General features: G+C 42.5%; 1 protein-coding gene across 1 annotated transcript; it reads left to right on the plus strand.

Annotated features, from left to right (window-relative positions):
* Window positions 1–23,256: 23,256 nt before the first annotated feature.
* ARSJ (arylsulfatase family member J) lies at window positions 23,257–56,875 on the plus strand (the record flags this gene model as incomplete). Its single annotated transcript, XM_083861608.1, has 2 exons — window positions 23,257–23,624; window positions 54,426–56,875. 2 exons carry the CDS (start codon window positions 23,257–23,259, stop codon window positions 55,825–55,827), a joined length of 1,770 nt encoding a protein of 589 aa, XP_083717734.1. The 3' UTR covers window positions 55,828–56,875.
* Window positions 56,876–72,089: the final 15,214 nt, after the last annotated feature.

A 72,089-nucleotide genomic window follows, 5' to 3' on the forward strand; every position in this document is an offset into this window, starting at 1 on the left:
TTTGGTTTTTTTTCGCAAAAGTCACTATTTTGCTTTCAGACATGACCAGACCTAAGAAATGCAGAGGTGCAGAAAAATCAAAAGGAGAGGAGAAAAAAAGCCAAGACAGGTTTTGAATCTGAGAGAAATTTGCTGGCTGCCTTTTGAGATAGTTCAGATTGGTTTATATTGCACCTTGTCCCACTCTGAGTGGGTTTTCTATTTGTAATAAAGTCTGGCATTCTCCCACGGCTCACTCATGTTGTCATTTCCAAGTGGTTTATTCCTCCACACTTGGCTCCAAACAAGCAGAAAAGTGATAATATGAAATAGATCTCTAGCCTGGTAGTAAAAAGTAAAGAAAGACCTTCACAATCATAGTTTAAATGCACTTCCTTGAAAAAAATGCAGAGTGGGAATGTGCAGAATGTCATACAGTTGCTGGGCATTCACGTTTTGCAGAGAAATGAGGGAGTTTCTTCACCAAGAGGGTCAGAAAAGCATCTTTTATGATGGAAGAAGAGGAGTTCTGGTCTTTGAAGCAAAGCTGTGCCCAGGTAGTATTTTGGAAAATTTTGGTTTATCTGCATGACTGACACACTTGGAGAATGTGCTCTGCTCTGACGGTGTCACATAATCTCACCAAGGTAACACAGCCATGGTTGGTACTGCTCCCACTTGAGAGAATTAACTCTGAGATAACTCACTCCGTGCCTGTGGTAACTTTCAGTTGTTATTATTGTTGAAAGAGTGAAAAAATTTGTGGACACTCTTGTATGTACAATTCCAGAGCCTGAATCACTACAGCATTTGTCTGGGTTTATTTTGGCACCAGTTGAAATGTTCTGGTCTACAGCATTTGTTTATTTACTTAACTCTTGTCCTAAACTTCCAAAAGAAACCACCAATTTCCATTCAGTCACTCAGTTGCTTTTCTGAAAACCAGCACCACTGGGGATTCAGGGGATATACAGGAACAGGGAAAATCTCCATGCTTGCATGGATTTCTTTAAATTCCCGTTGTGATCCACCGTGACAAGCAAACTCACAGACTGAGACCAAGTATCCAAAGTCAGCCAGGATGCTGCAGTGGAACAACCTAGGCTCTGCTGCAGTGAACTCCCTAAAAGGAGACAAAGATGGTTTTGCAGTCCAAACCCCAAAAGCTTTATTAGAAATAAAAATAGAAGTGATTTTAAATAGATCTTGAGAGAAACAAGACCTTTATACACAATCCTCTCCCTTGCACAGAGCAAAAAATGGAAGCCCAGGACTGTACCCAGCTTTCCTACAATCCTGCAGACATGAAGCTGCTGAAGTGTTGCAGTGCTCCTGTTTCTGCAAGCAGTTGCAAGGAAGCCAAGAGATGTTTGCTGAAATCCTGAGAGGAACAATTTTGTCAGGGAACTGCCAGGGAATTGCTTTCTGCTTGATATCATTTCACTGTCTTGCCCAAGAGCTGCTGGAAAGAGGGCATTTCCTCTTTCTCTGGCATTGCCAGCACCTGTTACTACTTTTCTTCAGGGCAGCTTTACTGCTTTCTAGTTCAATTTCCTTCCCAGTGCATGTCCGAGGAAAATCTGCCTCAGGGAAAAGCAAAATTCTTCCCTGCTATTTCTCATGATGGTGGCAAACAGCTGCTTTATGTGCTTTAGAATCTGATCTTATTTGCCACTCAGAAGTGCTTTCTTCAAGGTGCATCTAAAGAGCTTCTGATCATTTTTATCTTTTCTTTACCTCGATTTTGCATAAAGCCATTTGTAATTTCTCCAGCAAGAGAGGAAAATCTGATGCTGTGGTTCTCATCCCTGAAGTCAGGCTTGTGTCAGCCTTTCCATTATATAAACCCTTATTTTGAAGAGTTTCAAATTCAGCTATAAAAATTCAGTCTAGGCTGGAAACTGGCAAATTAAGTCTTTGAATGGAATGTTTCTTTTAATTAAAATATAAAAGAACTCCATTCAGTTGCCTTTATAATTTTTAAGTCCTTGAGAGACCTGTCTTTCAAGGACTTAAGAAACATAAAGCTTTTTACACTTAGAATGCTCTATGCTTGCAAGATCAATTTTCAGAGATACTGAGTGCTTTTATCTCTCAGTTTGATGCAATTGCTCAACCTTAGATTTTCTGTATTTTTACAGCATTTTGTTCATTGGGTTGTTATTTTCACTCTGTTGATCCACTTACAACAGTTTAAAAGTTTTAACAGTTTTCTTTCCTCTTTGCAGTATATTTACACTAGGAATGTACATCACTTTCTTATTCATTTCTATTCCTATGCTATTTTCTAATAAAAAAAATTAAAAATTCTCTCTGTTGTGCTGTTCTAGCTCTGACCATTGATTCCTACAGGGAAGTGGGACAGGGATAATTTAACTGACTCATTATTTTCATGATGAAGAGTTCTTATTGCAGCCTTGTTTACTGCCAGGTTATACCTAGTAATTCCTTCCACAGTAAAATGTGAAGGACAGGACAGATAATGCTGATCTTGTTGTTCTGGGAGATCAAAAATGACTGTAGGTCATATATTGAGGGAGGTTTTACTCTGTTCTCAGAAAAAATCACTGGGGATTAAGGTGGAAGAAATGGAAGAAAGGGGAACTTTGCAGTGAAATATGATCATTGATTACTCTATATATATATATATATATTCTTCTGTATTGCACTTCTGTCTTGGTTAGGTGATGCCAAGTTTGAAAAAAGTCCATAAAACATGAGCTTTATTTTACTGTTTTTTTCTATAACTGAATTGGTGTCTCCATTTGAAGTGGAGATGTATTTTGCACAGAAAAACATGGAGTCACTGGTAGACCAAGGAAGAAGCTGTGAAATTACCCCTGCTAATGGGCCAGGTGCCAAAGGATTGTAGGTTGCAATTCAGTGAGCATTTAAGCATATGCTGAAGTTTATCCCTTTCCACTTATATGGGCTTAACTTTAAGTATGTGCTCACATCCCTTTGAAATCACATGGTTCAGTGCCTTGGTGAATGGAAATTACTCAAAGCCAGAGTGGGACAACTGATGGGGATTTTATTTTGCAAGATCAGTAAATCATATTAATACAGATTACAGGAATGCCAGCTATATTAATACAGGTGTGTACTTGCAGTCCCCAGAGAGCTCCTCTTTGCTATACATTCACCTTCATACTGTAACTGTTATAATGCCAATGTTATTGTAATTGTCAGAGATAAAACTTCACTTCTTAATTGAAAACCATTGTTTTTCCCTCACTACAATTCTATTTTTGGCCCTGAAGTTTTATATTTCTCTTCATTTGCTAATCCATATCTCCCTGGCAATATCCCTGTGTTCTACTGTACTTCAAACAATTTGGCAACTGAATGAGTGTTTGAAGCTGATTTAATTACATTAGCCTGAGATGCCAATTAGATATTTGTAGAAGGATCTTGCTAAATGCTATTTCTTGAATAGCTGAGCAAGGCACACTGGCCCTCAGTTATTCAGTTCCTGCCAGACTGACAATAATGTAAACTGAATCCCTTTCTGCAGGCAGCCACTCCACACAAAGGATAAACAGTGGATGCATTTTAACTCCAACGGCCTCTTGTTGTAATCATTAAAAAAGATAAACTTCCAAGAAATGTCCTCATTTAGTTGTGCTTTGCCTTCATTTTTATATGAAGCCTTGGCAGACTGACAAATTTTTGAGATGAAAATTGGATAACTTACAGCAAAGGATGGGAAGCCAGTTTGCTTAAATTCTCTTCCAACTATTCACTCAGAAACGATGTATCAAAAACTTGTTTATTCAAGTTAGACATAATAAGCAAGGACAGCTCTCATGAAGGCCAAGCTGATTGATTTCCTAGTTTATTTCTAGGTTTGATGCAAAGAGTTTCCAGAATGGGATTGAAGTCAGGTGTAACATCCATTCAGGCTGTCAAATCATAATGCTCTGATCTCAGTAGCAGCTTTTCTCCTAGTAATTCCCACTAAATCCCACTCTAAAACCCTAAGGGCTAACGACTCTTCAGCAGTTCTACAGCATTCAACTTTTAGGAGGCTAGCTATGAATTTCGAAGCCTATCTGTGGGTGTAGATTTACAAAATCTTTTACCTCAAGCAATCATGATTCTGTTATTGAAGTAAGTCTGGGCAGCCTCTCTGCAGCTTCAGTACATTGCTGTAGTTCAAGTTTAAATATTGATATGGCTCTAAAGGTGCTTGGAGTCATAGCAGAATTAATAAATTAGCATTTTGGCAACTTGTGTGAAACCTATGGAAGGAGAAGACCTTTATGTACTACAGGGGTTACTGCTGCTGCTGTTATTCTCCGGTCCTGGAAAGTCTGTCTTTGGAATGGTGCACTGACTGAAGCAGGAGCTTTACACAAAGGCACAAACCAGAGCCAGACGTGGTTGTATAAACAGCAGTGGCTGCTGTGGCTTCTTTGCTCTATTGCAGCTCTGGCGGCACAAGCGAGAGTTTCTCATCTCTGATCTTTCGGCAATATCCTGCGAAGAGCCACCCCATTGTATCGCACGGGCTGTTGCCCTGGAAACAGTAATATTTTTAGTAGTGCCTTTCAGCTGAAAATCTCCGGTTTCTAATGAACGCCGCCGGAGCCCCGCAGCACCTGTGAGGAAGGTCAGGACTCCACGAGGGGCAGGGATGAGACAGCGAGGGCTGAGCGGCTCTTCTAAACCCGCCGGCAACGCTCCAGCCTCGCCGAGCCACCCTCCTGAGCCCCTTCTCCCTGCGAACGGGAGCTCTGTGCAATTCAGGGGCGCGTCTCCTAACTAGAGAGAGAAGCTGCATCTAAGGAATAATGCCTGATACTGCTTATTGCTTGATTTTTTAAAATTAAGAGTAATAATAATAATAATTAAGGGGTTTTTTGTCTGTCTGTTTAAAGAAAGGTGAAAATAGAGGAAGTGTTCTTACAAGAGAAAAGAATCCTTTAGAGTATGATATTTGTGGATTGGTACTATCCTCGCAGCCTTTTCTTCCTCAAGAATAACTTTTTGTTGATGTATCTCCTTATGCTCACCAGCTCTAGTCCTAATCCAATGCATGTAATTAGTGCTTGCACAAAGCCCTGCATCCCACTGTTCTTCATTCCCTGTATGCAATTCCTGGTATTTTTGGTCCAGACAGGATGCATCACAAAATGTGTGCCAGTACAATCATTGCTAATGTGCAACTCCATCACCAGGTGCTGTAGGCCACACAGACCAACCAGTCTTACAGGCTGTGGAACCTGTGTTGATGTTATTTTTGGTTATCGTCACAGAGCACGTTCAACTTTTAAACCAAATTCCTACTACCACCCTAACTTGTCTTTCCAGGAAGAACAGCTTGAATTTTCTCAAAACTAGGAATAACTGGGCTTATATCTGGCTTAGAGGTCACTTAATGCTCTCAATAAAAATGATTCCTGAAAACACCCCCAAAACTCCCAACTAAGTTGGCAGCTCAGGGGCTGAAATGACTCCAAAACGCAGCAAGAACCAGTTACAAAGCAGCATTTTGGCTGGAACCCAAGGAATCTGTCAGCTATTGTGCAGGGAATGTGGCTGTCCTCCCAGCACTGCCTTAAAACAGAAAATTCAGGAGATACTATGGACTGGTAAAGTGATAATTTTATCTGGAATGTCATGGCCAAATTCTGAGGACAGCATGTAAGTGTCTGTAGAGGGAGGAAAAGAGACCTTACTTCAGAATGACCTCACCCAGAAGAAATCCCAGTGCCATATGTTCCTTTGGCCTGCATTTGATATCAGAAAGACCCTAAGACACATGCAAGGAAGAGAGGGGGTGGCTTCTCTTTTTTAGAGGAAGAAACCTGTAATGAAGGGGCTGTAAATCTGCGTCTTGGTTTGTTTGCAGTATTTATAATCAGCTCCAGAGGTTTCCTGAGATGTAAAATGTAACCTAAATGTAAAATGATTCCTAAAATGTAACAATTTTTGCTAGAAAAAGGGATATATCCTATAGCAACAGCTTACTGTTTTCCAGTACTGCTCTCCAACCACAGACCATCTTACACATAGCAAGCAAAGACCAAGGCATATTTGTCTCTTGATAAGCCTGGAAAACAGTGGCAAAACAGATTAATGATCCCACAATACTGTGAGATTTGGTTAAAGTTTTTCCACTGATTTTGCAATCACCCTTAATGAGTTATAGGAATATAATTTGTGACGTAGTTTGGGGGTTTTTTTTCTCTTTGAGTTTAAATCCAACTACTACGAAAACAATGATAAGTGGAATTCAACTTTGGTTCCAAAATATTTCTGTAATATAGGAAAGGCCTCTGTTCCCATTCCCTTTCTAAAATGAAATGCTTATTCAGAAGCAGTGTTGCTGAGGGGCTTCCACCCAGAACACATCAACACTTAATTAAATCACGGTGCTATCTGAGGAAAGAGGTGCAGCAATTTTGGCAGCTGACAGCTGGATTTGCACACACGGATTTCTCCGAGGTGAGCCCCCGGTTTCACAATACCCGGAGTCTGGCAGCGCTTGGATTTCATGGCACGGCGCCCTGGGCGCTGCAGCTCAGCGCTCCCAGCCTGTGCCAACACAGCCTCATTTGTCTGCAGGCTCTTCTCCTGTCATCCAGTTGGGCTGATGCTTAAAAATCTGTGATCTCTCCCGTCGAAGACTTCCCAGAGACACATCCCAGTGCAGCCTTCCGAAGTGTCCCGGGAAAGCTGCCCTGGAGCCCCATAGAGCCCTCATGGCCCCATAGAGCCCTCATGGAGCCCCATAGAGCCCTCATGGCCCCATAGAGCCCTCATGGAGCCCCATAGAGTCCTCATGGCCCCCCGCCTAGAGCCCTCATGGTCCCCCCATAGAACCCTAATGGAGCCCCATAGAGCCCTCATGGCCCCATAGAGCCCTCATGGAGCCCCATAGAGCCCTCATGGCCCCCAAAGAGCCCTCATGGCCCCCCAAAGAGCCCTCATGGAGCCCCCATAGAGCCCTCATGGAGCCCCATAGAGTCCTCATGGCCCTCCGCCTAGAGCCCTCATGGAGGGTGATGCCTGAGGCATTGAATTACAGGTTCTTCCTCGGAGCCCTTTTCCTGTGGGATGTGCTCCTGGAAGATGGCAGGATCCCATGTGCCTGCTGCAAATATAAGTCTGATTTTTGTGGTTTGGGATTTTTTAAACTCTGTGCTGGGTCTTAAGGAGGTTGCTTTGGCAGATCAGTGGAAAACAACACAGTGGTAGCATTGTGGAAGGATTAAGGATTCCCTGCACAGTTGGAATGCGCACACACTGTAAAAGGATTAAGGATTGTCTCTGCAGCCCCAAGGCTACCAGAGCTCAACGAGCATTTGGACAAGGCTCTCAAGCACAGGATGTGACTCTGGGGGGTGTCCTGTGCAGGGCCAGGAGTTGGATTCAATAATCCTGATGGGTCCCTTCCAACTCACTATATTCTGTGATTCTGCATACATGGTAAATGGAGTTGTGCCAGTTCACCAGGGCAGGTTTTTTACCATGTTCTGTCATGGAACTTAGCTGTCACTGTTCCTTTCAAAAGAAAACAGCCCACAATACAAACACTGTTCTCTGTTTTATCTTCAGATGTGCCAAGACTTGCCCTAGTGTAGTAACTGAATGTTTTCTTTGAATTTACTGCCTCGTTTCCATTGTTCCTTGGTGGTAGGTACTAGAATGATGATAAGATGGTGTTTTTCACAAAGATTTTAGGTTGGCATGGGACAGTTACAAGTGGAGATGAAATAATTCAAGGTTTAACTTTGTATGATCAAAGGTAACTCTAATAAAATCCACATGTGTTCCCAGCTTAGGCTTTTGGGCAGCTGCTGTTGGCCATGGGCTCCCTGGGTTGCATTCCCTCCTCGGCACAGGCAGTCAAGCTGCTCTGTAATTGAAAGGCAGGGGACAAAAGGAAAGTGAGCAGAGGAGCAGGGAAGGGTTGCTTCCCTCACCTTGAAACCACCCATTCTCTCCAGATCCTTTCTGCAGAGGAATCACAGGCATCACAGTGACCTCATCTTAAATAAGATCTTCAATAAGTAATTGGGGCTCAAGATTCTTTATCTTCCCCCACTTCCCCCCATCTTAAAGTATATGTATTCTTATTCTGGGGGGTTGTTGAGCTTCATTTTAAAAAATAATTCTGGTATTTCATTTTAAAAATGGATTTATGTGGAGTTTTCTCTATCTTGTTTTGAAATTGTTTTGTCATAGGAAAGAAATGAAAACCCAATTCATAAATTTTAAAAACAATAGCATCTCGATTTTTTTTTTAATAAGGTCTCTAAATTAATTCCTTTTCTTCTGAGAGAGAACAACCTATCCAAAATTCTTGTCATTTGTTGCATAAAAGATTCCTCTGAAGCATCGTGACAGTTTGGATAAGCAGCCAGAGCTGCCCTTTAGGTTCTCTTCTTGCTGTCAATTCTCTTCTCATCTCCTGATAAAAAATACCATCATGTTTCTCTAGCAATTTCAGAGCAAGTTAAAGCAGTGTAGTCATATGGTATCTTGATGTGTGTTCTCACCCCTGCACTTTTCACACCCAGATTTCAGGCGGTCTGGAATGAAAGAAATCTAGGGAGGAACTCTTCAAGGGCTGCCTAATAAGGTTTTCCATACAGAGGTCATGTGGTGTTTATGGATGTACTTTGTGTCATGTATTTAGTAGTTTCTGTTCCTCCCAAATTTTCATCATGAATCAACAGGTAGAGGCCCAAACTTCGTCATGGGGAAAATAATTGCAGATATGAAGTGATTGCTGTAGTGTCTCTGTTCCAGACTCCCTTTCCAGCATTCTCTTTCCTTAAGTGTGCTTTGGAACTTTCATTTGAGCCCAGCTGTAGTTTCATAGAGAATGGGACTGGCTAAGCCACCCATTCTCTTTTTTTATTCCTCAAAAAGAGCGATGTGATCCCTAGAAAATTTGTTAAAAGGAAAGGGCATTTGGGTCCTAAGTGGCCAAGATCCAAATGAGTCCCAAATGGAAATGAAAGTTCAGAAAACACTGCTTGGGAAGTACCTTGTAGATTCAGAATGATCCCGTGACACTATGGTTGTGTCAGAGTACTAGGGCGACTGCAATCAAAAGAGAGATGATCCCTCTGGAAGAAGTCTCCCCTAGGTCAGGGATGTCTGTGCTGCAGCACATCCATGATAAACTGCAGGATTTGAGGCTCACTAAACCCATGGGTCTCACACAGAGAGAGACCTCATACTAAACAGACATTAGAAGTGTGACACAGCAGGCAAAGCTCAATGTGGATGAATTCAGTCTGTTCCACTTTCTTTGGCTTGCCCATGAACATGGAAAGCTATTCCTTGTGTTTCCAGAGGGATCCCCAACCAGTTTTTAACAAATGGCAGTACCAACCATGAGCACAAGTTTTTTCCTCTAGAGGCTCAGCAAACTCTGCAATTCTATATTCATTTACTAATTCATTTGGCAAATGAAAAGGCTCTTACTGTTTCCAGAAATTGAACTGCATAAACTCAAAACTTCCTTACCTTTATAATTGATCCTTGTGTAGCCATTAAACCTTCCACATGCTGGGGGGGGGGGGGGGTGGTTTTAGCGGTATCTGTGTGAACAACACTATTCACAAGGTGCCACTTAGTACCTAGTGGTGTTGTAGTACCTAATAGCTCTCCATCATATGAGACATCTGTACAGAGCTCAGAACTGCCCCCCTAAGCCCCACACCAGCTTTTTCCAATCACGTCCTTTCCTTCAGTAGCCTGAGCTGGAGAAACTGTACAGGGGTAGAGGAAAAGGGGAGAAACATGCCTGTTTTTTAAACTACTCCCTTTGCACTCTTTTTTACATTCCTTGCTTTCTCACCTTTGCCAAATATGGTCTCCCAGCCCATGACTGTGTTTGGGAAGGTGGAAGGAGTTCGTGCTCTGAAAGGGTTTGAGTCTGCCCGAAAAGAGAATTATAAGGATAAAGCTGGTGATACCTAGTATTTACTTCTGATTATGCTATATAACTTTGTACCCATAAAGAAGCAGAGGAAAAGAGTGACCTGGCCTGTTTTAATTCAGCAGCACTGTTGGGTCCTTTCTAGTTGGGTGTTTTTGCCTATTTCCTGCTTTGCTTTTTATCTCAAACCATTTCCTGAGAGACCTTTATTGCTTAGCAAGTGTGTTGTGGCTGGCATTAATTTTAGTGATTGAAACTCAGATTCTGCAATTTGTTCTTACCTCATGTTTTTCTGTATTGTGAAATGACACTTGTGGACCCATTCCTAACCCACCAGCAATTCCGTGGTGCCCCTAAAGAGGCACAATCTCTATTTCTGCCACAAACAATGCATGTGTTGTACTTGCCTCAATGAGCAGCGGGGCTGTTCATGATAGGAATTTTGAGTGTGAATGGCAGTGTGTGCAGGATCAGGGCCACAGTCAGTGTGGGGTAAAGCAGATGGTGCAGAATACAGGTCTGGTTTCATTCCACTCCTAGGTACTGTGAGGAGCCAGCAGGGAGAAGGTGTTTCCAAATGCCTGGAGGCAGCACTCACACACAGCGAAAATCCTGATTATGCTGACAGACTTACCCCGGGCTTACATCTGTACTGAATTACAGGAACTCGCCATGTTTCTGCAAATCACAGCCATGTTTTCTGATTGCTGCAGTGTTTCTGCTTCCCTCTCTGTAGATGGGACAGCAGAGAAATTACATGGGTGGATTATATTCCAGGTGGGCTGTCAGGGGGTTTCTTCCATGCCCCTAAGAACTCCTACAGAATTGCATGTTTAGCATTTACAGCTTGTGCTAATGATGGCCATAAAGTTGTTTGCCTTCACAGAATTAGATATATCCATAAGGCATTTTCCAGCTCAGCTATGCTGAGGCAATAAAGCAAATTCTGCTGGCCTTACTCACCGCAGTAATTCCCAAATAATTAGTCATCCTAGGTAATGGATATGTGATGTGTCCCAGTCATAAACTGCATAACGTGGGCTATGGACATAAAACACAGCATCTGCTTGCGAAAGGCAAAACCAAAAATCAAATTGCTCAAGTTCAGTAAGGAGCCAGCTTCATACTTGCCTGTTCTCAAATCCTCCTGTGGAGCTTTCCCTTATACTTCTAGAGTTAGGAAACTCCAGTTCTGTTCTCGGACCTTCCATAAGTGGATTTCCTAGTTTTTCACTTCAAAGTGGTTATTTGTTACTGAGAAGCACTAACATCTTGTTTTATTTTCCCTCTCCTTACAAAGAGGAATATCAATTGACATTGATGTTGATATTGGCTGGCTTAAAAGCAGGAATATGGGTGGAGTTTTTTCCCCCCAGTTTTACTTTTTGGCTGACATTCTTCTATCCTGGCATTGAAAGCTTCCCAGGGTGTAATTCATCCTGGTAAAGTGTTGTACATAGTGCTCACAGTGTTTAGTGAATATACACAGAGGAAATTTACTACTGGAAAGTAAATCATCCTGGACTGATTGTAACAGTGTTCAGCAAGTGTGTGTGTCTGTGCTTAGGTTTTGCCTGCGTGAATTTGGATTTTGTATCCATAAACTGGTGCTCAATTTCCATAGAAACAGCAATCTTCATAATATCCTAAAATTGGTTCAGTACATGGTATTACAGCAATTTACATCAACACTGTATTATATTTTCTTCCTGAAGAATTTCTAAAACATATAAATATGTCCTTAAGGAGATCTCTGTGATCAGGGCAACAACAAAAGAAGGAGACAGATTGCTCAAAGCACAGTGTGTCATGCAGTAATTTCCAGTGGGCTAATCATATTAACAGAGAAAATACTGGTGCCAGTTTTACTTTAACTAGTAAAGTTTTATTGAGTGCTACTGTCCCTAGCTGCTGCCCTTAACTTCATCTGATTACAAAACCATCTACAATTTGGAACTGGTTTTATAGCTCACCCTTCTTATAGGGGAACAGCTGGCAGAAAGAAAAACCATTAAATACCAACACTTAAAATACAAAAAGTGGAAAAAAGATCATAAATATAAAACCAAAATATTGGTTTTCTTAAATCTGTGGTAATGACCTCACTGGGCTTTCCAAAATGCAAAGTAATCTCGATCTCTGAGGCTCCCCTGAGTGTTATGAAAGTCAGTGGAATAACCATGGTCTCAGTGAAATCCCACTGGGTAAGCCTTTTTTCTAGTTGATCCCGTTCTAGAACCAATCAATGATAAATTGGATTGAAGGGAGATTCCCCCAAAATAAGCTGTGCATCAGGACAGAGTTATCCCTAAGCTGTAAGTGGCTATGACCCAGAAAATATTTTGGGATCTTGGTTTTATGCTATTGCCAGACCAACCTTCAAAGGTCCCTTCCAAGGCAAAGCCAAGCACTCCCTGTCCCCAGCACACTGCTTTCTGTACCAGGGTGTTTTGGGATTGACACTTGGTCATGTTGGGCAAATTGCAGAGTTCCCAGAGTCTCACTGGTGACTCGTGTCCCTTTGCAAGGAATAAAGCAGCTCCAGGAGAACTTGTGGCAGCCAGTATTTGGGGTCCCAGCACTTCAAGTTAAAAAGTGACCTCATGGGGAGTTAAGTCCATAGTCCATTTTATCATTCCTGCAGCTACCTCAAAATGCATTTCCTTGTGCATCCCTACAGCTCTCCGTGTGTGATGTATTGGACTTTGTGGTTCAATGGTCTGCGACAACCAACAGGTGAACAGAAGGTCCTGTAGTCTGGGAATCATTGGAGTTCCATATGCAAACCTTGAGCAATGTATGTTGAGTGATATAAGAGTCTCCACCGACCATATATTACTTGTTACTGTGAGTTGGTTCCAACCTCGCACACTTAAATCTTTTTAACCCCAAAATTTTACCCGAGGGACTCTTTCCCTGACTAATATGCTGTGCATTGGAAACAGTAGACTAGAATCAAGGCTCTGGATCAAAGTCTAATCAGCACAATACCTTCCACTCGAGAGTTAATACACCCACAGTATTACTCATAAAATATGGAAAGGAACCAAGTTTCCTGTTCCATGTTTCCAGGCATATCCAAGTTGCTGTATCCTTGGAATGAGGACTATGGGATATTTGTTTGGTGAATTTGAAACGAGCCATCTAGGAACAGAACTGTGGATTTGATCTGTATTGCCAGTAATTTTGAGAGCTCTGCTGTAACCAGAGACTGGCATGATTTGCTGTAAACCAAAAAACAGAAATTAACGTCTTCATCAGGACAGTTGAGATCAGACAAGAGAGAAACCAGAGTTAGTTGCAAGCAAGGCAACTGGAAGAGACCTCCTAGGTTTTTGGCTCCAGGTTTCTGCCATAGCTGGGAATTGCCTTCTCAAGCCCCATTTATACAGTTGCCAAGCCCATCTTTAATCAGTGACAGCCTCAGCATTAAGCAAACATAGCCTCTTTGATTTTCAGAAAGCAACTTGTGTGGTTTGCCTCTACATAGACTCTGATTTTTACAGATGAGCTCAAGCATCCAAATAACTTTAAGAATGAGTTTTAATCTATGCATTCTGCTAGTAAAATCAAAATCTATAAATTTTGTTCAATTAATCTGTGTTTATGGCAACTCAGTCACAGATCACTTAGTGAACTACACAGCGTTTCTTCTCCTTCCATGATTATTCTAAACCTCATATCTTCTTCTGTGTAAAATAGGTGTGTCCATTTTTATCATTAATGTTGGCTAACATTTGGATGTTGTCTCTGTTAAGGGTGAAATACAGCTAAATCCATGTGATACAGCTGCTGGGCTGTTGGCTCTAGCAATTTTCTCAGTATCTGAAAATTTACTTATGGGCTCAAACCTCAGTGTGAGAAGCAAATGAAACATGACTTGAGATTATTTGTGATAAAAATGTGGGGGGTTCTTGCTTTTTTTCTTTAAAAAATGAAAAGAAAATGCATTAAAATTGCAAAATTCAGAAAAGATATAGGATCCAAACTGTAGTAAACAAAAATCTCATGAGAATTAGGTGCTTGATCTATGATCTGAAGACACAGATCTTTGGCAATATTGTACATTTGGAGGCAATATTAGAAGGAATTTCCTATAACAGTAAAAAAAGAGCTTGTGTTTTCTACCTCTTTACCCAAACCAAAAGATGGATACAGCCTACTTATAAATAGTCATTGCTACATGTCAGGAAAAAGGGCAACACATTCCTTCTCAATTCTTTTATTTCACACATTCTATTCACACAAGTTCTATTGCACAAAATGCAATTTAGGTTTTTATTTTATTTTATGATGATTGAAGTTTAGACCATACATGTTGTTACTGTGTCCAGAATCCGGAAGAGTTCTGTGGGTGAAAGAACCTGTGCAATAAAGAGCATCAAAAATTAACAGAAACAACTATTGTTTTATCCATCATATATGTATTGACCTACCAGCAGCTGCAAATTATTTCAGCTTTAAGAATAGATTTTGCCAAATACATGCACTTGAAGTCCATTGTCAGGTGAAGAAATGTAACCTGAGGATCAAATAACTCAAGGCTTTCACAGGCTGATACAGAAACTGCTGACACCCAGCTGAGGAAATTAGTTTCTCAGGGCTTTTTCCTCTGCTCTTTGTTTTTTTTACACTACTGAATGTGGTGATAGTTTCTATTTTACAGCATTTATAAGGCCTAGCACTGGGGAACGGAGGAAACTAAAGTAGTAAAACTTCCTCTAAGCTGAGGCAATTATTTTAGCAACTGCAGAATCATGATGTTACAGCAGCTGGTGTCATTCCAAGAGCATTCCTTAGCTCATTAGAGCTCCATAGCTGCATGTCCATGATGTTCCATGGACATCAAAGGACCTTACTTCAACCACTCTTTAGTTAAAACATGTTCCTGCTACCTGTAGGCACTGTGCAAAGGTGTGCCTTTAGTTTGGTTCTTTTTCCCAGGATAGAGTTTGGAAAGGTACCTGGAGCTGTCAGTATCCCCCCATGTGCTCACACTGGGTATTCACACAATGTTTCATCCCTGCAGCCTGTGGCACAACTCAGAGATTTATTGTGAACTCTTAGCAAACAGCAAAGAAAACAGCCTATTCTGTCTTGAGAAGAAAGGGCAACGTTTGCTCTCTGGGAACACAGAGGGACCTCTAACAACACGTCCTTTGAACGCTCTGCCCATGCCTTTTCCTGCGCTGGGAGAGGGATTTGCTTCCCGACGCACCGTGCAACTCCTCAGGCAGCATAAAAGTATTACTGTTCAGTGTCTGAGGAGACCTGTCCCTGCTGGGGCTGAGCTTAATGATACTGTCAGTAGTGCAGAGCTAGCAGCACAGGACCTGCACGGGTAATTCATCCCAAACGGGAAGGCAAGGAGACAGGAGGTTTTCATTTCAGCGTGGGGAAGGAAACACAAACCCACCTGGGAGAGCAGCTTGGTTTTATTGCACAGCTCTGTCTGTCTGAAGCCCTCTCGCAGGAGCTGAGCCTCGTGCTTGGAAAAGGAATGGAGGAATGTGGAACTCTGAGGAGAGATAAGAACTGATGGGTCCTGAGGCAGGATAACAGAGTGTGTCAATGAATCCCAATTTTGTTGTTACAGGAGAGCAAAGCTTTACTTTGGTGATCCCCTAAAAGAGGATTCGAGTTTCCTTATTGCCCAGTGTTTGGTTACTGGTGGAGATGTTTCACAAGGTTTGTGTGTAATTGAAAAGACAGCCTGATCCAAGCCATTAAACATGCTTGACAGGAATTCGGAAGAGGGAATCGGCGAGGCTTCATCCACAAGCCCAGGACGGTGCTGGGGCTGTTAATCCAAGCGGCCATTTGTGTGATGTTACCAGAGCAGAACGCTGGAAAGGGTTCTCAGAAAATTCTTAATTCATTACGTGTTCGGTTTGGGCAGGCAGGGGATAGTATGTTTTCAGAAATCTTGGCACTCCTCCAGGCCCAGCTGAAATCCCATCTAGTGTATGGGGCTGCTGACTTTCACATTCCCAGAGGAAGTGAGAGAAGCACTCTACCTGCAGAATTTCGGGTCCTTGTTATGACTTACATTGCAACAGTGCCCCGAGGCTCTAATTTGCATAACACACTCCTATACAATGTTTCGGCTGGGATTTATCACCGTCTCTGGAATCAGAGAGCTTTTATGGGTTTTAATTACTGATTGACCTTAATCAGCAATTTTTGGTTGCTCTGGTGTTCAGAACACGCCACTGCCTACATTTTACATTTCTGTGGTTCAGTGTGCCACTGAATTCCATTCTGGCCAGCTTTTGCAGGAGAATTTGATAAATGCATTCTTCTTTTTCCTCACCTCTTGGTTCCTAAGCAACACTTATTTTCTGCCAGATTAGTTATCCCTTTGCCTGGTTCTTTATGGCACAAAGTAGACAGTAGTTTTCCTGAACACAGTAAGTGATTTTAGTGTGGCAAGGGTTTTTTTAAAAATGTAAAATTGGTTAATTGCCATTTACATGTGTAGCTATTCTATTAATTTTGGAAGAACTGATGATTTCATCCTAGATCCTAGAAAAAAATGCCTGCAGCAGAAAAAGGCATACATAGCCATTATCCACAACAAGAATAGCCTTGGCAGCACAGTGCAAGAGAAGAGCTTTATTAAACAGTAACTCCTGTCCATTGAGGAGTCTCTTTCCAGCAGGCTGTAAATTGGGCTCACAAGGCTGTATCTGCACAGCAGCTTTAATGGAGTTTCTCTTATCTGTAGATGGAGAGGTCACTTCCACCAAAAACCTTCCTAAGGGCTTATAGAACCTCATTCATAAAAATGGGAATAATAAAGTGAGGAAATTCACCTCCCAGACAACATATATTCTCATATTCATATTAAATAGCATTTATTTTGAAATGCATTGTGTTCACGCATACTTAGATAATTCACCAAACTTGCATGAAGTATTGATTGATTTAAATATCAAAAAAAAAGATTCATAATACAATTCTCCTTAAAAGTATTGTGGGTTTTGGGGGTTTATTGGGGTTTTTTTTAAATCTCTTTTATCATATTCTATCTCTAAATGTGTGTTTGGGTTATGTGTGTAAGCAGAGAGTTTAGGATTGGGTGAGGAATGCAAGTAGTTGCCTTGTGGACTAGACAGTATCAAATTCAGACTAGAAATGGAATACAGACGTTTCAGTGATTGTGGTTAACAACTGGAATAGTGAATCAGGGTCTATAATCACAACTTTTAAGTGAAATCTGAGTTAATTTCTAAGACATTTGCCCATATGTTTATAAGAGCATTATTTCAGGGAAGTTCTGTGGTCTCTATGACATGAGCTGCTGCACAGATGGTAATGGTGGGCTCTTCCAGCTTTAAAATCTAAAACTAAATCTAATTCTTACTGTCTTCACTAAGAGCTGCTGTGACTGCTTTGAAAATCTCACTGTTAAACTCACAGCAACAGAAGCAAATGAAAGCTCTTGTAGTATGCAGTGGCAAAAATCAAACATATTAGTGGGTTTAAAGCAAACCAAAGGCAGTATTTCCCACAGTGCATGGGCCAAAATGGCTGCAAGATCAAAAATAGGATCAGGTTCAATAGAAAACCATATCATTTTCCTCCCAATTATTGATTGTGACACAGTTAAGTCAGGAAATCCCCGACCTGCTGGGTGCTGGAAGGGACCAATTTCCCAGACAAGAGGCATTTGTTCTGGCTCCAGGCAGATAAGGAATATGCCAGATCAAGCTTCATTGCTTTTTCCAGTGCGTGCAGGAGGAATGCAACTTGGTGCTTCTCTCATTTGACTGGTTACTTCTGCTTTTGAGTTCAGCCCTCCTGTTTGGTTTGTGAGTAGCTGGGATTACTGAGCCACATAGATGACATTTATGATCCATTACCTAACACTTCTCTGCAGCAGTGACATTCTAGCAGTTAATAATTCTGAACTAGAAACGAGCTGAATGAAATGGCCAAGGCAAAGGTGAAGGACTGAGGTGTTGGGGTGGGTTTGGATTGGGTTTTTTGGGGTTTTTTTTGTGGAGGTTAAGAATGTGTGTTTGGGGGTTGTGCTTGTTGGGTTTTCGGGGGAGGTGGGGGTTATGGTTTAGTTGTTCTTGTTTGTTGGGGGTTTTTTAACCTGAATCATGATAAGGTGAAATTAGACTTTATTACCAAAGTAATCTCTGATATTGCAATCTGTAAAGTTCTGTATGCATGAAGCTTTTATTTGCTGTGTAGCAGTGAATCATCTAAATGCCATTTCTAGGATTTAACAACTATTTTAAACATCCTGAGCCTTACAAACACTTCATTAGCATTCTTCCTTCTAAGGACAAGCACCATTCCTGGTTTAAATCATCCCTCTCCCTTAATGCTTGCATTGGAAAGGCACAACGTTTTGTCAGCTGTGCACCCATAACCTTGAAATCAAATCCTTCACAAGACCAGAAGAAATACTCAGAATTATATTTTGCTATAGCTGTATCCTTTTGACCAGTCTGTATTTTCAGCTTTATTGTTGCATGAGATAAAAATGTCCTGCTGTGTGAATGCCAGGCAGTTGGTAGAATACTTGCAGCAGTCTGTGGTGTACCCATCTAAACCAGGAAAGTTTTGTTCTGGGCAGAGAGAAAGGGTTTTCTTGCATTGTAAAACTTCAGTAATTTTGAAAAGATAATAAATCTTCCATCCTGTTTAAACTTCCTAGATTTATGTTGCAGTTGCATTATAAGCTATGCCTTGCCCCACTTCTCTTGCTCTGGCCTTTTTAAGTGCACTACAGTGCAGTTTTAAACACGAGTGCAAGTTTTAAACAGCACAGGTGACCTTTGTGTAAAACCCCCACGCTTTAGGAGCCGATGAGACTGTTCCCTCTGCTAGTGGCAAGGAAGTTGTGCTGGAGATTGTAGCTGAGAAAGAGATTTAGCCAACATGCCAAAGCTTCAAAACTGCTAACATGCTGACAGCTGTGGCAGCCTCTAAATGTGTGCTGTAACCTCTTCAGATTATTTGGCCCTTCAGAGGCTCAGCAAAGCCAGAAAAGTGTCCACACCCCTTGGTCTCTGACAGCCAGAGAACTGTGACCTGTGCTCAGTGAGCTGGTCTAGTGGAAGGTGTCCCTGCCCATGGCAGGGGGCTGGAAGTGGATGGTCTTTAGGATCCCTTTAAACCAAGTCATTCTGTGATTCTGTGCCTTCTCCTGGCATCTGCTACTGAAATGTACCCTTTTCCTACAGAAGCACACCAGTTTCTGTTTCCAGAAGCAGCCATTTCAGCAGGAATTTACAGACTTGATTCTGTTTCACTTGAGATCATAAACCTTATGTCACTGGGAAATGGGAGACTCCTCCAGGAAGGCCACTACCAGCTCCAAAGTTGTGTTGTTTCAGTGATTACAGGGACTCACTCTAGAGGGATATCTAAGGTCACATCCCAAATTTCCAGAGTGACTTTACTGGCATCAGTTGAGTGACTGCACATTTACATCAGTGCAGGCAGCTGAGATCAGGATCTGGACCTTTGCCTGTGAAACACGGCAGGGAGTTGAGGGAATGTTAAATATAGAATAAGGTAAGAGCAAAGCTCTGTTTATGTCATCATAAAGCAGGGAATAAGCCATGGGTGGAATCTGAGCATTCCCAAGAAGCACATCTGTAAATTAATTACCAGGGTCCACCAAAGGAGGCAAAGGGAATGATGTAAAGCTTGTGACTCACCAGACTTCTATTCATGTTGTAGTTTGCTGTTTGCAGTGATGAGTGCCTGGCAAAAGTGCAGCATCCACCTGGGAAGCAGAATGCAGGGATGTCCTGCCTTTTCTTTCCCCTGTGAGGAAGGTATGCTGGGGACAGGGGCATGCAGAAATGAACCGAGGTGAAAAGAAATGCACACTACTGTTCTTGGAAATATGTAGAATATTGACTCTGTGTGTAGGCCAAAGTCTGCTTCGTTCTTCCTCTAGTTGCAGCAATTCAGCTAAAAATAGCAGTTCACAAAGCTGTTCTTCAGGCAAAGTTTCCTGGCCTCAGGCATGATTAGGAAGAGCACTGAATTGCACATCCCAAATTTCATCCTTCCTTGTTACTGACAGCTGTGAGTCACAAGTAAGAGAAACATGTAGTCTCCAACTAAGAAGAATTACCTTTCTCCATAAGAAGAATTACCTTTTCAAGGCTGACCTAAGGGTTGGAAAAACAGCCATAATGTCACCATAGGAGCATTAGCACTTAAATCTACTTTTCTCTCTGCGCTGTCTTCCCAAGACCTCACTTACCATTATTGTTCCTGTTTCTTTGTAACTTGGAGTGAAACTCTCTCTCAGGAAGAGTGCTGGCACAGGGAATGAGAGTTTGGACATTCAGCCTCTGTCCAGTCTCCTGCACCACAGCACTGTCACCTTTCCCAGGCAGCTGGCACAAAGGGCCAGTCAGGGCAGAGAAAGGAAACACGTGGGTTTTTTGGGATATCTTTGTGTGTCAAACGGGTCTGCCTCGGGAAGAGCAAGGTTAAAGGCAGCCTGACCTGAAATAACCAGCCAAGGGCACCTCTAAGAGCCCCACCCGAGCTGCAGGTAACTGCAGATGAGCCTCCCACTGCAGCCATCCTCTCTGCACACATTTCATTTTATGGCCTCAATGCACACAGAGGCTGCATAGCAAGGGCTAAAAATACATCCCTTCCTAATGGTGTGCTAAATTCAGTTTTCACTAGTGTATGTTTGAATTAATGTATTCACTGCACTCAAGTTTAAATACCTATGGATGTTCAGGATTTTTTTCCCTCAGGGAAAAAATACTTCCTTCTGCTTTCAGAGCTCTTCTGTTCCTTTCACTGAGCATCCTGAATGGGCTGTACAAACCTTGGCTACAGTTCCTGAGCATTTACAAATATTTTCTTAAGTAGAATATTAATAGCACATTATCTTCTAAGGCCTCTCTGCTTGAAGGTCAGCTGAGTATTTTGCTGACATAAGTCTACTTTTGTTTTTGCAAAAGTAAAAAAAGAAAAAAAGGGCAGTTTTGTCTGGCCCATAAAGAGAGAAGGTCACGCTTGTAGATGTCTAGCAGAGATTGCCCTCGGATATTTTCATTTGCAGCTGGGTGGGGACTAACAGGGTTTGGTATGGTTAGCAGGGCACTGGAAAGTCACAGGCTCTGTTTTCCTCCTGTCCTCTAAGAGCTGTACTCTATGGCATCTTCTTAATAATACATTTTATTCCTACTTTACTACTAGGAAAAATATATATGTGCATTTGATCAGATACTTATCATGATACTCTGATATTTGCCTGGGTCCGTGGTGCCACTACAGCTTATATTAAAAGGAAATCATATTTTGTTTGTGTTAAAGGCAAAATTGCATCTCTAATCGATTTGCACTTGATCATTTATGGATTCAGGTGTCTACATACATTCTTTTTGTCTTGTAAATGTGGGCAAGAGGCAGGAGTAAAAATTGGAATAGAAAATTCTTTTAAAGGGAATGTAATTTCAAGGAATTGTAGAATAGTTTGGGTTGGAAGGAACCTCTAATTCCAGCCCGCCTACTATGGGCAGGGATGGCAGATGAAAATGTCACTTTCTGAAGCTTAAGATTTTGGACTATTTTTTTTTTTTTTTAAGAGCTTCTGTTAGCGTGCTGTGATTTCAGAAGATGATCTACCTCAGATGTTAAACTCTGCAGGTTTTACAGGGCAGTTGTTACTTTATTGTATTGCTTTTCAGTGTGGACAAGCCCTTACATAGCATGCTGAAATCCCTAAATGCACTTTTACTTCCATATTTTCCTGCTGTAGCATTGAAAACTTTGGCACAACATTTAGTTATTTCTGAATAGGTTTTTTCAATGGAAATTTTAGAGTGGGGATGTTTTTGTACAACCTGATGTGAACTGAATCAGTTAGATTCGACCCAAATTAAAGTTCTCTCAAGATAGCACTACTTTATTTTTAATCTGGGAGGGATCCCAGAGGGATGTTGAAAGTCCCTTGGCAGGGACCAGCTGGAGCTTAGCACAGGGTTGCAGGAACTGGAGGGCTTGCTCCAAGTGCCCATTTGAGAGTTAATGCTTTATAAAACCCGGTTTGACTAAAAGTTGTTGGTGCTGACTCACGTTAGACAGGTCAGATCTGCAGATTTACTTCAGCCTAATCGTGTGTGGATATCAGTTTTTGCTTGACTCAGTGTCTTCCAGGACGGGGCAAAGTTGTGTTTTGCAACTGCAGCAACTTTAACCGTACTTTAATTCGTACTTTAACCCAAATTCTTAAAAATTATTGTATTCTGCAAAGGCGCATTCCTGGCGTTTGCCACAGCCCCGCCAGAATTGGAGGGTTTGGGATTTGGGGCTGTTTTGTGGCTGGAAACAAATCCGGTACATTCATACCTTCCAGATGTTTGTGGCCAAGTCAGAAACACTTTAAACAATCAATATTTCGAGGGGGTGGAACGGGGTGGGGGGACGTGTAAGACCACCTCGCTGTGGGGGGGAGGCTGGGGCCGGCGGCCCGACGGGGTTCTTCTCTGGGATGCGGGGGGCGGCCGGGGGAGGGAGGAGAGGGAAGGGAAGGGAAGGGAAGGGAAGGGAAGGGAAGGGAAGGGAAGGGAAGGGAAGGGAAGGGAAGGGAAGGGAAGGGAAGGGAAGGGAAGGGAAGGGAAGGGAAGGGAAGGGAAGGGAAGGGAAGGGAAGGGAAGGGAAGGGAAGGGAAGGGAAGGGAAGGGAAGGGAAGGGAAGGGAAGGGAAGGGAAGGGAAGGGAAGGGAAGGGAAGGGAAGGGAAGGGAAGGGAAGGGAAGGGAAGGGAAGGGAAGGGAAGGGAAGGGAAGGGAAGGGAAGGGAAGGGAAGGGAAGGGAAGGGAAGGGAAGGGAAGGGAAGGGAAGGGAAGGGGCAGGAGCCGGGGTGCGGAGGGGCCGGGCGGGAGGAGTGGGGCCGCGGGCGCTGCCGGGGCCGGGGTGCCCCTGTCCTCCGGCGGGTCCGAGCAGCGGGAGCCGGCGGGGGCGGGGGCGGGGGCGGTGGCGAGGGCGGGCGGAGGGAGCGGGGCGGGAGCGGCCCGGTAGCTCCGGCGGGGGCGGGCGGGAGGCGGCACGTCCCGTCCCGTCCCGGCCCCGTCCCGTCCCGGGGCGCCCCGGCTCGCCCCGCCATGGGCAGCGGCCCCGGGACGGGCTGGCAGCGTTGCCCCGACGCGGGGCCGGGGGCGGGCCGAGGGTGCCGTGACCCCCGGCGGGGCCCTGCTCCGGCTCCGGCTCCGGCTCCAGCGGCTGAAGCTGCCCAAATCGGAGTGACTGCGATGTCCCTGCCCCGCCGGGAGCCCTGACGGACGCTGCCCGTCCCGAGGCCGCCCGGTTTTGTTGGGGTTTTGTCGGTTTATTTCCTCTCCGTTCCTGTTTTCCTGACCTCCCGCCGCGGTGGATGGCCTGCGGTGGGCGCCGCCGGCCGCGCCGCCCCAGCCCGGGCAGGATGGTGGCGGCGGCGCTGGCCGGGCTGTCCCTGCTCAGCCTCCTCACCTGCGGCTACCTGGCCTGGGGCAGCCGCCAGGGAGGTGCCGGGGGGCCGCCCGGGGACCTGCTGGCAGAGGAGCCCACCGCCGGCGGCCCCCGCTCGCAGCCGCACATCATCTTCATCCTGGCCGACGATCAGGGCTTCAGGGACGTGGGGTACCACGGCTCCGAGATCCGGACGCCCACGCTGGACAAGCTGGCTGCCGAAGGCGTCAAGCTGGAGAACTACTATGTCCAGCCCATGTGTACACCATCCAGGAGCCAGCTGATCACGGGAAAGTAAGTTTGCTGCTACTTCATCATTCACCTCTCCAGCCTAAACGCCATGCCTGTTGCAAGGAGCACGGGTGAACCTGACAGGTTCACGTCTGGGTTATCCTATGGGCAGAAGGCGCCTCTCTGGTTCCCTTAAAACCCTTGAATGGAACGGACTTATGATAGTTTGAAATAGCGGAATGAAGCTGTCACCCAGTGAGGCAGGAGGGTTCAGCACTGCGAGCTGCCCGCACAGTGCTGGAGCACATCCGTGCTTGCAGCATCACTGACAGACGTGCTGCTCCTCAAGGAACGTCGCTATTGCCGGGGAGCGAGCGGCTCCGCTCTGCCCCGTGATTTCCAAGGCGCTCGGAGGAGGAGTCGGCTCAGGGAAATGCCAGCCTTACGTTTTCTCCTCGGTGTTCGTTGCAGTTGGGTCACGGGTCTCACTGGCATTGTCTCGTTGTGAGTTCTCCCCAAGGGTTATCCTGAATTTATGAGGTAGTTTCCCAGTGTGTCACGTGTGGAGGGGCACAGGGAATTCAGGCTCTCTCAGCACCCTCATAGCTGCAGCATGGCTCTTGTCACTTTGCAGAAAATTACAAACTCTACTGGTAAGCCACTAAAATAGGTGCCTCACCTAACTGGTGAAAGCGCTGGGTGCTTGTCATGTGCTTTGCCTTAAAGTTGTGTTATACCATGGTCTGTTAACAAAATAATTACCCAACCTCAGGGCCTTCTTACATCAGAAGGTTAATGAGGATTAAGAGGGGGGAGTTTATGCATTTGAACTGTAGGAACAATTTCCAAATAGCTCCACTGTGGACACAGTTACTCTGGAACAAAACTGCCTTGTTTCTGTTTAGCTTAACTCCCTTTGACAGGAACAAGGAACTCTTAAAAGAGCAAAACAAAATGAGAGGAAAAAAGTTTATTTTCTCCTTTCCCGAAGTATAAACAGGAACAAGGCCATGTTAATACTGCTAGTAAAAGAAAGACATGTTAAATAAAACAAGCAACTGGCCCTGGTGCCTTGCATCTCCCTATGGTAGAGCTGGAGATAATTCCCAGTCTATTTCCCAGACTTGCTGGACCAGGGAGATGTGCATGGAGAGCTGACGCATTATCAAGAGCAAGAATTCCACACAATTTTGTTTTGTTTTGTTTTGTTTTGTTTTTTTACTTCTTTGTGCAGACTATGTCTCAGAAGTTATTTTGAGACACCTCCTCACTCATTGACAAGACCAGAGTTGCCCTGTGGCAACCAAAGCTGCAGCTTTCAAGGGAAATGTGTGGCAGGAGAGCCTTCAGTGCGCCTTGGTTGTCTTTACAGGCAGGCAGCAGTTGGAGGCCAGGAGCCCCACCAGCAGCACGTAGCCAGCCAGCTCCCTGAAGATGATGGTTTGGGAAGCAGTGCATTCACAAAGGGAATGTCATGCTGCACAGGAATGACTCATGCAGCAGCTGCAGGAACGGTATGACCGGGTTCCAGTGGAACCACGGTGCTGCTCTGGCTCTTGGAAGCTGCAGAGATTGTCTAAACGTGAAAAAAATACAAGTTAAGAATAACTGTAACTCAGCTGAACTGCTTTGATCGTTCTTTAAATACAGTAGAAGGTAGGCATGTTCTGAGGAGCCCTGCTCTTCTCATTGGCTTCCCAGGTGGAAATGGTTTTGCAAGTCTGCCTGCTTTGGTTTTGGAAACTTTTATAGGAAAAAAGAAATTTCCTTATCCTTTGTCTTTATTTTCTTAGTCTGGTGGTCTAAAGCCCTTAGAGCATTTTTTAGTGTTGTTCTACTTTAGGGAAAAAGGAGCTGGAGAGAGAGAGATTTGTCATGAGTGAGAAATCAGGGGGGATTGGTGACGAGTTAATAGGCTGGGTAGAGTACTCACAGGGCAGGTTCAGAGAATACTGTTTCTATTCTTGCTGAAGATAAATGTTTTGATGACTGCTTTTAATGCCTTCTGACAGGAGGTATCTTAATTAAAATGCCAGAGTTAGGACACTTCTAATCCAGGACAAGTGCTGTTATTTCTTGAGTTCTTAGATATGTTAGCTCCAGGCTAAAGATATGGTCATCTTCTGAAGGATCACCTGGATGCTCCATGCCTCCCAATATAGATGCAGTGTTTAATATAGTACCAAAGAAAAGTTTAGGTTGGAAGGGGCTTTTAAAGGGTAACCTAGTCCAACCCCTTGCCATGGGCATGGACACCTTGAACATGTTCCAAATGTTACCTGTTGATCAGTCAAATCCAGAGGGACTCATGTAAATCACAGTTGTGAGGGAGCACTGACTCAGGTTGCCAAGTGGAAGTTAAATTTTGGAGAGGACTTGGAACAGCCCAAGTTCTTCACAGGCCTCCAGGCAGCCCCTCCATGGCCTGTGTTAATAGAGAGACCCTTCTTTTGGTGGCTGTCCTATGAATTAGCACAGGGAAGGAGGCTGGAGGTGACATGCTAGAAGGAAGAGGCAGAATTAATTTTTTCCCCACTGTGCTGTATCACACTGTGGCAGCTGATGAGCTTGTCATGCTGAGTCCCTGTCTGCTTTCTCACACCCTGTGTGTGAGCCTTTCCCTGCTTTCATTCCTTGCTTCCCACAGTAATGTCACTTTCCCCATTCACTCCATCCAAAACTATTGCTTTTAGGCCACTAGTAGGGCTGGCTCCCACAACTTTTTATTCTGGGCTTTATTTCTGGGTGTGTATGGGGGTTGCAGCTGAGCTGAGCCTCAGGAATGGAGAAGAAAAGCATGAGCCAGTGGGCTGAGGGCCAGTGTGATGTGCTGGGGCCATGCAGGGAGGTGAGGGAGCAGTTCTGAGAAGCAGCTGCACAGCTGGGGTGGCAGCAGGGATCTGGGTGACAGGGTGTGCTCTGCCTTGGGCAGCTCTGGGACACTGCCCAGCCTCTCCCGTGTCCTGCAGCTGGACTAAACCTTTGGTTGTCATTGGGCTTGGGTGTGAGTGACATAAATTGTCTCCAGAGGAAATGTTTCCTGTGATACAGTATTTTTTGTGGTTGTTTTCTTCTTGAATGTAACAGGCATGCCTCAAACGGAAATAATTTGAGCAGAATGGGATACCTGGCTGAAAGCCTGTATGCTCAGATGGACATGTTGGGGGAGCTGCCCCAGTTGTGTGTAGCAGGCATTGTGCAAGGTAGTGATATTTGCTGGAGCAATGCTTAATTTAGCAAAGGGATCTGACAATTAATACTGACTGAAAGAAGGAATCTAGACATAATATGCTGTAAATGCTTTTGGCATTATTTAGATACCTGCTCCCTCCTCTAGGCTCCCTGTTTTCTGCTGACAAATGCCATCAGATTTGTAGCCTGGGAACCATGTTGTGTACTGCAATCCACCTGGGCCACAGGAATGTTCCTCATCTATGCAGGAGTAGGGATCTCTCCTTGTAGAATCTGATGCACAGTTGGGCTTAGAGATCAGTGAGAATCTGGACTTCTTTTCTGAGTCATGGAAACCCTGCACTAATCTCAGGAATGAGCTTTGCACTGTGGATGGAATGCAGAGATGGGGAAACAAATCCTTTTTTTCCCCTGGGATAAAATGACATATTGAGAATTTGCTCATCCAAAGCAGACAGAAATAGATTGTATAATCAGTAAGCATAATCTGAGTGTTATTGTAATATAAGTAATTATATCTCTTATCTAATTCAGAAATGTCACACATTTATAAACATATATATATGTGTGTGTGTGTGTTAGGCATATGGCTCTAGGCATCCCTGTGTAGTGATACCTAGTTCAGCATTAAAAATTACAATGTTTGAGCTAACTAAGATTTATTTTGGCAAACAGGAGTGGGCTAAGTACTTTGAGTTGAAAGCAGTGTAGCTGACTTGGAGCAAACAGAAATGCTTTAGTTTGAGGGTGCAAGTTCTTGGTAAGGCTCTTCTTTCCCTGTCTCCTGGGCACATCCTGGGCAGGCTGCAGTTCCAGCAGTGTGCTGCTCTGGGAAGGAGCCAGTCCAGTGGTGTGTGACTGGGAAATTACCTGCTGTGCTCTGAGCTGCAGCAAAGGGTCTTGGAGCCTTGACGGGACACTGGGAAGTGTATATAACACTCCATTAGATGTATTCCCTGCTCTCTAGTTAACAAAATATGAGGGCTGCAGAATATCAGCCTTAAGTACCAAGAGGTGACCTGATAGTTTATCTGCTCTGGCGTAAAGGGACTTGGCAGTCAGCGGCCCCGAGTTTAATTCTGATCAGTGTTCCCATTAAGAGCTGAGATGATGAAATAAAATGTTCTGATTAAATGTGCTGGCAAGATAGGAGGGCCTGCCAGCATTAAGGGGCTGTAGTGATACTGAAAATCATCTTGACAAATTAGAGACATCATCTGAAAAAAAGCAGAATTAAAGCCAGCAGTGATAAATAGAAGATACTCTGCTGAATTTCTGAAGCAAGAAGAAGTTAAACAGGCTGAGGATGGTGATAAACTCCTTAGACAGTATTCCTTTAAAAAAGTAGCTGGAATTACAGTGCATCATGCACTGGAATATGAGGTCCAAAATGTCATGCTGTTACAAAAAAGGCAAACATCACATGAGTTTGTGAGAATGTGGGGCCTGGTAGGTCTCTGAAGAGCCCTTCTTCTCCATGGCTAGAGCACTTTTGCCCAAACTTGGGCATCATTCTCCAAGAGCAACGTGTGTATCATTGGAGAGTGTCCAGAGGAGGGTGATCCGATATCTCAGGGAGATAACTCGGGGGGAAGGATCAGAAGAAATGGAGTTGTTTAGTCTAAAGAGGAGAAAAATGGGTAGGGATGTGGTAGTCTTAAGAGTTTTAAGATTCAGAGAAAGGGTATTGTGTGTGTTGTCACAATGGGTGGTACAAGAAGTGAGGGGCTTTCTGGAGTAGGGAAAACTTCATGTCAGATCAGAGGGAGAAGCTGCAAGTGTGAAGATTGTGGAACACTGTAATAGCTGGCTTTGGGAAATTGCTGGGTCTCTCCACTGACAGTCATTAAGAATGACATAATGTAGTGGAGTCTGTCTTGGGGAAGAGGGTTGAACATCTCTTCCAGCTCAGAGTCATCTGTGCCTTGTTTGAGGTACAGATTAATACAGAAGGCCTTCTGAAGGATGGTGTGAATAAAACACTACTAAATGCCAGGAACTATTTCAGTGTTCACTCTGAGAGAAAATATTGTATGAAAGTTTCATTTCAGTTTTCTCCTAGAAATTCCCGTTTTCTGCATCATCATTTTCTCTGGAAATTTTCAAGATTTTTCCCCCTAGGCCTCATAACTCTTGGTCTGTGTCATTGTTTATTTCTGCTGACTTCTTTCAGGACCATTTGTGGGATGGCTGCCAAAGATGTTGAGGTATCTTTTTCCATGTTCTTATGTCTTTCACTTAGGATGACATTATCCATACATAACATATATGAAGCACACACCGAGAACAAGTAAATAATTACATGCAACAACTTCTTTTTCTTTATTTTCTTCTGCTTCTGTTTGCTTTCCTCTGTTCTACAGAAAATGAGATCCAGGTACCAAGCTGCTCTGGGGTATTAAGCTTCAAGAGGTCTGTCCATATCACTGTGATTATTAATTGACTCCACAAAGGAGCATGTGAAGAACAGGGCTGGAAAGGAAGCTGCATGGAAACAATCCAGATAAAAACTAACACACACAGGAAGTAGCAAAGTGTAGGACAGATTGTGATAACTTTTTCTTACATCACTTTCTGGCAGCCTCTACGAATATTCTTTGATAGTCAAAGTCTGTTGCATGCAACAAACAGCATTGCCTGACATCTATAACTGTATAGTGGAAATTGATTTTTATTTTTCTTTTTCATTTTCCAATCTATGTAAAGTACAGTAAGCTAAAGAAATACAGTTAGAAATAAATTTAGAAAATCTGTGATTGTAAATTATCACTACTCCAAAGAGTTTGTTATAGGCTTTTATCCTGTGGTTTGGTTTTGTTGGGTGTTTCAACTGTAAAAGAAAAATTATATTCATGGAAAAGTTAAGCTTAAAATAATTAAAGAATTTAGCTCTTTTAGTTTTGTTGCTGGTACATGCTTTGTAACTGATGACACATAGTGCTGCCTGTGACAAGAAGTTGAATGAGTGGTGGCACTGGACTCTTGTTCAGTTCTCCCTTTTCACTGTTACTCTTCCTTCATGAGACCCCTTAAGTGAATCAAGATGGGAACCTGAGATGGGTGTCTGAAAATAAAACTGGAAATGAAAAGATGGGGTCTGCTTTCCTGTCAAAGGATTTAGACCAAATTAAATGGGACAAATTAAATTAATGTTTTCATTAAAATGTTTCACAGAAAGATTTTCCAGATTAGTGAGGTGAAGGTCAGAAGAAGGGAAAAATCTGTCCATATTCTTTCTGTCTCTGTCACACTTGTGTGGGTGATAATATCACACCCAGGGCTTTGTCTTCATAACTGTGTGTATCTTAGTTCAGGGTTTGACTTTTTACTGCACTTTGGATTTTAAGTCAATCTTTGAGATTTCCTGTTCCCTCCATATCTTTTGCTTGGCTTTGCATTTATTCATAGTCAGATTTTCTGTGCTGAATTTGCTCCATTCTAGAATGTCTGTTCCAGGATGAAGGAGGTAATTTCACCAGCTGTTTTTCAATTAATATAAATAGCCAGGAGACCTGGCTGCTGACCTCACCTTCTCTCTGTACATGTAAATTGGGAGGCTGGAATGCAATAGTGAGAGTTCAGAAAAAACCCAAGACAACCCTAATGGGTAACAAATGTAAAGGATTAATACAAAAGGTGTTTTAACCATTGAGGTTTGACTAAAATAGCTCTGTGGTCTGTGATGAAATTGCAGAATTTTAAATGGGGAACTCTATTGTATGTGCTGGCTTATAATAAGAAAGCAGTTAAATGTGTTTCATCATTCTGGTTCAACTGCAGTTGTAATATGTTAATTACCTACTTATTAATTCAGGCTCTTATCAATGTATTATCAAGCTCCAGGCTGGAGGGACAGGATGTTGCTGGAGTTGGAAAACAAATCTGGGATAATTAAGTACATTTTAATCTACTTCAAACACAAAATTATCTTCTCAAATGCATCTCTGAAGATATTAGATAATAAGCATTGAAATAGACATTATTAACATCATAAGTATGTTGCGGCCCCAGAGCCTTTATTTGCAGCCTTGGGGCAGAAAATTCACAAATAGAAAGCAAACCTATTCCACATTTTTCTCACACTTAAACACGTGGTTAATGAGGATGCTTGTGCCTTGGCAGCTTCCTCACTATCATGGCACTCTGACTGTAAATGCAGGATTCAAACTAAATTACTTTGGCTTTTAATTTCACTTTTTTATTATTATTTTTTAATTGAAATATTAATTCGGCTTTTAGGAGTACATTTTCATTCCAGTGCATCCTCTTATCAGAATGTTAGCTGTTTTCTAGCCAAATCTCTTGTGTCCATTTTCTAATTCAGTCTACTTTTATCTCCATTTATGCATTTTAAAGCATTCCTTCCCTGAAAGAGAATTTGCTCCCATTATGAGATAACATTATGTAATTTTTCTTAGCATTTATAGAACACAAGAGAGTACCAAGAGGTACTGCTTTAGAGGCGATCTCAGTGATAATAACCTCTCATGAGAAATGAGCTCCCTTCTGTTTTGAAGAGACAGAAAATTACAAATTTGAAGAAACACTATAATTTGAGGAAAATGGGAAGCTGAAAGGAGAGGAGAAAATTAGTCTCAGGATAGGGGGAGGCAATGTAGTACCTTTAGACTAAATATACTCTAATAGACCTGCTGTTGCCTCACAAATTGTACCTCTCTGAATGCAATAAACTTTGTCGAAACAATATTTACCATCACATTCTGTACACTCAGTTTTAGCTGTCACGGATCAGAGTTGATAAAGTCATAGAAAACTGGGTTTGAGGGGACCTCTGGAGGTTGCTGAATTAGGTCTCCTGCCAACTTAGATCACGCAGCAGGGACACACTGACTTTTGAAACTCTTCTTTATTGTTTGTTTCCTCATGGAAATAAAAATATATTGCCAAGTATTCAAGAAATTGAAATCCTGACTGTTAGGGAGTTCCTTAACTTCACCGTGTTGTCAATTTTAGTAAAGAAAACTGGTTTGGGAATTTTTAATATTTAGTATTTAATTTTTTTTTCTTCTAAAGGGCTGACTGATGTAATTAGGGATTTTGTTAATGACCACAGCTTAATGGCAGCTCCTTCCTTAATTGTTTGATGGTCCCATTTTCCAGAGCCTTCAGAGGAAGCTATTTCAGTCTGTTTCTTAGGAGTAGATTTGCAGATTTTTTTTACTATTGTACATACTTGACTACCATCGTGCCACATAAATTCTGATTTGCAGTCTGTTTAATTCTTAATTCTTAAATTATTTTATGGTTCTGACTTGTCACAATAAAATTCTTGGTGGAGGGGAGGAAGGAACAATTTACTTCTGTGTTGTTTCTCCCCCTGTTGAAGTACTCTAGGCAAAAAATGAAGTATTTGCTGCTTGGTTTATGGCCCTCTCCATTCTTACCAGCTTCTGTTTTCATGTTTCCTACTAAATGTGACCTGGAAGTGCTGGGGTTTAATAGCCTAAATTTCAGCTGTTACGTCCTACAATGCCTTGTCTTTACCAGCAAACTGATTTAATGGGCTTTTTATGGATATACATGTGGCTTTTCCTGGCAAATCCTTAAAGTGCTTTTGAATATGAAAAACTGTAACATCAAAATGATTCTTACTGTTCAGCGTGCATCCTCCATGTATCTGAGTCATACCTGCTCACTTTGGTAACAAAACATTCATTTTGTTACCATTAACCATGGTGAGTCACGGTAATGCAAAATGAAATTTGTGGGCTACTCTGCTTTGCTTTTCTTTATAAACAAGATGCAGCCTGACATACCTTAAAAGGGAAAAAAACAGTGTGGAGCGTTACTGTATGAAATGGCTTCGTGTCATAGTTGGGTTTTGGGGGTACCTGGGGAACATTTCTGCTCCCTAATAAATTATTAATTTGCGTAATAAATGTATTTGGGGTCAGAAGCAGGAGGAACAGCTCCAGCAGTGAGTCAGACAACCAAGATTTTACTTCCTGCCCTTGTGATCGTTCGCCCAAGTTCGTGTGTTTGGAAAGCCTTCCTGTGGGGTGAGGGTGCCCATCACCCAAGGGGAAAGTGGTAAGCAATCCCTTTCCTCCCCAGTCAACCTGGAGAAAGCTGTTGCCTGGTTTGTGTTCCTCTGGTAATGCATGTGTGTGTTTTAGAAAATGAGACTATTTATTCACTTGACCCAGTTGCCAGTTCCTTCTGCAGCCTCCCATCCTTCTAGGGGAAAACCACAGGAAATTATTCTATCCATAGTAATAGTGGTGCTCTGTGCAACCCTCCCCTCCTGTCCTTCAGGATGCCTCCCTGACCTTTTTCACACTATCCCCAGAAAACACTCAAGCCTTTCAGGTCATTCCAGAGTTAGTTTTAAACATTTGCAGCTCCCAAACCACTTCCAGCATTTCTGGATACCAGCCCACCAGGATGTCCTTTTGGAGTCTTCTCTCTGCTTCCAAGGCCAATCAGTTTGGCTGCCAGACTTAAATCCATTCTCTTCATTTTCCTCATTATCCTGTCTCTGGCACTAAGCAGAGGAAGAGCCAAACCAAGTCTTCTCCACACAAGTGAAATGTCTCACTCTGTCCTTTAGTTCTCTAATTCTTCAAGTATTTTTTGGCTGCAGAGCAGATTGATGTGTTTTTTAGATACAATCAGAACTTATGTTCCTGTTAATCAGTTACTGGCATGCATAAAGCTCTGTATGTGTAAAGAAATAATATTTATGCTTTCCTTATCAGTGTTTTCAAGTTGGATTAATTATAGCTGATCACAGTTGTAAATACATTTCAAGAGGTATAAAAGGTAATGCTCCTTGCACAGTTCTGAAATTATTTTGAAACAGTTAAAAAGCATATAGTCAAAGGAGATTATCTGATAAATGTTTGATTTTGTTCCATGTAGCTTTCCATCAGCATTGTATTTTAATACTGGAAGAGAAAAGGTGATACTATCAGGGAGGAGAGGAACTTTACAAAGAACTTTACTCCCAGGAGTGTTTGGAGAAGAAAACAAACCTAAGGCACTTGGAAGGAGTTCAAAGATTTCTAATTAGATATGACATGATATGATGATATGATGTGATATGATATATAGGCAAGATTATTCACCTTTTAAGTCCACCCTCTGTATTGAAACCAAACCGTGCTTCCCTGATTTTACTCCAAGCCCTGGAATTTAATTCTCTGCTCCTGCCAGGCTGCCTTAGCAGTGCAGGGAATATGTAGCACTGGGTTTGCACAGGGCTGCTCTGAGAACAAGGTGTTTCCAGGAGAGCAGATGTTCCTTGTCCACCCACAGTGTCCTCAGCACCACTCTGGCTGGGCTGCTCCAGCTCCTGTGAGAGAAACTGTGTGCTTTGGGTACAAATTCCCCATGTGGAATGGGGATTCCCACGTTCCCTGGTGTTTCCCAGCTGGACTCCCTGCATGGTGCTCCCTGGATGGTTCCCTTTATGGCTCCTGAGCTGACTGGCTTGCTGCTGGACAGTGCAGAAGGGAGGGAACAAACTGGCATTCATTGCTTTGTGTTCAGAGAAAATTCAAGAAAATAAAGTTTTAAGAAATCCTAATAAATTACCATGTCTATCCTTCTTCAGGAAATCATTAAAAATATTATTTAAATATGTGGTAATTACTTGTTCCTAAAAACTTTCAACAGAGATTTCCACACTTTCCCCAGGCACTCTTGGCTGTACTTTGGGTTATATAAATTCTAAACTGTCTACCTTCCATCTTTGGTCCTGCAGTTTAAGCCTCTGGTCTCTTGGCAATTTTCAGGTGAAGAACTTTCTTTTCTACAAAAGGTGATAAATCTCCTGTACATCTGAGTCTGTTATCACATCTCTGCTCTTCCTTTCTCCAGCCTCAGTAAATTCAGTTCTTTCCATCTTTCCTCACATATCTTGGTTTATATACCTTTGATGGCTCTTAATGTACTCCTTTGGACTTTTTATATCTGGGCCTATTTTTTGTTGAGGAAGTGTCATCTGGAACAGGGCACAATGTTCCAGTAAAAGTTTGACCAGTCCTGCCTTGATATCTTGTTCTCAATCCCAAAGTTGCTAAAATATTTTCACAGTTGAGTAATTGGAAGGCAGCACATCGGCTCCTTTACTGGCATGAATTTTACCTCAGCAGAAAATCTGGCCAAAGCGTCTGTTTATCAGAGAGTGTTTGAGGCTTTTCTGCTGCTGATGGGTAGGAAATGTCACAAGAACAACAGATCCTGTACTATTTTTACCAGTTCTGCTGTGATCTGCCAATTAAACCAAGCTGATCATCCTTATGGGCTCGTTCCTGGGAAACTCCCACGTTCTGTGCAGTGCAGGGTGAGGTGTGCTCAAGCCACACCATCCCATGGTAGGATAACGGCCAGGTTGGAGCTCTGGCCCCTTTCTCAATATTTGGATATGAAGCAAATGCATTTTCTTTTCCTCTAACAGACCTGAGAAACATGTATTTTACTGCCTTACTTAAAGCAGGATGTCATGTTTTCCCTAACCCCTCGTGTGGGTCCTGATTTTTTCCACAAAGCTTTTTCCACGGCACTGAGTGGCTGCTGACTCACCCTCAGGCTGGGCTACCAGCAAGCCCCAGATCTTCTTTTCTGCAAGAAAGTTAAATTAATGTCGTTGATTATTCCACCCCAAAAGCACTGCTTTGTGGTTATTGTAAGTGAATTGCCTCCTGTTCAGTTTAGGTTATTCCTCTAATTCAATTTCCTTCTGAATTTCAGCTCTCCAGCAGGCAGTGCAGCAATTTGATGAGTGCAAATTTACAGTCTGAACAGGTTGTGGAATTTAATCTGTATAAATTTCATTTTAAACATATATTCATAACCCCTATGAAAATAATCACTCAAAATGTAATTAACCAAATTGCTTTTTCTAATTCCTCACAGATGTACTTTAAGAATGAAAAAGCCTGCAGCTGAAATATATTTATTCCAAATCTTTCATTTTACAGCTTGAATTTGCCAAATCAATTTTCAGAGTTAGTTAAAGAAATCATATGGACATATCATAAAATGGTTTGGGTTGAAAAAAAGGGACCTTACAGGTCATCTTGTTCCACCCCCTGCCATGGGCAGAGACACCTTCCACTGTCCCAGGCTGCTCCAAGCCTTGTCCAACCTGGCCTTGGACACTTCCAGGGATCCAGGGGCAGCCACAGCTTCTCTGGGCACCCTGTGCCAGGGCCTGCCCACCTCACAGTAAAATGTCTTTTTCCTGATGTCTTTTTCAGCCTTGGGCTTTTGGAGTCTTGGATGTCTATGTGTTTTGAGCTTGTTTTGTTTTTGAGGTGTTTCTGCTCTCCCTTCTCTGTGTTTCTGGTTCATCTAACAAAATAACGATCTCGAGTTTTGGCGTTCCAATGTCAAATGACCCATGCCATTGTCCATGCACCCTGCTGTGCTGGAGTGTCACTGGATGTCACCTGCAGGCATTAAATAAAGATAAGAATGGGCTGATTGTTCCATCTTCATTTGTTTCAGTATTTCTCTGAAGAAATGAGGCGGACAGTTTCCCAAGTGAGCAGACAGAGCCTTCTCTGTAGCCGTGGTGTTGTGCTAGGCCAGCAGGACAAGGCTGGGACAGGCAGGGAATCCAGGCTGTCCTGATCTGAATCTTGACTGTGGACCCCTGACAGTGAGTGAGGAAGGATTTGTCTTTCACAAGTTGTAAAAGATGAGGTTACTGGATTATATTTCATCACAATAAATGGTCTATATTGCAGGTCAAGATGTTGGTAAGTCATATGCAGGACCAGAAAACTAATAGGCAGCTACAGCTCTGGTATTCAAAATGCAAATACATTTGTGCTCTTTAAAATTCTTACTTCTCTGCTGAGAAAAGACCAGTTTCATGATTTAATGGGCATAGACAAATAAAGACATTTTCTTAAAAGACTAGTTGAAGCTTTCAGGCTTTGGGGGTAGATACGGTGATTAACAGCAAGGACATTTCCTACAAAATTACTGCTGGGCCTTCACTGGGTTTTAAAGATTAGAGATGACCAATTAGGCATGCTCCAGGTGTTTCCTGTGCTATAGGTAATACTGGTTTTTATTGGAATTATGACCTTTATTTGCTTTTGAATCTTGTCCAGCAAAATGAAATTGTCAGTCATTATCAGTGAATTGGATTTTGGTTTTGGGAATAAACCATGTATGCTCTTATTTGTGCGTAAGAGTTTCTTCCTTCCTGAAAAACCATGGATTATGATGAAGAAGGGAGGAAAATTAATTCCCCACCAGAGTAAAACATAAAAGATATAGATTTAGATACAGATACGGATATGTAAATTGCCAGTATAAACAGGCATTACTGGAGAGGGCAAGGTCTGTTGTTCAGCCATTTTTCTATGGAAAGTAAATGTGCTGTCTCACTTGAATTCAGTCTTCTGGCAACCAGTGTGCATGGCCAGAGTAGTTGGCTTTTAAAAAAACACAGCAAAAGTGTACAAAGAAAACCCCCACCCTTGTCTAGCCTAATTCCCTTGGCTCACATAAGGGAAATTTTGAATTTAGCAAATGGAACGAGTGTGCTCCAAGCCTGATCTGTTTGGGAGCAGTTGATAAATTGTGTCAAAACAGTCCTGCGTACTTGGAATTAAATCCTGCACATTTCGGAAGAAACACTTGCAAATTTACCACTCTGCAGAAGTGTCTGAAACAGTTGGTGCTGGTGCAACACTGGCCAGGCAGGAATGGAATTAAAATATTTCCTCTCTGCCGTCTGCTTGAGGCTTATCAGCTGCTGATGCCATAGAGAACCTTCGTCTGTCTATGGTACCCTGATCCAAACTGAAAATATTTTCCTGCATAAACATTTTTTAAAGAAATCTTTCAGCAACTTGGGCTTTCACAGCGATGCTTTAATTGCAGTCAGTTTGTCTCCCCACAAAACTCAGCATAAATAAAGACTTACTTCAGTGTTCTTGCTGTTCAGAAAATGTAAATTTTAATTTTTTTATAAAATTTAATTATTTTTTGCCAAAGACAGCCAGGGAGTGTGCTTGATGTCCCACTGTGTGCTGGGTGAATGTCTTTAAGGTTCCTTCCAACACAAACCATTGTGTGATTCCATTTTTCTAATTCTGTGATTTTCCATTAGTGTATTTTTACCCTAGTGCAACTTCAGTTTGTTATAGGTGCACCTATATTTTGTTTTAGGTGCACCTAAATTTAGGACCAAGTGAAGCCTGTATTCACAAGATTTTATTTAATCCACATGATTTTGCCATGGTTAAACCAGAAATAATTCATTAACCACAAAATGTCACTCCCTTGAAGCTATAATTTGATATACCTCTTAGAAATAAAAGTGAGCATTTTCTGAAATAACTTGCTGAGTTAAATAAATCTAAATAAGCCCAGAAGGTCCACTTGGGTGAGGAGCTGGTGCTTGAAGACAGGAAGTACATGCAAAACAGAGAAACGCACCCACAGCAACACACAGAATTCTAAATGCAACTGAACTGTGTGTTCCTTCCCCTGTTCTATCCCCTGTTGGGACTGTCTGTGTGGTACAACTGGAGATTGGCATGCCAGGAACATGGCAGGGAGAGAACAGATTGCTTCCCTTCACTGACATAAAGGATTTAACCTATTTATGGCACTTGGGTGTTAGTACAGGAAAAGCCAAGGGTGCCCAGGCTGTGTGCTGATACCACTTGTTCTGAATTCACACCTCATCAATCCATTATTTAAGGAAATGAGGGAAGAAAAGGAATCATGTTTTAATTGGGGGAGCTGGATGATAATGCCAGGCAAGCAAGAGGTCAACCTGTGCTGAGCCAACAGCAAAACTTTTTCTGGGCAGGCAGATGTGATTCTCTAACCTGTGACTGTGCCTAGGAACAGGGGGAAAGTCCTTGAGCCACGGACACTGCAGTGTCCTGGGTTTTTTTTTTTTTGCTACTTCAGCTGCTGGCTTGCTTTAGGATGGAAAACTGCAATGTGCAGGCACACTGTTTAATTTTTGTCATTTCTCTGCAAGAAAGGTAGAGAAAGGCCATCAAGTACTTTTAAAAAGCAGCTGAAACCATGGTCATAATTGGGAAGAATTTTGACATAGGAGCGAGTTATTAAGGCGGGAGAAGTGGAATTTTTTAAGCACATTCCTGAGGGAGTGAGTGGGAGAAATCATTCTGTCTGCTGTGAGCATGAAATAATGTGTGTGCATTTTGGAGGTTTATTAGAAGGCAAACTGTGCTTTGTGTGATTCCATTTGTTTAGCTACTTAATTCAAATCTTTCTCTTCCATCTATAGGCTGATAAAGAGCCCCATAGTAGTCAGGCACTTGAAAATTTTCACCTTTGTCAAATCGTTGTTTTGTTGCATTTTCTTGTCTCAGTAATGCACCTTGGAAAATGCAGATTCAAAGGGAGAATGAGAATTTTCCTGTCTTTTTTTCATCCCTAGGGAAGGCAGGAATAAAGAAAAATTGTTCTTTTCAGCCAGAAAAGCAAAATAAAAACAACTGGATGGGCAACAAACAAACAAAGCCTTTTATTTTGTTGGCTCCAGTATTGTGTTTCTTACCAGCAGAATATCTGCAGCTGTCTTGGCTACATTATTACCTCTAGTATAGGTGCTAGTAGGGCAGAGATGATCTTGGAGCAATCTGCTCTAGTGGAAGGTTCCCTGCCCATGGCAGAGAGCTTGGAACTGGATGAGCTTTAAGGCCCCTCCAAGCCAAATCATTCTGTGATTCCATGGCCCCAGTAAGGAAACCCCAGTGACCCAGAGAGACTTTTATTCCAGCACATAAAATCCTTAAATGTGGCAGATGCAAAGGATATTTATAGGCTCAGAAGGAATACTGATCAGAGAGTTTTCCGGAGCAAATGAAATAAAAAACGAGGTTTGTTCACAAGCGAACGCTCTAAATCACGGTGAGGCTAACATCTTAATTCTGAGTCCAGCTGGGAAAGAGTTGGAACAGCCATTTCAGAGCCTGTGCAGGGAATACAGGTCATCTCAGAAGAAAAAGAGGTATTGGCTTGTCAAACCAAGCCTTCCAGCTTAGATCCTAGAACTGCAATTGACTGTGTTTTTAAGTGTGGGCTTTCATCCTTCATCCCATAGGAATGGGAATGAAGACAGATGGGAAGAAGGGAGGGGCAAGAAAAAAATCCAAATGAAGGCACTTTTCCTGAACTGGAACAGTTTGGAGGGTTCTAGAAAATGTACTCAATGCTGAGCTATTTATCAGTGTTGGACTGGGGTAGTTCTGTGGGCTCTGTTAAAGCCCTTACATTAGATATTTATTTTTCCATAATACTAGGAAATCTTGTGCACTTTGTGTTAGCCTGGGATTGCCTTGGGACCCACCTGGATATCACTGGCATCTACAGATAATCCCACATTTGCAGGACCTACCTAGACCTACCTAGCCATTATTTTGCTGATGAAAATCAGGATTTACATTACTCCCCACAGAATGAGGAGCTGTTCTTCCCATTTTTTCCTTTTCTTATTTTTTGTGTGGGAGTGGCTAACTAAAAACATATAAAGAATGAATTAAAAACTGTTTGCACTTTATGCCTTTAATATATCAGAATGCCAACGTCTCCAGCAACCTCGCTATTAACATTAAGGGGAAATTTATTGTCCTTGGAGTTGACTTGTAGCACTGGCAACACACAGAATTACTGTTGTCGGGTTTATGTTGGGTTTTATATGACAGCCCAGGATGATGCATTTCTCAAAGCACTTGAGATGCAATTTCAGAGAGGCAAATGAGAATCAGTCAATGGATCAGAGCAACACAGTTCAAAGGCCCATAGTTCATAAAATATTTATGTGCTGTTATAAAAGTAAAGAGGAAAGGGAGCTTATGTAACATACCAAAAAAATGAAGAGCCAGCAGAAAACTTCCTCTCCTATCCCACAACTGAACTGAACTTACATATTTCCAGAGAAAGTGTGTCCAGCCATGGTTTTCCACAGCTATCCCAGGATGTCTGCCATTTCAAATCCAGTAATTCAGTTCTTTGCTGTTCTATTGTTCCTAGATGGATGCATCATGTCCAAGCTATGCTCACTGTGACCAACTGCAGAAAACTAGTTTGCCACTAAGATGTTTTTGTTGTTTTTTTTAGTATAATAATGTAATTGAAAAGGAAAATGGGAAGGGGGAGGAGAACGACATCAGAAAATATAGTGGCTGGTTTAAATTTGAATGATATTTCAAAGAAAATCACCCCAAAACACCACAACCTCCCTAAGTAGAAAAAAAAAATCTTAACTTCCAGGCAATAAAAACCTGAGAATAAATATTGTTGCCTGTTAGCTGGCTCATGGTGTCCTTTACACTGTTGTTGCCTATTGTCATTCAGATTTTTGAATTTATCTGGATTTTTATATAAGTGTCTATTTGGTTTTAAAATACTGATCTTATATTGGCTCTATGTCTAAAGTATTATGCACTGAAAGTTCTAAAGGAAAATGCCAAACAAATAAGGAAAGGCCTGACTTAAACTTTTGGGTAATGTTACTAACTGGAGGGAGTCCTGATGGTACTACTAAGCTCCACACTGATTCTAATGTGGTTTTTATGGATTTTTCATCTTTCCCTTCTTTCTTCACCTCATTTCTCTGTAGTGTGGTGTAGCAGTCACCATCCTTACCAGGAGATGTGGCTGCAGTTTCCCCAGGTGACCATCAGCACTGCTCCCCTCTTGAGGAATGGATTATATGAGAAACACGGGAGAAACTTCCAAGTCAGAGCCAGCATGCAGATTGGGCCCAGACTCCTGGCTCCCAAGGAATGCAGGCAGACGCTTTTCAGACCTTTTACTGCTCTCCCTTTCTGCTGCTGCTGACTCTGGGTTTGAGAAGCAGATGCTTGACTTTAGCACAAATAACAGCAAAGAAGTGGGTCCTGCAGTTTGTCGATCGCTGCTCGTGAAAAGCTGGGCATGGAATGGACTTTTGAGGAATTTTACAGTCGTGCAGCCAGATTACCAGGATTCAAAATACATTAAGAGCTGGATATTGAATAAACCAACTGGGAGAGTTTGTGAAGAACCAAGGCAGTGTGGTTAAGTTGCAGGGACACATTCATAGAACAAGTTGAAAATGTGTTTTATAGCATGCACCCACTCCTGTGAAAAAGCTGGTGAGGTGATCCTGGACAAGCCCAGTGCTCTGACAATATATACAAAGCTGGCGGTGACTTACTGCACTGACTTTGTGTAGCTGTATACAGGGGGTTTGATTTATCTGTTTGGTGGGACAAGCTATACACTGCTGTCACTACTGGGACAATAGAGATAAGAATGTTGTCACCGAGTGAGCTGACAGGCAGAGTTCATAGCTTCCTCTGGCTCCTTGTCTCCTGTGTGACCCACTGGAGCTATACTCCACAGATTTGTGTAGGGAGTGGCAAAGTCTCCTGCAGAAAAAGCTGTGCAGATGTGATGTTGTGGTTCCAGCAGTGTTCCTGACATGTTCCCATGCCCTGAACACAGGCACTGCTCTGTGGTGGTGTCACCACTCGTCACCTCTCTGGTGTGGTACAGTCTTAGCACAGATGCTGCTACACAATGTCAGAGAATTGCTGTGGGGTTGATCTGCTCCTCCTTTAACCTTCCTGGCTTCTGAAGAGGAAAGAAATATTTAGCTTTTTCACTCAAGACAGCTGCAAAGCATGCCTGATTCTTAGCTCTTCTCCTTCCCTCTTTTCCCTTTACAGTCCCCCCAATTTCTGAATTTCTGTTCCCACTCAGAGAAGAATATTGCAAATAACAAGAACAGATTCTAAATGATGATGCTATGTTCAGCATTACACCATTTTGTAAATTTTGATGTTATTGCCGGGATTGTTAACCACAGAAATACATAATTTCACAACCTGGACAGGACGTAAATTATTTTGAAGCTGCAAATTATTTACCACTGATTGAGTAACTTTCCACAGAGTTAATTGTGCTTCAGAAGAATGGGATGGGTTATGATCTTGATGTCATATTTTTCCAACTAATGCTTGGCTCCCACTGGAAACCCTGGGGTTGGAGACCAAATGCATGAAAGCTGCTTTTCTATGATGGTGATAATTTTGGTTTGGCACCTCTAAGAAAACAGAGTGTGTCCTTTTCATCTGGAAGGACCAGATTTTTTTTGTTTTCATGGAGAACACAGATTCACCAGATTTCACCAGACTGATTTCATGGAGATTTAGGGACCTTTTTGAGAATCCTTATTTCCGTGTCTTTAGCTGTAAAAAATACATTGTAAAAATCCTTTGGAAGTGCACTCAAATGTCAGTCCAAGAGCAGCCAGTTGTTTAGATCCATCCTGTTCAAGAAAGCTCTTCTGTCACCAAGGAATTTAAGCAGGTGTAGAAGCTCCGTCCATACAAAGATGCCTTCTCAAGTCAGAGCTCCATCGTTATTCAGTGAATTGCATGCTGATAAATGTTTCCCTTTCTCCTGAACAACTAGTGTTTCTCACTAGGTAAAGAATCACTACTTACACCTTTTATTTTTAATGAGTGATCTTCATTTTCCGGGGGATGTCTGCCCTTAAATCTCTCCTCACAGGGTATGTGATCACTCTGTTTAAATAAATGTTTTCAGACAGGAGGAGAAAGCTCCACAGAAGGCAGCATGCAGTGCTGATGGTATCCCTACATAGGTTCCATTAGTGTAGTAGGAGTTACTGGATATGCTGGAATGCACACTGCCAAAACTTTGTGTGTGTCCCATTTTCACCTCACTTACTCTTATCCAGCTCACTCCCTTACATGAGTCATTCTGGTGGTATTTTGTCTGGGATCAAAATCACCTACTAGCATCTTAAATAAGGCACAGCTTCATTAATACATTTATATTTTATAGCAAATATTTTATGTATGCTTTGTCTGCTTTTATACATACTTGCTAGAAATGTAAGAGACTGTTTCTAGATTTTTTTGTTGGACCAGCAGCAATAGGGCACCTGTTTTCAGTCACTCCTCTATTTTATGCTCCATTTTATTTCCAGGGATGTTGCATCACAGCCCTGGTTCCTGTTAGGCTTTTGGACACTGCCTCAATGCAAGCAGCAAAGCAAGATGTGAGTGAGGAGCAGTGTGAATGAGCATTAGGAGGGATTAGGGAGTGCGGCAGTGACATCCAAGAGAGCACTACTTGTTTTGCTAAGCCAGATTTAGGAGAGAAATAAAGAAGCATTTTTCCAAATCTCCTCATTATTCATCACACAGTGGCCTAGAAACAGATGTGCTGTTAACCTCTGTCCTGTCTTAGCTGCAGCTTGTTCCCTTCTCTGGTGTGGGGGGCTGAGGAGAAATGCACCAGGGTGGTGTGAGGGGGCCTTGCAGTGTCCGTACCACAGCATCTTGCAGCCATCAAATGTGACACAGAGAGCTCTCTAATTCCATCACATTCCTGCTCCACAGAGCAGCCTCCTAGCCCTTGTTGTCTAGTGTGGGCAGGGAGCAAAGGTAGCAACTCAAATCCATTGGTACAGGAGCAGAGAAATCCCTGTGAGGTACCACAGGCTTCATCGAGTACCATTAGTGACAGGACAAGAGGGAGGGGCCTCAAGTTGTGCCAGGGGAGGGCTTAGCTTGGATGGTAGGAAAAATTTCTTCACCCAAAGGATTGTCAAGCTCTGGAACTACCTGAAGTTCAAGTCACCAGCCCTGAGAGATTTCAAAGACACATAGGTGTGGCACTGAGGGACATGGTTTAGCAATGGAATTGGCATTGTCAGGTCACTGCTTGGACTGAATCCTAAAGGTCTCTTCCAACCGTGAGGTCACAGTGAGCTAGTCATGTACTTGCTGAAGTTGCTTTCTTCCTTTTGGGTTCCAACGTGTGGTGCTTTGAATATAGACATTTGACTTCCCTTTTTAGTGGTGTGCTATACAGTGTGTGTGCTATCTCTGATGTGGTAGCTAGAGATTGTCACAGAACTGACTGACAGCCCTGCAACACTGCTCCCCCCTCTCCTCCCTGTGCTACCACAGCACACCTACATCCACTCAGACACTGGCAGTGAGAGCAGTTCCTCTCCATGTGGAACCTCCCCTGTGAGTAAACAAAGATGTTCCATTTCCCTGTGCTGTCAGTCAGGAACCTGTCATGGGGGACCCAGGTTAATGCAGCACCTCCTTATCTTAATCCATTATTTCTTTGGGAAACACACACAGTGGATTTGTCTTGATGAAAACTGAACTGGAATGTTGTGGTCAGTTCTGAAAAAGAGATTTTAATATAATATTTCTCAGGTGAATCAGGAAATAGAAAGAAAACCCAGCAGCCAGCAAGCAATATGTGACAGAACTCATACATAACTGCTGCAATCATTGTAAATAAACAGGTGTATAGCACTTATAAATAAGCACTATATTTTAACAAGTCTGGTTACAAACTGGTTTAGCATCAGGATGAGGCTCATTTGCATCCTGCCACCTCTTTAACAGGACTAAAAATCCCATTTTGAGCTTTAGCTGTGTTGTGCAGCAGGCTCAGTTCCATCCCTGCTCAAAGGGACGAGCAGCACAAAAGACTCAGAAGCTGATACCAAAGTGTCAGAAGGACAAAAGAACTGGAGGTCAGTGGGGATGCTCAGGGATGCAGAGCCCAGAAGCAGCATCTCCTGGCTCCCAGCCCTCCCTCCCTTTCAAGGCAAGGTTATTCCTCTCACTAATGATTCAGTGCCACTGCTGTTGCCAGGAAATGTCAGCCCACAAAACCAGCTATATTGTTGAAAAGTCAAATTACAGTGGGTTTTTTTCCAGATAAAGCTGTCATTCATATTATCAGGGCTGTAGTTTTTCTGGGAAAATTACTCTGGAGCGGCATGAGGCAGTTGTGGGTGGTGTCTGTCCCAGGATGCCTGTAAGGACAGCAGCAAAGGGCATGGCTCTCTGGCTGCCAAGAATGAGACCTTAAATGAGGGATCTGGGTGGGCACTGCAGCCTTTGTAAAACTTAAACTTAGGTCGTGTGAGTGAATGGCACACTCAGTTCTGAATAACACCTTAGCATTTCATGTGCAGCAGCATCAAATGCCACTGAAATGCATCATTAAGCTAAAGACCCACAGCAGGTCTCCTGCTGTCTCAGACTGCTGTGCCGTACACCAGGGATGAAGGTGAAGATAATAATTTCCTTTTGATGCACATGTACACGTTTTACAATGATGTTATGTGATAGAATGCATTAAGTAGAACAAATAGAATAATGAAGTTGAGATGAAACAGAAGTAATCATCTGAGAATATTTCTTAATTAATCAGCATTCCCAATGAACCTCCACATGAAAAAAAAAAAAGGAGTTTGGTGCATTAATTCATAGGCACATTTTGATACTTTGATGACTTTGAGGAAAAAAAATTACCTAGAAGCATATTCAATTGAAATTGATGGAATTGTTATTTTTCTTAAATAGGTACATATTGATTAAGGGGGGCAGGATCTGTTCTCTGTCCTGTAATAGAATCTTGGTGACACTTGAGCTTGAGACATCTTACAAAGCAGGATAATAGGAGTATTATACATACTAAAGAGAGATGTGGCTGTTACCACTCAATCATCATGCTCTCACAATAATAATTTATCTCTAATTTAAAATATCTGTCTGTAAGACTTACCCAAGGTTTCAAAAGAAACTTGGTGGCCTATGATACACTTATGCTCACTAAAGCAGTGGGAACTATGATGTTCTCCAATGCCACACTCAGAAATGGTGTGTTTATGTAGTTGTTCAGTGGTTAATAAAACATTACAGCTGTCACAAAGCTTGGGTGTTGTGGAGGTATCTAAAACACTTGAGAGGTCTCTGAGGCACCACATAGTCCTAATTTTTTTCCAATGTCATAATGTTCTTTAATTATAAAGCAATTACCTCTCTCAAATGATACCATATAAGCCCATGACGTGGTAATTGTTAACCTGTATTTTACATCCTGTCTTTTTGCCCTCAGTCATCCTTGCTGTCAATTCAAGGTCGTTTTATAGCATTTAGGTTGATATAGGCTCTAAGTGCTGCATGTATGAATAATAGATAAGGACAGTTTTAATTCAGAAATGGTACTAAATGCTCAAAAGGAGTACTTTAATTAGAGTAATATAAGACAATAACTGTTTGGCTGCTACCTTAAGGGCTGCCATCAAGTATGTCATTTTTATGAGAGCTGTCTTCTTATGAAAGGCAACCATACAATGAATACCTTTAAGGTCCTTTAGGTGCAGTAATTGAATAAATTGTTCCTACGTAAAGATGAACCAACTTTCCTAAACTGTCACAGAATTAGGTGGAAAATGTTTCACACATGTGCATGGCAGGTTTTTATTTCTGGTCATGTAAAACTCCTGTGTTATTAGCACTGAAAGTGTTCTTGTAGACAGAATATGAGACACCTTGAAGTTTGCCCTGTCTGTAACAGTGACTATTCTGGGATGTGAGGAGACTCTGGGGTGCTGTTCTCCCTGGCACGGCAGAGAACAGAGGCTGGAATGAAGGCACCTCTCCTTTACAAACTGGTACGTGCTGTGTCCCTGTCCAGCACATTGCTCCTGCTCCAGCCTCACTTTGGGAGTACCCTAAGGGGGATCCTTCTGCACACGATTTTTAGACTCCATTTATCTCCTTTTCTTCTGTTTTTCCTCCTGCAAAAATGACCAAAGCAGGACTACAAATTCATCTCTAACTAATCGCGGAGTCATTTTAGGTTTCTTTCCCTTGTAACATGGTGATTAGGTGTCATATCCACTGGGATCTGTTGTTGCTGAGAGCCCAGAATTTGGTGGCGAGCTCTGGATTTGTGGTTGGCATGCAAAGCATTTCGTCAAATTGTTTTCTTTCCATGTCGCTCCCATGTAGACATGAAACCGCAAGCTCCGATTATGCAATCACACATTTCCCCCCTTTTTCCAAAATAAATTACTGTGATAAAGCTGGAAACGTTGTGCTCTGTTTCCACAGCTGCAGCAAACTGGGAGCAAAGAAAACAATAGCTGCATATCCACATGTGCATTCCAGCTGCTGCCAACTCCCACATTCTCCCTTATCCTTGCTGTCCTCCCAGTGGAGCAGATAAATTGTCTCAGTGACAGGAAAGGTTGGTAGTGGGTTAGCTGCCAGTTTAATAATGTTTGGTAGAAAATTCAGAATTAGTGTATGAAAATACTAATTGGAGCTTATTTTGGAGGATGATTTAAAGGCCAGACTTCTGGAGCCAGGGAGAGTAGCCTTGAGGAAACACAGATGAAGGTTTCTGTTCCTTTTCCCTTCCAGCTTGGTCCCACAGTCAGATATTTTTCCATTAAAGCTCACAACTCTGGAGACAGCAGTTGCTTTCCTGCTGTTCACAGAGCTCTGCCTCGCTCCTGGGGTGCCAGTTGCCTCTGCAGGAATTGGGAAGATAAAAGAGAGAGGATCTGGTGCATGTCCTGGAGATGTAAAACTGTTGGAATAGAGAGCTATGGAGAACAGCATTTTGTGGCATGGTTCCCCAGTTTTCAAGCATTTCTAGATGCCAGGTGATAAAAATCCATTTCACAGTATAAACAATATTGGGGTGTAAGGACATTATTTAAATGACCAAATGCCAGGGCTGGTGTGAGATCAGAATTTTGAAATGATTCTGAGATTGAGTTCATGCATCAAAATCCAAATGGCATTTGGTGAAATAAGGATTCCTCAACTCCTGTAAGTCCTTGGAGAAAGGTCTTGGGAACAAAACTGATAACATTATTAGTCTGCAAGGAAATTGCTACTTTATTTTTCTTTTCCTGAATTTGACGGAAGAGCCTTAACTGATTTAAAAACAACAATGAAAAACTTGAAAGTAGGGCAAGATCCAGAATCTTCCAAATGACATATGCAATAGCATTTCCAGGGTGATAAAACAGTAAATAACACGAGTTAGACCTTTTATGTAAACACTTGGTTTAGAAGTAGAAACTTTTTCTGCTCTGATTTATAAGCACATAAAAATTCAAGGAATACAGCTGAGGATGAAATGAATGTGTGTGTATGTCTGAGTGAACACTTCAGGTTTGATTTGTGTGGGCTGACACAGTGAAAGTCTGTGAAGGTTTGGAGTTTGCATTTAGTCTTTAATGTTGCATTTTCTTCTTTGATCCATTTGCACTCGTAAGCCACTTTCCCCCAAAATCCAAAAGTCATAAGCCAGAAGATAAAAATGGTTAAATGATAGATAATGAATGATAGATTCAATATAGAAAATTGTGGTTTTCTGCCATTTTTGAAAGCTGAATTGTGCACTTATGTAGTGTAGGCTCAGGGCTCCTTGGGATAGACTGAGCAGATTATGTTGCATAAAAACTTTTATGCTGACATAATTGGGAGTGTTTCCCATGGGATTATACCCAGTTGCCATAGACTGTAAATACTGAAGAGATGAGACAGATGGGACTTAACCTGGTCTTGTCCAGACCAGATGCCAAATGTGCTGCCCTAAGGAGTGCCAAGGTGCCACTGCCTGCTTTGACTCTCATGGGAACTTGGCACCTGGAAGTCAGCAAAGTCAGGACTTGTCACCAGTCTCTAAGTTAGGAAAAGAAGGGAAATAAAAAGGACATGAACATTCAAAAAACATTTTGCTTATCTGCAAATTGGTTTAATAGTGATGAGAGAGAAGTGCTGTGGCTACGCACTCTGCCTTTGTTGTCATCGGTCTGAAGGGACCAGGACTTGCTCATGGCCTGGTAGCAATTCATGTCAGGCTGTCATGGCTTTATTTGCATCTCATTTCAATCAGCTCAGCTCTACCTTCTGCCCTGGTGTCTCCTGGATCAACCCACCCCTTTTCCAGCTTTACTCTGAGTTTAGTTTTAAAAACCTCAGCGTATGCAGCATGAAACATTTCGTTTTTATGGCAGGTGTTTCTGCTGCAGAATCATTTTGTGTGGTTGTTTCACATTGGTCCACATCCAACATGCCCATGATCAGGATCTCTCTACCCTGCTCTGCAGCAGCGTGGGTGGAAGACTGACAGCAAAGGGGCTCCTGAACTGCCCCTGTTTCCTTCACAAGCACCTTGCAGAGCTGAAAACAGCACTGAGGTGACTCAGAGTGAGCACCCCTGCCCAAAGTAACAACTTCAAACACATAGGACTTGTGGACTCCATGCTAAAGCCTCAGTCCACTGTTAAAATTTCTTTGTTATATCTGGTTTCTCTCATTGGTGATTGAGTTCTGCTTCTGATGATTTGCTGGTGACAAGTGGAATGTTGAGGTTTTTTTCCCCCCAGTAACTTGGACCTCTGAGGACTGAGAGCCCTCAGAATCGTGTATGTCTCTATTTTTTACTCACCTGGAATTCCTCTATTTTAGCTGTTATGTTATACAAATAGTGTCAGGTAAGATGTCAAAGACTGTTCTTTAGTAACCCCTAAATCTATGTTCTAGACGGGTATCTACTCATTGCATTTTATTATTTTTAACAAGGAAATGCACAATCATCAATAATGATCCCTTTAATTTATGTAGCATGCAGATCTCAGTGCTGTCACTCCCTATGCAACTCCTGGAAAACATGGGGTTTTTATTTAAAGTATCCTTTTCTAAATCCTAGGCTAGAGATTATTATTTTCAAAATGGAGATTTTTTTTCAACATATCCTGAGCTATGCAAGCATAATAAAAATACATTTTCCACATGTACTAACTAGAGCTATGCTAGCAAAAGTTCCTGAAATTGGAAACTTCCAACTGAGCTTCTTTGTTAAGTGAGCCTTAAAAGAATCTGAGTTTGAAGACAATTAATGCAGTATTTGAAAACTGTGAGACCTTGAAATCAATAGTGTTGCACATGCACATTACAAAATTAGAAACATCCCAGCTTCTTCCTCAGTGCAGAACCCACCCTGAAGTTTAAGGGGGAAAACACTCAATAGAAAACTCCTCAGAGAAAGGTTTTTTCAGGAAAGCTGGTTTGGCCCACATGTGTGTGAGGCTGAGTAGGGGATGTGAGGCTTGCCTGGAGAATCAATGTCCCTCCACAGACCCTCAGTCCTGCTCTCTGCTGCAGGGGAATAGCACTGAAACTGTGCAAAGCTTCTGTCACTGATCTGCTCTGCAGATGAGAACTGGAGACTGATTCAGCACTATGAGGGCATCAGGAGGGGGAAATGAAGCCTCCCAATGTTAACACATTCCTCAAGCTCAGGTCTCACTGGCTTCAGTGTGCCTGTGGTGATTTACATCCATAACACTCTGGCACTTCAATGTGCAGTTGACCTTCAGCAACTTAATGGTCTCTACCCCTTGAGACTGGAGGTAGGAGTGGTGTGAAAGGCACTGCCTGAGCTTTGTGTCCAAACTAAAACAGGGAGAGAACTCGTCTTGGAAAGGAGTGTCGTGAGCTCACACTCAGGGGGGAGGATTTATTTGCTTATTTATTTATTTTAAGAGCCCTCTGAAATATCTCTGTGAGCATCCAAGAAGCAACAGGCTATGAAGTCATCAGGATGCTCCCAGAGGGAGGCCTTTGCTCTAAAGTTTCCCCTACAAACAAGAACACAGCTCAGTGTGTCAGTGAGCCAGCACTGAGCATCTGCCTTGGCTGCAACACTTATCACAGTGGGTTTACTGTGAACATCTGAACACACCAGGAAAACCAAAACAGGCAATGCACAAAAGGCCATCCCTCTATAGTAAGGAAAAATTATTCTTCAATATGCATCTTATTAACTGAACATTTCACACAAATTTTACTTAGTTCCTTCTTCTGCAAATTGTAAATTTCAGGTATTCTGAAGGAGACACCTATGATCCAGAATCTCAGAGGAGAAGGGAGAAGGAGAGCACAGCACATGCATATAAAGTCTTGAACCAAGTCTTGAACCCTTACTCTTTATACAGGCTCTTAGCAGCTAATGGCCTATATGTAAATAATGCCCACGAAGGTGAAAGTCTAAAAACAATGAAATTAGATTCTGTGGCCTGTCAGCATTTGCTTAGATTTGACTGGTTATTAGTGCTGAAATTCTAATAATGAATTCCAGACTCTTCACAGTCCTAACTTGCTTTCTGCGTGTGGGATTAAATTCAACCAATTTATTCTAAAAAACGGAAGCCATGAAGTCTGTAGGGTGTATCTCACAGACATTTCATGGTAGTTGACGAGCTCATGATTTCGTCTGCTAGAGAACACCCCCAAAATCAACATATGCCTCTTAATCCATTTATGTTTTGCCTGGTTCAATTTGGGTTTTTTTTTTCCTCTTGCACAGTCTAGAAACAGTTTCCAAACAGTTGTTTTGAGACACTTTTCCTATTGCTATTATTGCCATTTTCTTCCATATCATCACTGTCTTACGCTTGGATTACTTTGCTTTTCTATGAATGCCCTGCAAGTCCTTTGAAAATGAAATACGTTCACTGAAAAAGTAATGTTGGCACATAGTGGATCAATTAGAAAGGCATGTGGTGCAGGAAAGTGAACAAATCTTGACCACTTTTGTCATAGTGAACAGTCTTCTGATAATCAGAGGATGATATTTCTTTGAAGCATTTCTACACTTGAAATATTTTGACTTAAAATGTTGTGGTTTGCAGATTTCTTTTTTAGCACATATGAGCTTAAAAATATGTCTCTTTGTCTGTGTGTCTATAGGTATATTCCAAAGCACAGCCATGCCAAAAATAGCACACAGACACACACACATCTGGGAAACACACCAAAGTCTCCTGCAAAGAGGCAGCAGCAGGGAATATCTGTGCATATAGATGGATGTATGTTATATGTGCATTGTTACCAGCATATTGAATAACTTCCTGAGGGCACTGCTGAAACAAGGTGCAGTGCTGAATGCCTGTATGGCTGAGGCTCATTTGTGCTATTTTTTGGTTCAATATTCATCAGATCAACAGTGTAGGAATTTCATGCTTGGATCTAGTTGAAAAGCCCTCTCTGGGGAATCTGTCTGGTGTTTTAGGAATTCTGGATGGGAATTCACGGTGTGCGACTATCATGCTTTCTATGTAGGCATTGCCTACGGGAGGCAAATTACTTTGCAGTGTTTTGCAGATTCTGTGGCCTGTTCTCCTCAGGCGCAGTTTCTCAGTTTTCAGAGGAGAAGGGTGATGGAAGGATCCCGGTCACAACAGGGTCCCTTTAGAGAAAATCCTGACTTCCGGCAAAATTAGCTTATTACAGAGAAACTGCCCAGCTGGGACTGGGGGCTGACCTTGTGATCAAGGAGGCTGTCAGAGTTAAGAAAGCAGAAACTGTTAACTAAAATAGCCAAGTAGGGACAAGGACTTTGCAGTTGGATCAAAAAATGAGAATTTACTGAAAGGATTTAACAAGGCAGAGGAGAGAGAATGGAAGGGAAATGAAATGCCTTGTGGACATAGCTCCCTGAGGAGTCCCAAATACGGAATGAGCTTAAGTATGGGGCACTGCATGGCTTTCCTGGTTGTAGTTTACCTGTTTTAAGAGGAGATTATTGCAGCTGAGCCATGGGAAGGATGAGGGACTTGGGCGTGTGTGACATTTCTTTTACAAAACCCAGAAATCCGTAATTTTCAGGATGTGTTTTAACTCTCTCCTGCAGAATCTCCTGCATTGTCAGCACCAGCCTGCGAGTTTGGGGACAATTGGGTGGCAGGACTCCAGGTCCCCAGGCTGGTCCCAGAGACAATGCTGTGCAGAAGGCCTGGCGGGGCAGAGCACAGCAGCAGCCCTGCAGCATGCTGGGTGCAGAGCAGCACAACACCCCGAGCTTCTGCAGGCAGTTAGTGAGACCTGAGCTTCTGGTTCCATGGAAATGAGCTCCAGAATTAAATGGGAGTTACACAATCAGTACAGATTGCCAGTCATTAGAGACAGCTGTGGCGCCTTCGAAGATCTTGGCCAGGAAGCCCTCATAGGAAAGCAGGCTTTGAGTTATTTATGGACAGGCAGAGCCTAATGGTTTTAATTTTCTAGGTAGCTCAGGGGACCAATCAGATTGGCAACACCAGCAGAATGTGTCAAGAAGCCCCAACTCCTGCTACCACAAAGTAATAAAAACTGGTTTGGGGGAAGATATGCAATATTGGTGTACCTGGCTGTTCTATGCATGGCTGAGAATTGAACCTGTTCTCACACTCAGGGAGAAGTTGTCTTTGGCCTACTATCTGCTGTTACATTCTCTTTTTTAGTGTCAAACTGATATAAATATATTTGCCCTTGATTTTTGATACTTACTGCTGCCCGTACTGGATTCATTTTTTCATCATATGGAGGCCATATGTATTCTTTACACATAGCCTGTAGTGCACTACAGTATCTATTATCCCATCCTTTAAACATACTGCTCTTACACGCTCAAAGCCCAGCATTTTTATGTGCTGCAGATATGCTCACCACTAGCGAATTACGAGGCACTGTAAAAATTGTATTTATCCACATAATTTTCTGCAGTCATTGTTAAATGGAGACATGTGGAGGAAAGAAGGGTTCCTCAAAGTACCTATGCTCCTGTATACATAGATATTTTGAGTAGCTCAGATCAGGAGGGAAAGGTTTCAACCCACAATGAGGTGAGGACAGATTTGATAGCGTGACCAAGCTGGTTTTTGAAAGCAGCACACACAGGCACTCTGAAATATTTCTAGAGAAGGCTGTGGCATGCATAGGGATATTTTCTGCTAGGGTTAAGGTGTCCATACAGCTGAGCATTTCCTCCACCAGCCTGATGCCTGTCTCCTCCCGCCCCCAGGTACCAGATCCACACGGGACTGCAGCACTCCATCATCCGGCCAACGCAGCCCAACTGCTTACCTCTGGATAACGTCACGCTACCTCAGAAGCTCAAGGAGGTGGGATACTCCACACACATGGTGGGCAAGTGGCACCTGGGGTTCTACCGCAGGGAGTGCATGCCCACACAGAGAGGCTTCGACTCCTTCTTTGGCTCACTCCTGGGCAGCGGCGACTACTACACCCACTTCAAGTGCGACAGCCCTGGGATATGCGGCTACGACCTGTACGAGAACGACAACGCCGCCTGGGACCATGACAACGGCATCTACTCCACACAGATGTACACACAGAAAGTGCAGCAGATCCTGGCTTCCCATAACCCCAGGAAACCCATATTCCTGTACATTGCCTACCAAGCTGTGCATTCGCCTCTTCAGGCGCCGGGCAGGTATTTTGAACATTACCGCTCAATAAACAACATCAACAGGCGGCGGTACGCAGCCATGCTGGCCTGCTTGGACGAGGCCATAAACAACGTGACCCTCGCTCTGAGGAAGTATGGCTACTACGAGAACAGCATTATCATTTATTCTTCTGATAACGGTGGGCAGCCAATGGCCGGAGGCAGTAACTGGCCTCTCCGAGGAAGCAAAGGCACCTATTGGGAAGGAGGTATCCGCGCTGTCGGCTTCGTGCACAGCCCCCTCCTGAAAAACAAAGGGTCGGTGTGCAAGGAGCTGGTGCACATCACAGACTGGTTCCCCACGCTGATCACGCTGGCGGAGGGGCAGATCGATGAAGACATCCAGCTGGATGGCTATGACGTGTGGGAGACCATCAGCGAGGGCAGGCGCTCCCCGCGGGTGGACATCCTGCACAACATCGACCCCATCTACACCAAAGCCAAGAATGGTTCCTGGGCAGCCGGCTATGGGATCTGGAACACTGCCATCCAGTCTGCCATCAGGGTGAATCACTGGAAGCTGCTGACAGGAAATCCAGGGTACAGTGACTGGGTGCCTCCGCAGGCCTTCAGCAATGCAGGCCCCAACCGCTGGCACAACGAGCGTGTGTCCTGGTCGGCCGGGAAGACCGTGTGGCTCTTCAACATCACGGCCGACCCCTACGAGCGCGTGGACCTGTCTGCCAGGCACCCTGAGGTGGTGAAGCAGCTGCTGCGGAGGCTCTCACAGTTCAACAAGACCGCGGTGCCCGTCCGCTACCCGCCCAAGGACCCTCGCAGCAACCCCAAGCTCAATGGAGGAGTCTGGGGGCCCTGGTTTAAGGAGGATGAAAAGAAAAAGAAATCAGAGAAAAGCAAAGGTGCGAATAAGCAGAAGAAGAGCAAGAACAAGAAGAAAGCGAATCGAAAGAAGGGGCAGTCGTTTCACTGCCGGTCACGTCTTGAGGGTGGGTAAACCCCAGCCTGAGTCAGCCCAGCCCCACTTCTTGAACTTCTGATGGTATAGACTAGAAATGCCATTTCTGCACTATGGATGAAAGTTGTCAGCTTTTAATTTTGTCTCTGATTTCACCAGCACGAGATACCTTAGCACTCTGAGTGACCATGTGACAGACTTTCTCCTCCACAGGATGAGTGGTTCTCACCCATCACCAAATACATTCCAGATAACAACAGCGATAACATCTTGTTTCAGGAAACCTATCTTCAATGGACAAATGATGGTTCCTTGCCTTAATTAGCTGGAATCTTTGGAGAGCATGGAGATGTTAATGGCAGATGTTCTCAAACTGACAGATTGAGTGGTAGAAAGGAGAAACAAAACCTGAGAACTTCTGTGGGTCAGTAAGTGTTAGTCATCAACCAATGACATGTTTTGATAAAACAACAGCTAAAACTGAAGCCATCAGGGTAACTTTGTAGAGGTGCTGGGGAGGGGGGCATGATAGGAGGAAAGCTGCTTTAAATTAGATTTTTTCCATCTTAAATAAATCTGAAATATTTTTAACATTTCCTAGATGTGCTGAGCTCCCCCCATTTGCAGCAAAGCACTTGACCAGCGAGCACACACTGCGTATAATTTATTACAGCCATAGACAAAAACACATCGCCAAGGTGAATGTAGTATTTAAACATTTTAAGATAACTATACAACAGTACATAAGAAATATAATTTATTTCACAGCACAATCCTTATTTCTCTTCCATTATAACTTCCTGGCCGATGCAAGATACCCCTTGTGGGTGCCAGGGTTGTTATGGTTCTTTTAATGCTGACTTTTTAAATTTTATCTCCACACTGTCATTCAGAGTTTATTTAACAGATTCATATCCTCAGAGTACTGTAAACCAAGGAAATACTGTATACACTGCTAGGATGAGGAAGGAGAACAATTCAGGTGCGTCACTGCATTGTATATTTGCCGTCAGTGGTTTTGAATGTAACAAAGGGTTTATTTAATTTAGGAATCCCATGAATATTGTTCAGTTTCTGTACAGAAGCTAGGCCATCTTGATGTTGGGGGGGGAGGGGGGAAATTCTACTTTAAACCTTTTATTTATGTACCTATTAAAATAGTTTATTTTTATGGCATTCATAAAAGTGGTCTGCCTCTTTCTTGCATCCAAGGTAGCAATTCTGGCCTAGTTTGTTTTAAGCAAACTCAAGTAAGCTGTTTTATTACTATTCCTTTTGGTGCAGGGATGTTTTATGACATTTTGCTTCTGAAACGGAGTTTCTTCTCCCAAAACGTATATCATTTGAGACATGCTTCAAAGTTTGCCCTATTCCAAGGTGTCTGCATGGATGATGGATGCATGGACTGGCTGCACATTCGTGGTGCTCTGTGGTAATTGATAAAATGCACACACATATAAGCTTCAAGATGAATTATGTGAAGTAAAATTGATGATTCATTTGCTGAATGGCCATAATGTGTTTTGGTAGAATTTCAGATAAGCCTGCTTTTCAGCAGTGTGTCACTTAACTCAGAAATTATACTTATATAAATGGATTATGGTTAAAAAATTGAGCATTCCTCAAATCAGTGCACACAGAAATCTGAATGAAATACAACTGTCCAGCACTCCAGCGACCCCTGACCTTTTCAAAAGGCAACTAACTGCAGGTACATACTGCCAAACCCCAGCAAATTGCATACTTAGAGCTGTAAAGCAGAATAAAGCTGCCATTAACAAAACACAGAAACAAGTCAGGCAGCTCTTAGAGTTATTTCTGTGATGAATATACTGGGGAGGACACAAAAATGGACTTGGAAAACTGCATGTAAATAATGATTATAAAATGATGGTGTGTGTCTGCATAAGTGTTTAATATTGTTACCATTATTTTTCATGCTGTGTGGTCCTTAAGATGACTAATTAATTCCTTATAAATCTGTCTAGCTTTTCTTCACATCCACACTATCCAGTGAGCAATCAGGAACTTGGATGTTCTCTGAATTCTGTGATTTTTTTTTAATGTGTCATTGATGATCTTAAAAGAAATGAGAATAATGAGAAGTATGATATTGAGATATCATGCTTCAAAATGTGATCTATAAAATTCATATTTGTGAGAAGATACATTTAATTTTCCAAGGTGATTTTTAAAAGGCAAAAATTAGGTGTGTAAGTTAAACAATATACAGAGTGGCTAAGATATTTTAATTTATTTTGCCATCATAGCAACAAGGCAGTGTGATAGAGTGTTATCCTCATATAATTAATTATTGCCCTTTTCCCTGAAAGTTTTATGGTGGCTTTGGCTTTCATTGGACCAAAGCAGCCAGAGAACATTATTCTCTGACAACATTTTATTCTATAATGTTTATATCTGTTCTCTCTCAGGCAGAATGTAACCAGTAAAACCTTGAAAGTAACCAGTGCAAGGCAGAACAGTGGATCAGTTCTCTGTGTGTTAAATAAATGTGCCACAAGAGTAAGTGTTCATAGAGTACACAGTGGGAATACATTTCCAGTTAGTTTGATATTTTGATCAAGTAGAGGGCAAAAGTTGGTTTTTGAGTGGGGTAGAAAACAGGCACAATTTAGCTGCATTCCTGAACTTTTTGCTGAAATGCTCCTGATGTGAAAATCCCGTGTCTGCTCTCACACAACACTTGTTTTCTCACTGCAGCAGCACAGTGGTCTCTGGTTCATGGGGATGCTGCTTAGCTCTCAAACCCCACTCTCTGTTTGCTGAGCTCTCAGTAGCTCATACACTCTCCCAGCAGGGTTTCACATCTTATTTACATCTGCAGATATGTTACGTGCCCAATCTTGGGGAAGGTTTGATAGGTAAACACTGAAAAAGAGACTTGGAGAAAGGCTGGGAGCAGGCAGACAGTGGGGAGCATTTACTTATGATTTTTAAAGTTGTCTCAAGCTTTCTCCACACTCTTTGCACTCTGGCCACAAGGAAAAGGCAGGTTGGGTATTAAGCCTGATCTGGTCCTAGTGGTACCACACCTTCAGGGGGCCAGCCTGTTCTTCAGAAGAATGCTGTCTTTTCCAAGCTTTCTCAATTTTATTTTAAACTTCTTCACAAATAATTTTCTAATGGTAAGATAATTTTAACATCATCAGTGACTTCTTAAATTTTATTACCAATAATATCATTATTACTACTATTGCTATGTTGTTGTTATTTGGTTTGAGATAAATTTGGAGACAAAACACTCTTCCACAGCTACAGGTAAAGAGGAGTAGAAGGCAGTGCCAGGAATGGTGAATAAACCAGAACTGTCTTTCCCTGTGTGACATGTGAGGGAATCCCACTGGGTTGTGCAGGGAGGTGGGAGGGGATGGCCGTGTGGTCGTGAAGCTCAGCCAGACTTGCACACTTTCCCACTTTATGAATTTGCATAATGAGGCAAATTTTAACTACCACCCAAAGTAAGGCACTTCACAGACTTGAACTTGGTAGAGTTTAACTTACCCAGACACAACGGGGCACTTACTAAGGCATTGCCTGGAATCTTTTAGCTTGGTGTACAATGTATTTTGAGTAGAAGGTAGGAGAAAAAAGAGTAAGAAAATGGAGAAATGTATGTAGGCAACACCCTGCAATCCAGCGAGCTCTGAGCAGCCTTTAAATCCCTGGCAGGGCAGCCCTGGGAACTGGGGCCATTTGCTTTGCTCTGCTCCGCTCCCCTGGGGCTCCCCAGGCCTGGCTGCGCTCCCGTGTCCCTGTGGGGCCACACGGACAGACAGTGTCATCTTGGCTGAGGGGACAGCCAGGGACATCTTGGCTGAGGGGACAGTCTGTGCCATCTCGGCTGAGGGGACAGTGACATGTTGGATGAGGGCAGGGGAGGGGAGGTGTCAGTCTGCCCTTGTGGGAAAGGGCATGAAAGGGAAACAGTTTGGGTCACTGTGCCATTTTGTGTCAGGCTGTGCAGTCACTTCACCATTCTGTGTCAGCCCATGGGTCACTCCACCATTTTGTGCCAGTCTGTCAGGTCAGTCCACCATTCTGTGTCAGGCTGTGGGTCAGTGTTTCACTTTGGGTGAGGACATGGTTCACTCCACCATGTTGTGTGAGGCCATGGGGTCACTCTGCCACTTTGGGTAAGGGTGTGTTTCACTCAGCCCTTTTGTGGCAGCCCATGGAACACTTCACAGTGTTGTGTCAGGCTGTGGGGCCACTCTGCCGTTCTGTGGCAGCCCATGGGGCACTCAGCCATGTTGTGTCAGGCCATGGGGTTCCTCCACCGTGTTATGTCAGATTTTAAACTCCTCCCAGTGGTATTCTTTAATGCAAATGAGAGTTCTGGATGTCCCAGTTCTACTCCAAATGCAGTTCAGGAAATCTCTGAGGAAACAAAGAAGGAAAATTACTTTTAGTATGTTTTGTAGGATTTTGGGTTTTTTCCAGCTAAGGAGATCTGTGAACAAAGGGTCGTTCCTTTGCTGGCAATTGATGTGCACTATACCCACGTAGTGGAAGAAGTACCTGTTGATTTTCAGTACATAACACTCCCAGATTAACACAAGTTCCTTTTATCATTTGGCTTTAAACCCAGTGAATATTCATCAGTGACACTGAGGCAAAGTGAGTAAAATCTAGTTTACTTCATACTACAGACACTATTAATTATACAACCAATATTAGGTCTATTTGTCCAAAAGATAATATTAGCTCAGAAAAAGACACTGGGACATACCATGTGCCTGTGTGCTATTGATTTAATGAACTGTAGTCTTGGAACAGCAGGAACATTTCTCTTGCCATTCTCCATCTTTTCTTTTCTCCTTTCCAAGAACAGGCAGAGAATGTGTATTCACATGGGGGAAAAAAAGAGCATAAGATTTAATTTAGCAGTTAAATAACACAAGCTCCACTTCAGCATCCCATTTTGTTCAGAGGAGCACTCGATAATGTACATGATTTCCTTTCTGTGGATCATAAGTCAAGGTCTTGACGAAATGGAGGATTTGTGTCAAAGACAGGCCAATGTGAAAATACAAAAATGCTCTCTTTTCCTGCATTATGCTTCCTGTTTTCCTCTCTGCCAAACAAGCTAATAACCACAAATATAAATACAGATAACCATATGAAAGAAGATAAAATTAAGGATCTGGATTTGAATTAATGGTGCAACAAAAGTATAATCCATGATATGGTTTAAAGTTATTTCATGAATTCCATTTGTTTCAGGTATAATTAGGGCAAGGTTGCTGAAGTTTAGCTTGTGACTGAAGTAACAGAACTGATTAACAAGTGTTTTTGTGAATTTCCATAATGAGGGGAGAACAGGGTCCTGAAATGTCATACTGATGCAGCCTGAAAAATAATTTTTTATAATTCCTTATTAACATCAGTGGCAGTAAAAGTCAAGTATTTAATCACCTGAAATCAGTGCAGGCCATGACGTTTATTGTCGTACCCTAGATTTGCTTCAAAAGATCACTTTTGAGCATTACTTGGCAAGGGTGTGTTTTAATTTCCTCACTAAATGCAGCTTGCTTCTGCTAGTTAAGCTGAGCCAGCAGGGAACAGTGTGCAGGAGAAAGCCAAAGCCTTACTCTGAGTGTAGGAATGGTTCTACATCACCAGTGTGCAGGGCACAGTTTGGAAATGGACATCACTGGTGACAGAACATCTGTATGTATTTACCAAAATCCAAAGCAGGAGACTAGTTCCTTTTAGATAACCAAGCTACATTTGTGGTTTTTAACGTGGCTGGAGAGGGAGGAGAAGCATGGCCCTGTGAGAAGTTGAAGAGCACCAAGCTGTGACTGCTGTCACACTTTGAATGAAGAAATTGCATGTTGGTTAAAGGGAGCACTTTGGGACTGTCATTAAAGAAATGCTTCATATATCATCATCTAATTTTCTTCCAAAGAAACACAGCCTTCAAAGCTCTGAATATTGGCAAAACTTGAAGGGTATAACTAGTAATGTCTTACCTTTGGGTAACATTCTGAAGTCTTTCTCTCACGGCATACTTTTGTACAGTAATTAGTTCTAGTTTTATTTTGGTTTTCATCAGCAGATTCCATTACATTTTGTCACTCTGGATGGAGGGAATATAGTTAGTGTTGATAAAAAGCATATTGAGTTAGTGGTGTTTATCTTTACCCAATTGTTTAGGCTCTCAAGTGACCCCAAGCAATCTCTTAGCAGACCCATTTCTAATACACCTCAATAACTGATCTCTTATTACTGTGTGGCAGTGGAGAATTTGAAAGAAACCCACAAAGAAGGATTTGAAAAAGTATGGTGGGAGCACATAGCACTGGCCTTCAGCCCAGGTGACTTCAGCATCTTTTGTCTTTAAATGTGATTTCTTTGAGATTTTTACTGCTGCTAGATTTTTCCCCTTCTCTTGGCAAGGAAAAAGGCTGCATGATTAATTCTGCTTTTAATATTGGATGTGAATGTCAGCTTAGAAAGCCCCTGCATGGAATGGCTGCAGAGAAGAGCAAGAAGTGCCTGTGTTTTGTGAGAAGGAACACACTGTGCTGTGTCCCCTGCCACAGCCACCAGCAGTCATTCAACTCCTCAGCCTGTGAGCCTGCCAAGATCCAGCAGTGATCCCAGGTACTGAATGAGTTGAGATGAAGTGGTTCCTTCGTGGTTCCTGTCTTTCTTTCCCATCACTTTCTTACACTGCAGCCTGACTGAACTTGTGGGATGCTTATATTGAAATCTGTGGGGAATTCTCAGCAGGCTGAGATCCCACTGACATCTGTTTCTTTCTCGTCCATGCCAGAGGCCAGCATGAGGACCTGTACTAGGAGACAGTCCTTGAAATGCAGGTGGGGTTTTGTCTTTCCTGTGTTAGCTGTGGTTGCTCCTCAGAGGCACACAGGAACCATTTCCTATAGCATAATCCTAAATCCAGCTAAATTTGTGACCATTCTCACTGTCCTGTCTGCTTAAACAGTAGCCTTCTGAAATACACAGTGTCTTCCCAAAGGCACAGGATTCAGGTTGCCATTTCTTATCCTTGTCTTCAATTCCCATTTCATTGCTCAAATCCAGGAAATTCTACTTAACTAGAAGGTAGCTGTTTCTGGAACTAACATGAAGAAAATCATCCAGTTCCAATTTAGATCAGAAAAATATGTAAAATCCATTGCTTCCCATTGTAAATCTCTTGCAGTCTGAGTTAAAGGTGTAACTCCTTTCTAGTTTGATTTTTGGTCTGACTACAGAATCCAGCTTTACGTTATTTTTATAGAATCCAGCTTTACGTTATTTTTATCCACAAGACAAAGAGTCCTTTGGCACCTGGTGTTTTCCTCTCTTGATTGTACATCTGTATTCCAACCTTGAGTATTTTTTTAGAAGCTGAACAGATTGGCTCCTTAGAGTCTAATCATGTTATGGCATTTTCTCCAGTTCCCAAGTAGGAGCTGATGTTTTTTTGCACACCTTCTGCAGATTTTCAGTAGACTGTAGAAAATGTAGACATCAAAAGTAAATAAAGTATTCCAATATTAGTGTCCTTCAAATGATGTACAGGAATATTACCTCCTGTGGGCTGCGCTGAGCCTAGAGCATCCCCTGCTGCTCTGGGCTTGGGATGGCACTCCCAGGCAGGGAACTGCCTGTGGAGTTTGTGGTTATTTTTGTTGTTCTGTGTGAGGCAATCTTTTACTCCTTAGGTGTTGTTTATTTTTAGACAGAAAAAAAACCAAAACCAAACCAAACACTCAAGTTTGAAAATACCCCAGAAAAAGGATTTAATGTTTTCTCACAGCATTTTCATTCTCTGTCTCAACCCCTACAGCCATTTTATAAAAGCTGCCTGTGCAAAGCAGAAGGGGAAAATGTAAAAAAGAAACAGGATACAGAATAAACTTTCTCATTGTATTTTATATCCCATAATATGCTCACAGCAGCCATGCCTGTAATGTCTAATTTAGGAAAAATACACCTGTCCTTCTCTGAGGGTTGTATTTTGAAACGTCTCTTTCCCCCATTTCCTGATTGCAGAGGGTAGGTTCTGTTTAATTCCCCCTAATTGAAATCAGAGATATTATATTTATTCAGATACAGCCCTCACGGTCTCATGCATAGCAGGACTGCTTCAATGGTTGTATTTCCCAACAGAAGATCTTAGAGGTGAGTAATCAGTGCCATAAAATAGCTGCTCCATTTCCATAGTTATGGGCCAATCTTCATTCCAGTTTTCCTGATTCCAAGTGCAATGTGCTGGTTTGTCACTGCTGAATGAGGAAATTCACTCAGTCACTCTTCTAATTCCAGTACTATTCAGTCTGTAATTGCCTAGTGATACTATTTCCCCAAAGATCTTTTTTTTTTTTTTTTTTTTTAATCTTTTTGTTCACCAAGTGCTTTCAGAACATATAAACAGAAGCAGAGTTGCAGTGCAAGAGAATAAGTACTGCTGGAAACATGATCAGCTTTTATAATGAGAGTAGAGCAGGTCTGAGGGTTTATAGTTCCTGCCATGCACAGGTCCAGGTGAGAGATACACTGGCATAAAAAGGGGAATTTGGGGAATTACTGAGGTAGATGTGAGAGCAGTAAACCAAGATTGTTCATTATGGGGAGGGTAGATGGAAGGAGAGCCAGTTCAGGTGTAAAGTCATCAACACTTACCTTGTATTCCCAGTGGAAAAGCCATGCCAGGGCCTTTCTTCTGTATTGTCTCCCAAGACAGAAGACTTCCCAAGGTATGACAGTGTGTTTCTGGTGCTGAAATTTATCCTGCAACACTGTGACCTTAGTCTACCTTAAAGAACCAAAGGAAAATAAACCTTTTATTGTCCACAGAATGCACTGCATTTATTCACCATGCCATCTTTAGCATCTCCCACCCATCATCACCACGTTAAGCTTCTCCTGATTCACCCAGCCCTCAACCTCTCACTCTTCCCTGGAATTTTAGCAGTCTTGTTGGTTGTCCTGTTCCCTTGCAGTTTGGATTTATTTTCCTTGGAAGCAGAAGTGCTGTTCCCAGCAGGGTTGGCTGTGCACTGGCTCCGTGAATGCATCAGTTTTTAAGCGATGCGGATGTCTCCTGATCCGCAATATGCAATAAACAGGTTACCCTCTGGATGGGAGATTAAATCCATGCTTTTGTTAGCAAGTTGAAGCACTGGCTTTAGCTAAATTATCCCCAATGCCTTTGCCTGGCCATCTGTTTCCAACGGAAATGAATCTTGGACTTTATTAAAAATCTCTTATGAAATTATTTTTCTTTTCTTTTCTTTGCTTTTCTATCCCAATCTGCCCTTTTGGAGGTTGGTTGAACTCTCCCTGTGTCATCTGAAAGGTGGGTGGGATCACCAGCATGGCTGTTGGTGTGATTCATTTTTTCTATTAGCCTTCCAGTTAATGACTTTAAATCTGTTTATGCTCTTGCTGCAAGTTGAAGCAAAAATCTGTGTTACCAAACCATGTTCGTAAATTTGCTACAGATGCAGTATTGTGAAGCAGTCTAAGTACAAACATGTTAAACCATATGGAAAATCCGTCCCAATCTTGCTGAATTGTTCCAATGTTTAATTACCCAGATTGTTAGAAGTGTGCACCCTCTTTCTAATTGTTTTTCTAATTCTAATTTCCTGGTCTAACCCTCAGATCATCTTATAATTCTTTATGTTCCCCATGGGGGTGTGCAGAGATTGAGACCAAACACAGAAAACTCCTAGTCCAGGTGCTGCTGTCCAACAAAGCATTACTCATCTCAGTAAGGATTTGTCATTAAAATACTGTGTAGTTTATGATATTTTTTTTCCAAAGAAAGGGTGAAGTCATTCTCTTTATTTTAAATTAAATGGGGGACAGGGAGGAGAACACTGAGCACTCTGGGCTGGGGTGTCAGGAGTGTCCTTTGTAAGATCCCCTCTGGAGCTCTTCCCTTTTTCTTGGTAGGTAAAGGGGAGATATTCACATCTTGTGCAGTGCAGGGCAGCGACTCCTTTTTGGGACCAAGCAAGAAAACAAAAGCTCACTGAGTTACACATCCTGGCACCTTTTCTAGCCCTGCTGGGGAACTTGGCCCTTGCTAGTCAGCACAAAGACCTTGAGCAAGAGAGGAACCTTTTCCTGCCAAGCTTTCCCCCCCAGCAGAGGCCAACTTGCAGCAGCACGGCGTGGAGATGAGTCAGTGCAGGGTGGACATGGGTAAAGGCTGTGAGCTGACCTCTCCTGGGGCAGCTGCATTTATTGCTTCACCCCAGAGCCACCGAGCTGGGCAGGAATTCAACACCCAGCACTGAAATCCTGAGCTCTGTGCTGGTCATCTGCTCCAGCTTTCACCCCTGCCACGTTCAGTTCCCTGACCCTCAGCTCCTGGTGCTTGCCATCAGTTAGGAACATTCTCTTCAAAGGATTTCCAGGTTAGAAGGGTGCCAGGTTGCCCTTTGATCTTCTTGAAGGTGCTTTCTCTCCAGAATGACCAGAGTAACTTTGATCAAAACACACTTCATTCAGACATTCTCATAGCCATGGCTTTGTTTGAGTCACCATCACTGGAGGCATTTAAAAGCTGTGTAGATGTGGCAGGTGGGCACACAGTTAGTGGTGGCCTTTCTGCCCCTGTTAAATCAGCCCATGGGTTTTTTCCTGTATGACTTTGCTCTGCTGAGTGCCTGTACAGAAAAATGTATCTACATTAAGTGCTTCATACAGCTTTTAAAGGAGTTCTGAGAAGGTTTTGCTATTACTTTATAGAATGAGACAGAGAAGTATCTTCACACTCACCCCCTTGCCTCCCATTTCTGTACTAAGTGCAGTGAGTGAAAATGATTCACTCTGATTTGTTCTCATTCCTCCCCAAGCTTGTTCTTCCATGACAAATACAGTATTTCTTTTCATATTTTCCATGAATGCTGTGGCTGTGACTTCTTCCTCCAGCATTCCTCATAGAGAAGTTTAGCAGCAGCTCCTATGAAGAGCAGGCATCTGAGGAGCATGAGACAAAATGTGGGATTGTATCTGGTACCAGCTCTCTTCACCTCTGGGAAAAAAATAATCAGGAATAAGGGAAGACGCTCCAAGGATTGTTCAGCTGGACCTATAAGTGTCTGGACTGTGAAATTTAGAATAATATAGGAGCAGGAGATGGAAGATAATGACAGAGCTCCCCTCAAATGAAGGCTCTGTCTTTACACACTCAGCCTCTGGGAAAAAAATATAGATAGAAGTGGTTTATAAAGCAGGAAAGATGTTGAGTCTTCATCCAGTTTTGAATGAAGAACTCCAAACAAGAGAAGCATTCGTGTGGATTTTTATACAAGCAGATGACTAATGTACTCTCAATCACTCTCCATGCGTATATTTAGTACAATACCAGATATTTAGGCAACAAAAGATAATCCAAGACACTTGTAACTCATTACAATACAATGTTAGCAAAGTTATACTCATAATAACACCAATAGTTGTATTAAGCCTCCTGACCCTGGACTTTGGGCACCTCTGCTTTTCCATCCATAAATCCTCCTAATTCAGGGACCTCTGGGTGTTGATGGCTCTTTTTAGGCCCTCTCTACATACCAGCCTTGGGAAATGAAGCTTGGAATATTTGTTTCACGTTCAAGCTGCTGTGCCTGGGGATGCGAGGAGTGTGCTCAGGCTCATTAAATCTGCAGGACTTGGAAGCTGTGCCCGTGGTGACACCACAGACAATATTCCACATGAAACCCAAGCCCTGGAACTCTCTGGCATGAGGCACATGCGAGTGCTCGGGAGCCATTCCAGAGCCGACTCCAACACGTTTCCTTGTTTCTCAGCTGCTGACAAAGAGGTGGTTTGTACAAAAAGTCAAAAATGAAGCAGATGTCCTCAGGGAAGCTGGAGATGGAAATAGTTCTCATGTGAGGCATCACACACACATGGACTGGAGGCTGCTTTGGGAGTTTCTCCAGAGACCAGCAATCTTTCCCGCAGGTTGTGGGGAGCTGAACTTTCCCCTGCCTGGAGTTTTGTGGGGACAAAAAGATACAGTGTCAAATGTGGAGTTCTTATAGAGAATGATTCCTTACACATCTTCATTTCCCCAGGCTAAGAGAGGACAGTGCTTTTTCAAAACATGGATAAGCCAGCTATGCTACTGTACCACTTCAGTTTTTTCCAGCTACAGGCAGAGATCCAGAGACATTCTGGATCTGTAAGATGCATTCTGGATTCCAAAAGAAGGAATCTTTCCCTTTAAGCCTGCTCATTTCTTCAGTCTAACACAACTAACCTGAAATACTCTCATTTCTTTTAAACTCTGCTTCTCAATTTGCTTTTGAATTGCTTTCATCTAGAGTGTGAAATTCCAAGTCACTGCATAAAAGCTGTCTGAGGAATATTCTTGGCAGTACTGCTAGCAGAGAGTACAGGAAACCTCACAAGAGAGTTGGTTCCAGCAGTGCTGCCATCCACGTTTCACAGCTGCAGGGACATTCAGAGCAAATCCAAACACTGGCTTTCCCTTCAGCAGAGCTACAGTTACCCAGGACACGTCCCTGGAAATGTCCAAGGCCAGCTTGTATCGGGATTGGAGCAACCTGGTCCAGTGGAAGGTGTGGGTGTGTGGGTTGGATGGTCTGTAAGGTCCCTTCCAACCCAAACTGGTCCTGTGAAAATGCAGGCAGCCCCTTAGCTGCTCAGCATTACTGCACTGGTATCTTGGCCTCATCTGTGCATCAAACATATTTTCTGTTACTGCTGCAAGTTCTTGAATATCACCTTATCTAGAATGTCCTTGAGATGTAGTGTCCTCAGCAGCCCATTTTGGGCAGGAGATTATCCCTCTGGAGAAGAGACCATGGAGGAGCTGTGAGGGTGCCCTGGACAGGCCAAGCCATGGTGACTTTGCCATGAAAACAGAGAGACTTTCATTGCAACCACCTCAAAATCTACAGGGAGTAAGAGGAATTCAGAGCTGCATTGCTGCCTTCACCCTGTGTGTTCCTGGGATGATGCAGAACTCAGCTTTGGCCTGGATAAACTGTGCTGCAGCCTTGGGGCTCCTCAGCATCCCCTAAAGAGAAGGTAACACAGGCAATGCAGCCAGGAGTATACACTGGCACCTGTGCTGGAATCACTGCTCTGCTCTTGGGCTTGAATCTCACTTTGCCTTCAAGTCTTCAATACAACTAGCACTTTTTAAGCCTATTACTTTCAGAATTATTTTGCTTTTAGGCAGTACAGGTGTTGTTTATTTATTGGTCTCACTGAACTTTCTCATTTCTCTACTGGAAATGACAGATTTTTTTTCTGATCCTGGCAACTGCAATAACCACATAACCCTGAACTTGCTATTTAACCCACTGGTGTTGATTTAGGTGAAACCATCAGAGAGGTCTTGTAAAGTTTAAAAAAATACCTGTAGAGCAAGTGTGTTTGCGGATGCATGTGAACAGTGAGCCATGGTAGGAAAGACTTCATCAGTAATTTTGTCACTAATTTTTATGTGGAACTCTGACTTATTATTTTCTATTATATAATATTAGAGTAATACAAATGTCTTGAGGCAGATTAATTGGTGAATAAAATTTCAGAATGGAATAAAACTGGAATAAAAGTCAACTAATATGCTTCTGACACAACATTCTCAAGTATTTTAAACCTAAGGAAATGCCCGAGGGTATTTTATGTTTAATATCTAAAATATTTAATATTTAGGACATTTTAATATTCTAAGGGTATTTCATTAATAGGAGATACCATTTTCTTGCAATAAATTACTTTAAAACAGAAAATCATGTAGAAGGGCAAAATATTAACAAATACTTGATTATTGCACTAAATAATCCTCTTTAAATTTTTTCCTGATTGTCCTGACCTTTCCTTTTTGTCACTTAGCTGATCTGCATGTTACCAGTTGAATTGGGAATTAAACCCAGCTCCCAAGTCTTCCAGGATGGCTGAAGTAAAAGCAGATGACAGTTAGGAGATTGCTATTCGATAGTATTCACTGTTCAGGAAATAATACATAGCAAGCTATAGAGAGCTCTGGGGAAAGCACTGGGAAGAGGAAACATACTTTTATTTTCCAGTTATTATATTATATTCCAAGAAAACAGGTTACACATACTATGTTTGTAGTAAGTAAAATTAGCACATGGTAAAAGAAAGTCCTGTAAAAATGTGAGCATTCAAAGAAAATTATTTCTTTTATCCGAATGCACTCACACCCACACATGATCAAGAGTCAGATTTTGTGGTAAATAGTAGCTTTCCTTACAGGTTTTTATTCAGTAAATTTGAAACCTCTGAATTATGCCATATTGGTCAACTTACAAAACTTACAAAAACCCCGTTTTGGTCTCTTAGTCCACCTGCTTGGGCAGCACACCCTGTCTGCAGAGGGCTGAGTGCTTGCTTCTCATGCAAGAATCACAACTTGGGTCTTATTTATTCACTTATTTCTCACACATCCTACCCTCTTGCTAATGCTTTTTTCACAGCTGCATATTTTTCAGAGACTCCAGTAAAGTTCCTTGTCAAGTATCAGTGAAGTATGAAAATCACTTCACTGATTAGACAGAGATATAATTTACTCAACATATTCAAGATAAAAGACAACCTTTTTTGCTCCCGTAGTGAATTTAACATCACATCACAAAGAAGGAACATATGGTTTCCTCTTTTGCTAAGGTATTACTTTTATTCTTTTTCCATTGCCTTTTTTTTTTTTTTTTTTTTTTTTTTTTTTTTTTTTTTTTTTTTTTTGTAAAATAAATAATCCATACAGAAGATGGAAAGTAACAGTGTAAGGACTGAAAACTCTAAATCAAGCAATGGGCCATGGAAGCAGAGCTGTGTGGAGGTGAAGGGTACCCTCAGGACTTATTTACATGTATCCAGATAATTTACTTCTGTTTTAAGAGACTGCTTGAGTCCAGTTGTGGTCACTTTGCATTGATGTAACTGTCACACTTGATTTGTGTGCACAGTGACTGTACAAATCACACTCTGGTGAAATACTGCCTGACAGTTCCCTTGTAACTCCAGGAAAGGTTTGTTTTATACCATTTATTTTGCTGTGGCTTAGAAACTGATAGGAAGATGTGGGTGGGAGCAGAACCTGGTGTGGGCACTCTGTATCTCCTGCTAGTGATGCTGGTCTGGCTCTGACTTCCCACTCCAGGGCTAAACCAGAGGCTTGGCAGTGTGGGAGCAAGGAGAGTCCAGGTGCAACATGGAAGCAGCACCTTAATGCAGCAAAATCCCTGAGCAGCTCCTCAGGATCTAGTGGTGTGGAGTGCAATAGCCAAGGGAATGAGTTGGAACAGGTGAAAGTTGCCCTGCTTTCCACCAGAGTATCTCCACCATGTATGGCAAGTGTGTTCTAATATTGTTTTCATATATTGCAAATAATCAAGTGTGTTTTTCCTGGGAAGGTGTGGGAGATGTTAGCTGGGAGTGCTGATGTTTTTCAACAGTTGCTCATGCTCAGTAAGTAGGGGAAATACTTGGAAAAAGTTGGCCTATCCCATTGAAACCCTGAGAGATTTCCAGGCAGGTGAGATGTAGAGGCACTCACAGGGTTGTAAACTCTGATTCTGCTTTACTAAAACGTTACAGGATTTCTGCTCAGTGTCTACATGTGTTCAAAATGCAGCTTTACATCTTTGAATGATTCTATTCCTCCTCCCCCCAGCAGTACCTCAGCACTTGGCAGGCTCTTCCTGCTGGCTTGGAAAGCCATTGTATCTTTAGTGTTCGCAAACACAAACAGCATTTAGAATAAGCAGAGCTTCCAAGGAGGCCTGGGAGCAGGTACAGACTGACAGGGTCACCCATCCACTCTCACACACACAGAGGCTGCACAGATGCACATTCACCTCCAAAACCCTCCCAAATCTTCATTATTGCACAGAAACCATCAGCACAGATCAGTAAAATTACAGGGATTTTTCATAGCTTGGCAGAAATCACTGTAAGGACTCTCAGCGTGCAATAATATTTTCCCCTTGGAGTTTGGAGAGTAAGAGTTAAGAGAGCTCAAATCCTGTATTATTCTCGGCAGCTATAAAGGAAAGTATTTTGTATTGCTGGAATTGCTGGAGCATGTACTTAAAACTGAAACTGCTCACCAAACTGAAGTGGTCTAAATTGAAACTGCCATCGTTGGTCACGAGCTTTTATACTTCTACTGGTTTGGTCAAGAAGAGAGGAAATGAATACTAAAGAAGAAAAGTATAACACTTATGCACTCTGTTTCCTATCTTTGCATTCTTTTAGCAAAGTGGTTGTTGTACATTTTGTCTGTAGAAAGGGAATCAAGCCCTCCTTTT

Source organism: Zosterops lateralis (assembly GCF_965231275.1).
Source record: "Zosterops lateralis genome assembly, chromosome: 5".
Lineage (NCBI taxonomy): Eukaryota > Metazoa > Chordata > Aves > Passeriformes > Zosteropidae > Zosterops > Zosterops lateralis.